The sequence below is a fragment of the Agelaius phoeniceus genome, chromosome 11 (genome assembly GCF_051311805.1).
Source record: "Agelaius phoeniceus isolate bAgePho1 chromosome 11, bAgePho1.hap1, whole genome shotgun sequence".
Taxonomy (NCBI): domain Eukaryota; kingdom Metazoa; phylum Chordata; class Aves; order Passeriformes; family Icteridae; genus Agelaius; species Agelaius phoeniceus.
Genome location: NC_135275.1, coordinates 12,941,132 through 13,002,079, shown reverse-complemented (window position 1 = coordinate 13,002,079; position 60,948 = coordinate 12,941,132). Strand labels below are relative to the sequence as shown.

The following is a 60,948-nucleotide window of genomic DNA, read 5'->3' as shown; positions in this document are numbered from 1 at the left end:
TTCCTGCTCATTGCAAAGTCTTCAGTCAAGTCAATGTTGATGTCAGCAGTAAAATGCTTTCCCTTCCTCAAGGATCTCTAAACCACTGACTGAGCCATACAGTAACCTGAGGAAGTTTAGATGGGAAAGATGAGAAATGGAATGGACAAGCAGAGCACTTAACCCTGGTAAAGCCAAATCAGCTACAGGAAAGTGAAGGGAATTCAACCCCCCAAAGAGAAACCATTGTAGTTACAGTTAATTTTGCTTCTGAATTCATAGACCAAACTAAATATATTTACACTAATTATGTGGACAGGGGTATCATCTTTAAATCCCAATTTCTATCTTTTATGAACTCTGTGCCTTTTACAAATAGAATTTTCTGTCTGCCAAAAGGACTTCTAAAAAACCTAAAAAATCTGTTTTGGCTCTTTCTTAACTTCTAATTTCTTGTTCTTTGCTTGATGTATTCTGAAGGTGTCTCTATCAGGGGATTAATTTTCAGTGTCAGTAACTTAAAAAAAACCCATATAAGACAAGCCACTAGCAGAAAGAAAAGCCTGCTTTACACTTGTTTCCTAAAGCAACAGCCTGTGACATGCCAGGGCCAGAAAGCATTGATTATAAACAAAAAGGTGCCATCTCAGATTGCCACAGTGGACCTGGCTTTCAGAATCCTCTGACAGTGTGACACTTCCTACCAACAGCTCCTTTGTATGGGGAGAGCAGAACAAACAAACTGAACAAAACCACAGAAAAGCCTTGGAGGCAGCGACAGCATAATCCCACTTATTCATAGCTCAGCTGAAGTGCTGCCTGTAAAACCCTCTGCAGTGATTTATTTTGCTCTCATTTCAATATTGCCAAGAACCCTGCCTTCCTGCCACAAATCTGCCTCCCTTTGCCCACAGAATAACCCAAACAAATACACAAACGTTTACACTATAAATTCTGCTTTGGATTTAGGTGCCTGTGTTAAATTTGGTGTATATTTCCCAGCTCCCTCCTGAAAACACAGAGATCCTTCTACCAGTAGATGTCACCCGGAGCAGGGAAATGTCTGCGGCAGCCCTGGAGAATCCCGGTTATTCCCACCTGTGTGTCAAAGGCACCCGGCTCCCACCTGGGGTTTGAGAAGGAACCCCAAGAGGAGGTGGCCAAAGCACGGACGGTTCATCAGCATCTCTGCCTTCTGCCCCGGGGGCACGGGGCTGGGGGGACACGGTGACACAGGGTGACACGTGGTGACATTCAGTGACACAGGGTGACACATGGTGACATTCAGTGACACAGGGTGACACATGGTGACGCTCAGTGACACATGGAGACAGTGACACACGGTGCACTCTGTACAGCCATCGCGATGGTTTCACGCAAACCTGTTCCTCAGGCTGCGCCTCCAAGCAAAGCCTGCTGAAGGAAGAGCACAGGGAGATTCCAAAGGTAGGAGTTCCCAGATCTCTGGCACCTGCAGCCCTTGGCCCCGGTGATTATTCAAATTTGTCTGTCACAATCACTCCTTTGGATAAGGGAAGGTAATCCCCGAGCTGATTTCACTCTTTGCTGCTGTGAGCTGAGCCCAGGATCACCATGGTGGTGGTTTCTGACGAGGCACTGATCAGGCTGTGCAGTGGCAATATGGAATTTCAGGATGATTAAAAATTCCTACAAGAATGGTGGCTATAAACCAACTCTAAATGCCTCTGAAACCCACCCTCACCTGCACCCAGAACCATGAGAATCCAGCCCACACACCTTCACCTCTGTGCTGCTCTACCAAAAACCAGTTCATGGCAGAAGAAATCTCACTGGAAAAATATTTTCTCCACCAGTGAGTAAAATTCAAATATGAAGTTTAGGTGAGATATAAATGCTACACAAGAAAGACCATCAGCTCTACCAAATAGTCTAATTAATATGTTGTGTTATACCTCTTTACATCAGAACAAGAAAAAAAAATTCAGACTAAAAATGCAAAGGTAAATCTCCAGGCTTTCAAGCTCCCTACATACAAGGAAAGATGCATATTTCATCTTGAGTACTGCTTTCACCCAAAGCATCCTTCTGAAAAAGTATTCTGAATCTTTTATTTTGCTAGATCTTTGTTATTTGTATCTGGTACTATGCAAGGTTTTCCTCCTGTAATTCTTGGGGGAAGAAAACAGAGGTGGTGACAAGTAAGTGAAACCTCAAAGCTATAATTGATCAAAAAGTATTTGCTTCCACAAAAATGTCTCTTTAATATCTTCATCAGAATTTAAGCTTCAATGAACAACTTCAAATATGGATTCCTTTTTAAAAATGGAAGACCTATGACAAATACAGAAACAGCAGTGAACTCTCACAAAAACACCAACAAATTTGGTTTTGTGTGTTTAGTGAGTGAATGTAGAAGGAGCAGAGTACCAGGGAAATAGCTGGAAGGAGAATGGGGGAGAAATAGGTACAGGCTACTGTGTCTAGTCTTTGTAACAGAATTCTTTTCAGAAACCCAGCCTGCATCACATAAAGAAAACCCCTATTCAAAAGCCAGTTTGTTTGCACAGTCTAATTTGATAGAAGCATTTTGTGTGCATTTTTATTATGAAAGGTTTGCTTTTTTACAATGGGCAGCAATCTCTGCTTTGGAAGCAACTCCTGACCAAAGCAGGATGGGAAATTTTCCAGGTTTTGTCCAGAAAAATAGCAGTTCTTGCAGGACTTGTGCCCTGGCTCTGGATTTCACAAAAGGTTCCTTTCTTCCTTCCTTTCACTCCCAACAATGCACCTCCAGAGATCTGCCACAAAGGATTGTTCTGAAGTATATTTAGCACATGGTGGCAGGCTTGGCTGCTGGGATCAGTTCTTCTTCACTCTGAACTGATTCTTACATTTCTGAATGCAGCAGCTCATTCAGAATTCAATTCCTCGTTTTTCACAGCAGTGCAAGTTCAACTAAATTTTTTACAGGTTCAAAAATCAATCAGACAAACCCAAGACAGAAAAATCCATGAGATGTCCCAGTTAAAGCTCAAGTAGCAGCAATACTACAGTGCACTGGATGCTGTGAGGATGTACTGGAGGGCTGTCATGGGATGTTTTCCTGTTCTTTTAATTTCCTTTATAGTGGGCTCTGTATTGGGCTCTGTAGACCTCTGGTCTGGCTCATTATGGCTGCTCATACTTTACATTCTCATCAAGAAAGCTTCCAGGTGGGAATCGATGGCAGTGACCCCAGGAACAGCAGCTTTTTCTCCCTTTTGGTGTTTAAAGATGGATTTTCAAGGATGGATGAATGTGGTAAGGATATAAAAAGAACAATATTTTATGAACATAATAAAACTGGACATCATTAAGTTTAAAGGCTCATTTATCTACATATGAATATGCTTGCAGAGTTCCAAATCAAGGTTCCCCACTAGGAACCCTATCCCATTCCTGCTTGATTTTTGTCTCCAAATGATGCTGTTATTTTCTTTTTTCAGCAGCTCATTCAATGCAGAAGTCAAAGGAGTGTGATTTATTCTGGGTTCTCCACACTAAATAGCCCAGTGCTATTGTGTATGGACAGCAAGCACTTCAGAGAAATAAAAACAATTTTTTTTTGTCTAAATAGAAGTAACCCAATAAAACATTTAAATATATATAAGAATTAGAAGGGTTTTTTTTTCCATTGCAGTTTGGATCTAAATTATGAGCCCTGCTTTTTTGCCTTTTTACGCAGAATTAACCTTGCATATTTATATTTCTTTGAGGCACTTATTCCAATTAACAGGACACTGTGAAATGGCCAAAATTAAGGGATTCAAAAATCCAGGCTTGGATCTTATTGAAATTCAGGTTATCCAAATTTCCTTCAAGCAATATATTTTGTTTCAGTCCTGCTTTCTGATGGAACAGTGCAGTTTATTTTGCAGGTGATGGAAACGGACACAAAAAAAAAATAGCTGAAGAAAAGGGAAGATCCATGAGGTTAAGCATTTTTTTTACACATTCCCACTTTCTAGCAGTTACCAATATCCAAGAAACATCTGTACATACCAGTGAGAAACTTAGAGCATTAACTGCACAGCAAGATATAAAGATCTTTTTTAAAAGCTTCTAAGATACCTTCAAAAGCAGTGTGGGAACAGCACTGGAGTGTTATCAAGAAGGCTCTCAAACAGCAAATTCTGCTAAATATCCTAGAGCTTTATTGAACAGCTTGCACTGGAAGATAAAGGAATCAAGACCATCTATGAAACAATCTTAAAACTGATTTAGTAATTGCCTGTGAATGCAGCTCAGCCCAGGCTAGATGAGGCTCAGGAGACCTGAGACCCATCAGCTCCCCAGAACAGGTCATGAGCAGAGCTTTGAGTGATGCTGACCCTGCCTGGGGATTCCTCTCTGGGGAATAATTTTTTGCCACATTGCCACAAGATGAATCCATCACCTGGTAATTTTGTTCCATTTGTCAGGCACTGAGCAACCTCAGCAGGCAAAAACCAAATTAACCTTACAAAAGCAAAGCCCATCTCAGTTGAGATGAGGCAACACATGCACAGCCAGCTGAGCCTACTGACAAACACCAGTGTGGGGCATCCTGAGCCAGCACAAGCCTGTCTGAAACATCCCAGGCTGGGCTCTGACTCTCTGGAAATGCTAAACTTGAGCTGATTTCTTACCATTTCCAGCAGAAGGGGTGTCTATTTTAACACTTAGAGTCCTGTGAATCAACACTTCCCAGACTGCTGCTTTCTGGTCCAAAGCCAGAAGTGTACAAATGGACTTTTTACCTCCTTACTCAGTGGCCTTGTCCTAGAAAGGCTCCAGTCTCCTCATTTGCTAGTGCAGATATTTCTGAATTCTTCTGTTTCTTTTGATCTGCTCCTCTCTGGGTTTCTATTGCCAAGTATTTTCTCTTCATCTCTGTGTTCAAAGCCCAGAGCTGCAAATGCAGAAATTAATCACTTTGAGGCTTCTCTGTGTGGATGAGCACAGCCTGTGAGGACAAGCAGCCTGTGGTTCATTTCAGCACCATGGGCAGGCTAATCTGCTGAGCTGTGACCAGGGAAACTGGGAGCCTGCCCTGCACAAAGTGCCTGCAGCACCTGCCAGAGGCACAGAGTGTTCCCTGGTGCCAGTGCTGTATCTCCAGCTGCAGCACAGTCCCCAACATGTGACCAAGGGGAAGGAAGAAAGAATATAATCTCCACATAAATTCAACCACATAAAGTTAACCAGCACGTTCACAGATCTCACTGCTCTGACTGCCTGGCAGAGCTGACAGAATCCAGCTGATGTGGAGCCTTGCTCCCAGCCTCCTGACAGACATCTTTAGAACTGTGCTTGCTTGATTAGGGACAAAAAAATGCCATGAGTCCAAAATCACCTGCCATTTGCACGGGCTGAATATCTTCTGGTGAGGTCATGAAGCAAGAGGCTTGAAGATCAGAGGATAAACTGGCATCTACATGGCACAGTCTAACCCCAGTAACAGTACCCCAGAGTACTGAATCTGCACCAATGAAAAGCAGAAAACAAAACTTTTCTCAATTCTGTGAATGCTTTCTCATGAATTTTTATCAAATATCAAATGTTTTTTTTAAAAAAAGTAGATTTTAACACTCCTAAAATCAAGATCCACCATACCTTATCTACCCAGCTGCACTGCTGTGAATCTGCCAGCACAGCCAGGCCAGGGGGCAAGGGACACACATCATCCATACAGAACAGGCAGAGCTTTGTTTTGGGAGTATTCCCTAATTCCCCCAAATCTCTGACTTAGCATCACTCCCCTACAAACCCACAATATGCTTGAGATTGGATCAAGATTGAACAAACCAACGTGTTGGAACATATTTTGGAGGCAGGAGAGGAAGGGAAATGAGCATTGTTTAAGGAGTTGCCTTCCATCCCCTTTCCAGATAAAGCTGGAACGCTGAGTGGCCCAGCCCACGTAATTGAATCTAAACCACGACATGCACACTCCCTTCACACATTTCTCAGGAAAACAAAAAACAAACAGAAAACCCAACCTTCCAAAACAGAAAGGGAAGCTTGGGGTTTTACCAAACACTAACCACCAGACCATTACTACACTATGACTTCAACTGAATTGTTCATCAGAATATTCGTTCACTTTTAAATGCAAGAAAACCAACCAAGAAGACCTCAGCAAAGGTCAAATATTTGCTGATACACCTTGTATGTAACACAGCTCTGACCATGGAAAATTGAATCTAATCAGAGATATTGGTTAAACTACATGTGGGTGGATTTTAGGTGGGATGTAAGCAAATCAGATTAAGCCTGGGAGAAACTGCAGTGTGTGATTATCATGTAATAATTACTCAACGTTTTGACAGAGCTCAAGACTGGGCTCAGCCCAGCCCTTGACAATGAGGAGGCAGCATAAACATCAGGGTATGAAACTCCATCATTTCTGCTAATCTGCCAGAATTTCCTCTGTGGGAAGCCCATGAGCTTCTGATGAAAGCCCAGGGCTGCAAAAAAGAGAACCCCTGGGGTTCAGAGACAAGGTCAAGACCCCTGGAGAAGTCAGCTGCAGTAGAAATCTGTGAGGGTAACCTTTTGGAATTGGGTCACCACCAACTGTCCGCATGTGTGGAGCTCTTAGAGAAACCCATCTGGTCCTGGCATCCATCTGATCTGCTCTTCATGCTGTTACCACAGCAACTGACACTTAAATGGAAAATCTTTGAGCAAGCTGGATCTATAGACAGCCCTACCAAATCACAAGGCAGCAAAAGTGGATGCTTGAGGCGGGTCTGGGAGGCATTTAGCTGTGTATTTACCAAAAGGGGTTTCAGCCTTGTTTTCTGTTTGTTCTTTATCATTTGACAGAATAAGCATCAGCACACCAATTTTTCTTTATCAACAAGTCCTCTGTAGGTCAGTCACAGCAGTGATATCTTTCCATTTGGCCTGCTTTGCAGTCTAAATAGATCTTAAATATTTTGATTTCTTCATTGTTTCCATATCACACACAAATTGAACATTTTTTTTGCTGTAAACACAACTGTCAAGAGAAGTAATAATAGCCATGTGCTTTTTCAGAATTAAAAGATGCTTTACAAAAGTATAAATTCTAACTAGATCTTCCCAATGGCATTTAGATTTATTATGTTGGATTTGACCCAAATTTCTTCAATACTTTAGGGACACAGACCTGACATTCAAGTTCTTTGCAGGATGTTTTAATGTTTGGCAATACAGATGTTAAGATTAATTTTATTTTGAGGGAGGTAAAGCCTGTGTTTGTAGTAGAGGATATTACAGGGGCTGAACTAACCAACCTTAATATTCTCCCAGCTAACTCTGAAATATGCTTTATTTCTGTCTCTGGTATAACAGAAACCTGAGAACTAAACTTAAGTTCTGAGTTTTTGTAGCAGGACAAACGAGGGAGGGTTTTGCCCCGGACCATGAGCCAGATTTAGGCTCCAAAAGCAACACCCACACAGGCGCCATTGACACAGAACATGAAGGGAAGTGGGAGCTGGTGACTGAGGACAGGGGAGGTCACACTGGGACTGGCACTGCCTTACACAACCCACACCTTGAGCCTTTCAAACCAGTGCTGAACATTGCCAGGGGAAGGTGAACAGAGGAAAGTAACACCATTCAAATTCTTTTTCTTATTCTTTAAATGTGTCTTTGAAATTTCTTCTCTTATTACTCAAAGTCTACAAGTGACTGGGACTATTTTACATGTAAAATGTTCTGGTTTAGAGGTATTATGTGTTTCAAAGACGAAGAGGGAGGAGAGAAAGAGGCAAGGAAAGAAACTGAAAGACACCATTGTGAGAAGTGAGAAGCATCTAAGATCCCTGAACCTGAAATGGAGAAGCACATTTCCATAAAGTTTCACCATTACACCTTTTGCTCTCTAATTTCTTTCAATTAAAAGAACTGAAAAAACTTCCTGGCACAAAACCCCTCCTGAATACTATTTTGCAACAGTAACATTTTTCTTTAAAAATCCCAAATTACTTGCTTATTAATAACTCCTGAGTCAAACTTCTTTCAACTGGCTATTTAAAATTGTCAACAAAAGTCATGTTATGTACAGTTCTGGATTGGGGAAAAGTCAGTGGGGCTTTTGTCTTAATGTTTCCAACCTTTCTCTCACCCAGCCCTTCCCTACTCTGTCCTTGGTTACCAAATCTGAAAAGAGGAAGAAAGTCAGAGCAGCCACCATGATTTATTCAATCAGGAGCAGAACAGCGACCCATAAAAATTTCTGGCACAAACCTCCCTGTGAACACATTTGCATGTTTATTAGCTAAACTTTGCCGTCTGCGAGCACTCTTGTGAAAAAACAACAAACCATTAGTGCAAGAAATGGTAGAAAACACATTTTTAGAGGCCAAAAAATCTAAAGTAAACTGAACATTTTTATTGCTGGAAATGTTTGAGAATTGGCCTGTCCTTCTGAAAATCTAAAGAGTCCCAAGGCACAAATTCTATCAAAAGACAAATCTGAGTCTCGTCTTCTGAATTTGGACCAAATTTTGAAAATCCTAATTTGCAAATATAATACAGATTTTCTCTGTCAAATGGAAATATTCCAAGTAGGAGAAACAACCCAGCAGGAAGATATGATGTACAGGACATTGAAATAAGCCCAAATTCTTAAATAAAGTTGAGACATTTCAGGATTTTAGATGAAACAACCCTATGAATACAATTAAACTTTTTACTGTCCTCAGCAAGGTAAAAGCTATTGACATAACTAGGAAGGAAACTAAGTCATTAAGGAAGAAAACTCCAAACCTTAATTTGACCCTTTACTTTCAGTGATCCATTTAATAATACTTATACAACAATATTGAAAATCTGGTTTGGAGAAGCAGTATTCCATGGCATGCCCAGACTGCCTCTCTTCCTCAGCAGAAAATCACTACCCACCATTTTCAGTTTGTGAGGGCAGAGGACGATTATTCATATTCAATACCCTGTTAACAAGTGTTTGTTCTTGTCCTTCTCCAGTGACTTCACAGAGCTTTAATTGACAGCACAGATGCCACAGCTCCTGTCTCCAGCCCAAGCAATTGTTTGAAAAGCTTCTGAGTTATTTAACTGCTGGTGTTGACAGGAAGCTGGACATTTCTGCTCTGATGAGGGCTTTATCTTAAGGCTTCTCAGTCCATCTTACCTTCTGTTTTTTCCTATCTTACATACCTAAAATACTGCTAATGGCTGTGCACAAAAGGCTTCCCATTTCAACATCACATTTGCATTTTGCAGGAAGACTCTTGGGAATTTTTGAGATTGTCCCAGATTAGAGAGAGACCAAATCCATCACATGGCAATCAATTTTAATAGAGGCAAGATCACAGTCTCAACTTCTCCCTGTGTGTTCCCACTAAGATCACAGTGCCTTCTGTTCTCCCAAAGTCAGCTGTTAATACAAATTATATGCAGGAAAAAAAGGATCCCACCAGCAATGTGCTGGACATTTGTATTCCCAACAAGATCCTGTTACAGACTGTTAACAAACCTGGAGGATGCCAGTCTTACTTCACATATTGATCTGGTGGAGCCAGTACAAGGCACGTAGGCTTCTGCTCTGTATTAATTTGTACTATAACTCTTGGCACAGGATCAGCTGGCAATGGTCTCCCCCACGTTTTAAATAAATTATCTGAAGTAGTGATTGTTTGTTATCAGTAAGGGGGATTTAATAAACAAATATGCTTGATAAATCAATGTGCAGACAAATCCAGACATCCACATATAAATTAGTTTACTTTAACTTACTAAAATGAGGATGCTGGAATGGTAATGTTTCAATATACCAAAATAACATTACCAGTTTGTGTAAGCTGGCATGTTAAATACATCTCTGTCCATTCTTTGATCTTTACTGACAATAGTCAGTATCCTAAGGAAGGGCTAGGTTGGAAAGCCCAGATTGTTGTCTTTTTTCATAATGTCTTAACAGAATCAGTGAAATAAAATGATGAATTATGTTGTTATATCAACTGAACAGCTTATATAATGTACCTCTGTTCCCACAAAATTGAAATTTAGTGTTTTAACAATGGGCTTTACTCTTCCACTCACCTGTAAATGAGCACTACTGGAGCAGCACTGAGCCCAGTTCTGCCCTTTACACCAGCTAAATCTGTTTCCTCTTCTGTGAAATCACTGCTGCTTTACATCATTATGAATTAGGTCAGAAACAAACCCAGTGACTGCTCATTCCAGCTAGTGAAACACATGAAGAGTGGCTGCAATGACAGATCTGTAATAATGCTTCTCATCTGCAGTCAATTAAATTTAGACCGCGCAGAACTATAAGAAGTACACAGTGGAAATTTTTGGCAGGGTGACTGGCAAGCTGTAGCACATCTAACAAACTTGAAGACTTTTTAAATTCATCTTCCCTCTGAACTTTAATCAAAGGCTATAAAAAAAAATAATCCAGCTGAATACAATAAAAATTTAAACAGTGAAAATCATTAAAGCAGACACTTCTCGTTACCTCACGGTGACTTGCAGAAAAACCTTGTCAACGTCAGCTGCTCATCCCTGTGTTATAATCATAATTCACCTTGTTGGAACAAACAGCACGGGAATGTCTGCATCTGCTAAGCTTGTGTACCACAGGCAGATGTGAGAGGAGGCCAAACATGTTTTTATAAGTTACAAAAGAGAACAATTACTTCTACCGGAGGGGTAAGAGCTTTTGGAATGTGCTTTTGGACATAGGAGTGTCTTTTGAGAGCTACTGAATATATCTTCAAATGAAAACTATAAATTAAGTGTAATTATTTCTGACAGCTTGCATGAGAAAAATAAAGCATTTATCCTGTCATTGAGGTTCCCTGTCTCAGTGCTCTCTCAGGACTTTGGAATCATCCTTGTGGCATGTCCACACTGCCCTTAGCAAGACTTCCTTTGCTTTTTTCTCCACTACAATTACAGCTTTTTATAAAAGTACGTGATTTTCCTTCAAAAATTTGTGGCTAAAATATTTGTCAGTCCTTTGGCTGTTTTGATTTTGACAACTTTTCCAGCAAACCTCATCCCACAGCTGCAATGCGCCCCCTCAGTCCATACCCAGCAGCAATCACATCCACATCTTCTCCCCTCCTCACAAACCCCAGGCCTTTGTGCCCCTGCCCTCCCTGTGTATCTTTGATTTCATTTATCCTCACACTCTGCCCCAGAATTTCTCAGAATTCATCTGCTCCCCCCTTTGCACTTGTCAGTCCAGCCTTAGCTCTGGTTTTGCCTTTATTAAGTGCATCCCCCACCCCCTTGCCTTTTATTCACAGATCCTTTCCATAAAGGGCACGACTGATTCCTCTGCAAGATCTGCCTCACTAATTATATACTTAACACACATTTATCTGTTCCTACAGCAGGTTCCAGAGAGCAGGGGCTTTTCTTCTGTGCCTTGTCATTTAGAGCCCTGCCACTATCAGCCACTTCCCAATGACACTGGCAGCACCACTGTGCTGCAATTAGGAGGGAAACTTGCCAGCAGAGGACGGGGTTTAAACTCTTCTTGACAAAGAAAACAGCATTAGAACAATTGAAACAATTGGCTGACTCCCTGTTTACAGAACCCTAAGGGTTATCTGGGAACCCCAGGTGAAACAGGGATTGTCTGTAGATGTGGGATGGATGGTTTAGTTTGGACAACAACCAGTGACAAGGAAATGAGCTGGTGTAGGCTGTAAATTGTTCTCCATGTGGAACAAAGTGCACGGCCTGAATTTAGAGGCAGGGTGTTTTTAGAGAGATGGCACTTTAAAAAAAAAAATTATTGAAAATGTCCTTAAATATTACATCTGAAACATAGTGACTTATATTACCCTATTTTGCTCCAAAAAATAAATAAAAAATCCTAAGGATGATATAAAAAGCTGACAACACAAAATCTTTACTAACCCACATTCCTGCAGTGTTGTTGCTATGAGATCAGTCTGTCAGATTGCACAAAATCTAATGTAATGTGTTTATAATCCAGTAAATACATTTTTCAGGAGCGGGTTTCCACAAAAGAGCCCATCTCCAAGACAGAATAGACTCACTCTTACCAAGCTCAGCCCAGCAGAAACCCAGCAGGAAAGGACCAAGGAAGAGAGAGGGTTGTTCAAGTAGTTGGAGTTGTTCAATGTAAAAGAATTTCAGTGATGTCCCTGGTCAGTGGAATAACTGAAATAAATAGGAAGTAGAGCCCAAAACCTGAGTCTAGAAGAAGCCAGAAAAACTTTTTTCCAGAGCAATATTTCTGTCATGGAAGGGAGATCAGCTACCCTGCAGACCAAAACAGGGTAAGAATATTCTGGTTAGAGAAAACCAGATACATTTAAGATTTTTAGACTGGACTTATTAGATAACAGAAACAGCAAACACATTTATGTTGATACCATTTATGCTGATATTTTGCATAGTTTCTGACAGAATTTCAGAGGTTTTGATCAGCATTTGCCCCCCAGGGTTTCCACAAACAGGTTCCATGCAGTATTTCTGGTGGAGTCACATGCACAAGGGCTCTGGAAATTTTCAGCAGGCATCAGCAAATGTATCTTAAGTTTGCATTTGAGAAACTAAATGCAAAAATCCTGTTTTTCAGATCACCAGCAGATTTGGTTGATAAGAAGATAACTTACTCTGTGTGTGGCTTTGGGCTCAGAGAGTTCAGTAGAGCCTATTATGGAACTCTGGTTCCCATCTCTCCTTTGTGTAACCTCCTTCCCTTCATTGCACTGAGTTTCTGAGTATTTCCTATAAGGAGGAGAACAGATGGGTAAGAGACTCCAGTGGGGCTAATGACACTGAATTAAACTCAATACTATTATCTGAGCTCTTTATCAATGTTTTGAGAGGAGATAGCTTATTAAGAGATCCAAACCTACAGCTGTAGGACAGGGTAATCTGACCTGAAGGAAGAGGCCAAATTCAAACTTTTCAATCAAGAAGTTTACCTATATTAAATTTCAGAGTGGGTTCTGCAAAGGGTTTGTGTGAGTTTTTCTCCAGAAGACAAGCTGATGAAATAGTTTATGCAATACATGGAAATGGCAGCTGTAATTGTTTCAGGAAAGTATCAAATCAATTTTTATACGGGTATTTTTCAGATGAACAATCTTAGAATGTATTCAGTTTCCCTTACCTTCAGGAACACCATTTGCAAAGGTGAACTTTCACCTGATGTGTTGATTACTTCCTCAGCACAAGCTGAAGCTATCTTGCTTTACATGAATATTGATTATGCATTTAATTAAAAAAAAAAATCCCCTCTAATCTTTTTAAGTGTCATTCTGGTGTTTTAGAGAAAGTTTCACCATTTCATTGATCGTTTTCAGATCAATTTTATGAGCAAGCACAGGAGAATAGTTGCCATTATCTCTGCATGGATTGAAACTCATCAACACTGCAGAACATTTTGTAAAATAAGTATCAATGATAATACTGGGGATTGAAATCATAAATTGACCAGCATTGGACCTAATTCAGCAAAAAAAGATGAAATACCTGAACAATCCTTAAAGCAGGAAGCCATGCTCCAAGGAGACTCTTGGCAGTTTATTTCACATAAGTTGTATCTAACTGGATGGAAAAGATGCATTAGTGTACAAGGAATTACCACTGCCAGTACAGGTGAGGAAATAATGAAAATGTGATTGGCATAAATCATTCAGAAATCTTCCTACACAATCCTGATCCATATATTAGATTGCCTGGCATTCCAGAGCTGAGAAGTACTAAGGTCAGACTTACTCTAGAGTACTGTATTTCTTTACACATTTTATTGTAAATAGAAAGTAGAATTCTGATCCCACGGGAAATTCCAACATTTTGACATTTATTTTCAGTGCAAATAACAAACATACAGGGTTTGAATCACTGAAACTCTTATATGCAATAGTACAGGAATATCAAAATAATGTAAATATCATAGAAGTTGAAATTAAATGAATAAAATGCCAATATAAAATATTTCAACATTGCCAAAAAGAAATAAAGTAAAATTATTCATTTTGATATTTTCCTATCAAATTTAATCTAAATCAATGTATTCACTTAAGATGATTCATTTCTGATGAAATTGCATTGTCTGAGTAGAAAATTGGGTTGTTTTTTTTTCAGCTCAGTCTCATTATTAAAGATTGATCAGATTGTAAAAGCGTTGGGGAAAAAACCATTAGGAATTCAGCTTTTGCAAACTTACTATATTGAGGTAATTTTGATTAAAATTTCACCATCCCCAAGAAGGAAAAGCAAATAGTCACAGTAATTGTCAATCATATGCAAAGGACTTACAGGTGGCTCTAAAGTGACTTCATAAGAGATAAGTAACTGAATTGCTGACATGAATAAAACCATTTGAACACAAGTTCTGTCTTTTCCTCTGCAGCTCCTGTGGTTTTCCACCCTCAGCAGCAGCCCCTGCTTTGGTCACTTTTCCAGTGTAATCCTGCCTGTGAGAATTTAGAGCTGCTCTGTTGTACCAACACCACAGTGCCCAATTTACTATCCTGGCAGGGAGATAAATTTGTGTGTCTGACTTCCTTTTTACCAGTTCAGTTCTAGTTCCTGCACCTTGTTTGTCCTGTATCACCTTGCTCCCCCTTCTCTTCTAATTGTAATTTCTTCATTCATACCTCTTTTTAATCATCCCTCACTTCCTTCTTTAGCTTTTCTGCTTTCTTACAAAATACTCTGCAGAATTTGTGCTGTCACAGCCTAGAAAAGTTCTTCTCTCTCCCCAGGAATAGTCTCCTAACTCATTGACCTGTCTCTCATCCTGCATTAAGCTTAAACACTTCAAGACTCTTTGGGGAAAGAAACTCCACATTTATATAAATGGCAAGACTTCAGCAGTATTCAGAAAACAAAGAATAAATGAGCAGAAACTTTCATTCTGTAGGGAAGGCAATTTAACTCTACACCAAGCTAATTAAGGCAACTCATGAAGATAAGGGATGCCTTCTGTTCAGATGTTGCTGTGTTTTATCTACAGCCTGTGCAGTTTCTGTACAGACACGATACATCCACTCCCCAGGTGCAAATGGAGATCAGACCTCAAGTGTTTCAGTGTCCTTGGCTGATTGTTATGATGGTTCTTTCACTAACCCTGCAAAACGGGAGTAAAATTAGCCTGAAACAACAGATTACCCTGGAATTGCTAATAAAGCAATAAGGAGGACAAATAAAAGAACTTAGTGTAACATTCTGGCTGTTGCCCAACTTTTGGTGCTGTTGTGCATGGAAAAAGTCTGTCTTGGAAGCACAGTTGGACCTATTCATAAATACTGAACCTTTCCTCATCTCATGCACCACTAAACTTCTTGCAGATGCTTAAGTGGCTTAAGCAAAGTACTGCAAAGAGCAAAAACATCAGTGAGAAGTGGCTTTGGTTTCCAGACAGAAGCAGCACATTTGGCCCTCAGATGCAGTGGCTTTGTGAATGCCCCAGCACACTTCCCAAGCTGGAATTGCTAAGTTCATCCTCCTGAAATATGAAAGTATTTCTTACCATACAATCAGCATTTCTCTAGTCAAATGTGTCTGTTTCCAAACTTCTCTCTCAAGGAAGTTTCTCCTCTCCTTGAGTCCATGTAATTAGCCCAGGGTGGCCCTGCCTTGTTCCACCCTAAATTCCTGATGGTATTTCTATACCATAATTGTGAACATTTATCACCAGCAGTTCTCTAGGCAGTCTTGTGACTTGGACAGCAGAATGTAACTGGTGTTTAGCATTTGCTTTGTACACTTCCCAAGTGCTAAACAACCTTTCATTACCTGCACTTGGCAGCTGCCCAGGAAACTTGGGCTTCTCAAACCCATGTGAGTCTGAGAACATTACTAAAATAGTCTTCTCAGATTCCTGGATTTTCATTTACTTCTGCTGCAACAAAAGTATTTCTTTATTTTTTCAGACTGAGAAAACCTCAGAAAGCTGGTGGCACAATGTCTGCCCCTTTCTACATGGCTGCTGATCACCTGGTGAGCTGGACCTGCGCAGCAAAACCTTCCAGAGAGTCCTTTAGGTCAGTTCCAGCAGATGAGGTTGCCTAAAACTTAAAGCTTTCCATTTTGTATGTAATCTAAGTGTATTGTTTGTGGTTGCTTTTGAGTGAAATAGTTGAATGTCATCTCAGGAAAAGAGATTCTCGTGTTTTACTCGTTAGGGAAGGCCACAGCCTGCACCTTTCCAGAGATACAAGATAAGTCCCAAATGGAGGGATTCAGTGATCTATCATTATGTTAGGTATTTTTCCCAACATAAATCACCACCCAGTCTATTGGGTGCTGTATCAGGAGTGGGCTCAGCAGATAAACTGCAAGCCCTGGCACACTCAGTGCTGAAAAACCAAAACCAAAACACAGCAGCACACAGGAATAAACAGAGCAACAACAAAGGGCTGGGGAAATACCTGAGACACTTCTTGGCTTGATGTGTTTCTCTGGTTTCACACTGCTGTCTTCTCATGCTATGTGTGAAGTGCTGTTATAGATTATAGCCATTAATAGCACTATATAACAGCAATGACAGGATCAGCATGCTAGAGAGAGGAAAGAAAATGTAAAAGACAATTGTCTCATATAAAAGAGCAAGTCTAATAAATTGGCTATGACTTATTTATTCTTAATTACAGATGGCTTATGACCTTCAAAACATAAGTATTTTTCTCATAGTAAAAGCAGCACATACAAATCAACTCATCCATTTATGTACTTATAGGATTTAAAACTTTAAAGTGGGGATTTTCACCCTTTTAAACTCTAATGACTCCAGTGATGCTTCCATGTCCATTTAATGAGGAATGCTAACGAAGCCAGTGCCTGGAAACAGTGAAAGGTCAAATTTCCCAGTTGTTTGGGATGAGACAAACACATATTCAACCACCCAGACCAAATGGGAAAAAGCAAAAATGTGAACTTGCACTCTACAGCTCCTAGATTTAATCTTGGCCACAGGGAACAGGACAAAATAACAAAAAATTGCTCAGGACAAAATAACAAAAAATTCCTCCTGGTCTTTAGGATCTTTTCTAACACTAGTTTTAACATAGCTGATGTGCTTCTAGGAAACACTGAAGTTTTGACAAGTTCACATGTTTTACTGCTAACTAGACTGCTAACCTAGTGCAAAATGTAGACCTTACTCTAGGAAAATCTCCTAGAGATTTTCTTCTTTTTCCTTAGTTCTACCTCAGTGTTTTAATTTTTTTGCTCTGCCACCACTACACCTTTGGGGCAGTCACTTCATGTCTTGCATTCCCATAGTGTTCCACGATGCTGTGATTTTCCCTCCATAAACTTTTCCAGGAAATGGAGTTCTGTAACTGTGACTGTAGCTCCTTTCTTATCTTCACATCTCAGACTGGAGCTGCAATAAAGCTCAGGAGTTCTCAGGACAAGAAAAGCTGCCTGGAGAGATCAGCTCTGCTCACTCTGTGTTCTTGGACTGAGTGCTGTAAAAAGCTTGTCCAGATGCAGCCATCTCACAGGTTGCACAACACAAGGTGACTCCCATACCTTTAACATCCCAGCAGGGACACACCCATGCATCCAGAGCCATGGATAAGTCAGCAGAATAATAACCTTCCCCACATTGAGCTCGTCATGGAGATGGAGAAAACTCCTGTGAACTTCAGCAGTGCACAGAGCCAGGCCTGTGAGAGCAGGTGTGAGAGTCTGATCAGCCCTGAATCATGAACTGCTGCCCTTCAGTGGCTGCACTGTGCTGCAAAACTGCTGCATTATTCATTCAAAGCCATGGCGCAACTTCCTTCTATTGATCGGGGATTTAAAGCTGGCTCCAGCGAAGGGAAGGGTCAGAAAACAATTACTAAGGGCTCCACAGGGCCCCACAAAGCTGTGTTAGATAACACCAGGAGTCACTCCCTGTACTTGCCCCATAACCTCTGCCTGGGGCCACCACTACTCTCCACCAGCTCTGCCAGCTAAATAGGGGTTATGGGGTTATTGCACCTCTGGCTCTGGGAGTGTGCTGTGTATGTGTACAAGGAGGAAGGAGGATTGGGTTTTTTTCCTCTTGCTACATAGGTAGATCTCTCACCATTTTCTGGGAGAAAATATTTAAATCAATGGTGTGTCTGAAGATTAAATCCACAGGCAGAGGCTTGTGCAGTGCATTTTGAAATTAACCTCTGCTTAAGAGCAGTGACAAGCAATCATATAGATCTGCACTTGTAATCCACTTCTACATGCTCACTTTAGTGAAAACAGATACTTTAATAACATTCTCTTATAAATATCATTGCTGCTCCTAGAGAATCCAGTTGGTATTTTGTAATTTCTCACACCCTGTCAATACAACCCTCAAGCAGCTTTCAGATGCAGAGCTGATCTCCACTGCCCTCTGATACACCTGCACACACCCTCTGAGACTTCAGGTGTTACCAAATTCTTACTGAGGGCAGAGTACAAATTGCAGCTGCCCTGGAATTTGTCTAGCAGATTTCCCTTAGTGCCCAATGCACCCTAAGCTGTGCTGTTCAGATTTAACAACCTCTAAAATGCTATTCTAAACCAGATTTCCCTTACTATGTTCCTAGGCAAAGCTATGAGCTTTCACTTTGGATTTATTCTATTTGAGAAGCTGCATTATTTTTTCTTCCTCAGCTTTCCCTAGAGCCACATTAGATTTTAATATTTCAACCACAGAAGAATAGCAGCTTACTAATATTTGTGAAGGACACAGAGGCCACCAGAACTCCATGGGACTCATCCTCTCCTGCCTATATTTCATTGAAATCATCACAGAATCACAGAGTGGTGTTGCTTAGATAGGCACTAAAGAGCATTTAGTTCCAGCACATCTGCCATGGGCAGAGACATCTTCCACTAATCCAGGTTGCCCAGAGCCTTGTCCAGCATGGCCTTGAACACTTCCAGGGAAGGGACATCCACAGCTTCTCTGAGAAATGTGTTCTAGAGCTTCATGACCCTCACAAGCAAGGATTTATTCATAACCTCTAACTTAAACCTACCCTCTTTCTGTTTAAATCCTTGGTGTCCCTTAGTCACAGACCCCACATGCAGCAAGGATTTGGGATATCCACCTAAATAGGCTTCAGTGTGATATTTGCCCTGAGACAATGACTTGCATTTTGTTGGAGGTGTTTTTTTTTAGATTTATTTTTAAATACAAGTGGAAAGACTAATATAAATCTAGCCAAGAAAGGAGTCAGGCTTCCTGATTCCTAATGTCTATCTTAAAAGCCATTTTATCAATTCTGGTGTGATAGCTATGTGAGTATTCTGCAATAGAGTAGAAAATAGAAGTAACAGAAAAGTAGAAAAAAGAGGTAATTCTACCTAGAGACAGAGCAATCCACACCCCACATTGCTGTGAAATGCTGTGATGAAGGTTTTCTTTTTCAAGTTCCTGGTTCCAATCTCTTCTTTGACTCAAGAGAAAATGGATTTGACTCTGATTCCACCACCCACAGGTCTGTACCAGAACCATGAGAACAGAACTATCAGAACCAGAGAGAGCAGATCAACCAGCCCTGGTTTGATTTGACAACTTAGCTCCTGGGAAGGAGGTGGAGACCTCTTTACCTCTGGTGGTTAATTAAAAGAAGTTTCTGTACTTTTGGAATGACTTTTGTTCCTTGGGAATGAAAGATGCAGCTGAAGGTGTCAGATAATCCATAACACATTAGCTTCTTTTCCACCTGCTCCACAACACTCCTGAATAAGCCTCACCAAAGGACCAGGATAACAACAGCTCAGTGAAATAAAAATTGGTCTGTGAGCCTCATTCTGAGTGCTCCATCTCTCTATCTATAAGTCTGATGCTGTAAAAAAAGGGGAGACCCCACCCAACAGGGGTGCAGGGAGAAGCACCAGAGCAGGTGACTCCACCATCCCCAGCCTTCCTGGCTGCTTGCACTGCTTGCCCCTGGCTGCCCAGGGCACCCTCACCACACAGAAACTCAGTGGGGCACTAATCCCAGTTAATCCTGGGAATTATGGATGAATGACACCTATGAACAGTGATTTAACTGCTGCTGCTGCTGCTTTATCTGAAATTCTGCATCTCCCTGAGCACAGCAGCAGCAGCAGCAGGAATCCTCTCCTGGCCTGAAGGAGAGCAGGAGTGCAGCAGCTTTGCTGTTGGAAAAGGAGACAGAAGGAGACAGCAGAAACAGTGGCCCATATTGTGAGTTTTGTAACAATTTGGTCTACAGTCTGTATCTTAAATGTGTTCCTTTTTGTATTTTTCCTGTTTGAGATACACAGGAAGTAATAGAATTTTTGCTCTGGGTCACTTGGTGATTCCCTAGAAACACATTAGAACAGCCTTTGGTAATCAGCTCCACTGCAAAGCCAATGAAAGCACCCCAGAGTCACTATTATATTACACAGGAAACAATTCAGCAAGATTGGAATTATTTTATTAGACAGTGAAACAGAGTCTATTTGGAGATGCTACCTATTTTAAAATTCAGTGATTATCTGAATTGGTATTTTCTTTGTTACTTAGGAGAGACAATATTTGAAAGGGGCTGGAGAGAAATAAGTATTGCTTTTCTTTTTGTTTCTGTTTGGGTTTTTTTTTAAAAAAACAACTCAAGCTCTCTTTTTCTTTCTTATGAATTCATTGTGGGAGAAATTATAAATAGAGTCTGGAGATAAAAAGGAAATAAAACTAATAAGTTTGCTTGATTATTTACAGCAGATAAGACCACTGCATAGCTCTGGCTACAGCTCATGTAAATTCAGCTCCCTGATTAGCAGCATCCTCACAGGTTCTTTTAGTTTTCTTAATCTAACATGCCTTCACATAACCCCAAAAAAACTCTCTACAATACAAATGGACTCTGAACATATTGTGATGCTTCTAAATCCCACAGACACCTATGTAAATAAACAATTACACACTCAATCCTCTCTGCATGCACCACAGTGGGTGCTTCAGGAGACAACACACACATTCCTTCTCTGAAAATACAACCCATTTGTAATGTGAGCTTTATAAGTGCTGGATTTAAACTTGAAGCATATTCAGAACACAACTAAAATCCCATTAAAATGGAAATGAATTTTCTGACTCCTATTCTTCTATCAAAATTTTTTTCTCAGTTTCCCTCATCTTCAGTGGGGTTTCAATTCAGCATTTGTACCTTCCTATTCAGTCTAGGAGAATAAGCAGTATTAGCAAGGTGGAAGCTTATATTAAGGCATAAAAGCCTGAGTATTTTTAATAGTGCTAGGAAGGCACACATCAGGTTACATCAGCACAGCTTTCTTTTAACCATGTCACAGCTTTTGCAGAATAACAATTTCTGTAATGTGAGGTTCATAAGAAAGGGATGTGAAAGCATTCAGTTAATTTGAGGCTCTCAACACATCATTTGCCATAAACAGGTTCAGGCAACCAGGCCTTACAGAGAGAACCAACAGCTCTTGCCTGCTTAAGCTCTCACCCACCCTCTTTACACTCCCCCAGCCCAGGTAAGATGAAATGTTAAATTGTTGTGTGTTTAATCCAGACTTTAGCAAGGCCAGTGCAATCCTGGCTCCAGCATCACCACGTGCTGCTTCTATGGCTCCAAACTTCCCCATCCCTTCTCCTTAGCAACACTTTCTACCCTCTTTCCCACAAAACATGTGTAACCACAAACAACAACTGAAGCAGGGGCATTTCAAAGCTTACCATAGCTCAAGCAAGATCCTTTTCAGGAGACTTATGCCTACTTTAAGTAAGCAAATGCATTGAATGAACTTCAGAGTCTCTGTTTTGTTTCCTGTGGCTTCTCTGATGTTTATTCCTGTAGAAGGAAGAAAGCCAATATTGACGTTGCAGCCAGAAGCCACTGAAATATGTAATGTAGCAATACAGATATATCTTGTTATCTATATTCATGTATACACACCCCCTCACCATCATCTCATCTGACTTCAGCTATAAAACTGTATTTGTCATTTTTCCTCTGCCAAGAAAGTGAGCGAGATGGGACAGAATTTCTCAGCAGCCAAGGGCAGAACTTGGGACAAGCAGCATTTTGGGCAAGGGAAAGGGCAAAAGTAAAGCCAGGACCTTGCTGTGCAGGGTCTGATGTCCCCCAGAGATGAATTGTTCCACAGGGGTGTTTGGACAGCAGGCCCATGGCTGGCTGCAGCAAGGACACAGGCAGAGATGCCCCATCTTGTTTGCCTGCAGAGGGAGCACTTCAATCTTAGCCAAAAAAAATTAAAAAAAAAAAAAGAGGGAAAAATGATAAATTAAAGCTAAATTTTCATTAAAGGAAAAGTATTACCTATCTGAATGTGAAAGAGCTTCCATCAAGTAGCCCTCTGCTGAGGAACAGCCTTGCTGTTTCCAGGAGTGTTTCCACACTCACTTCATGCTAAAAGTTGTCCCCCACTGATGCAATGAAATGGGGGGCAGCATATGCTTCATACATTTTTAAACACTAAAAAGTATTGTAAACTTTCAAATTTTGTTAGAATTGTTGCAGATGATGAAGGACCAACTCTAGCTGGAGATGTCCAGCTCCAACTTTGCTGGCAGATGTGCTTCCACCTCTAAGTGCTCAGAGGTTACTTTGGGGTTGGTTGGGACCTTCCCCACACATTTCAGTTTTTTGGAATACACAATGTTTCAGTGTTCTGCCATTCCCACAAATGCACAAACCCGCTGCCAGCCACCAGCACCCCTGCTCTGCTGGATTTCTCACTGCATTTTGTGGGCTGGGTGACTGAGACACTCAGAAATGGATCAAGCCATCCAAATGCCCAGGGGCTGCCACGAGAACAGCACAGCAGCTTCTCCTTTGTCAGGCATCAGCTCCTTTCAGCGTGCAGGGCCAGAGCACAGGCACAGAGGAGAAAACCATGGAATAACTGTCAAAGGCAGCCAACATCAATTACAATGGACTGCAGGTGAAATTGCACACGACACTTTCTCAAAGCAAATCACCTTCTCCTATAAAGAGGCTTTGTGTCATTTTGAAATTCTAATGATTTGCGGAGAACTCGATATCAAGAGGAAAAAAGGAAAAAAAAATCAATTATTTTCCACAGCTGGCCAGTGGACTCAGATGCTGCTGTGGCACAGAGGGGCAATGACAATGACATGGCTTTTTCCCTCCTGTTAGCAGAGATTATGCTGCATTAGATGGCATTGAGAGGGTGGAGAAAACTGGAATGCTTCTAAGACAGTGATGTATTGTAAAGCTGGATGAGCTAATTTTAGACCATTTAAACTCAGATATTGGCAGCAGTTTTTCTGAGAGCTCAGTTAAGGCTAATTTACCACAAATCAGCCGCTGAACTCATCCTGCAGATCACAAAAATGTAAAACTACCATGCACTTAGAGGATAAAGAAAATACTGTGCTGGTTCCTGCAGGTTACATAAAAATGCTTTTAGAGGCAGTAATGCCAAGAGGACATGACTTGCATTTTTATACTTATGAATGCTCTTCCACAGTAATTAAAAATTACATACCCCATTAAATCACTTAGTACATACCTTAAAGCATATGATGCAGAGGTTTCTTGAAAAAGCCAATTACACAGTGTAGCTCTGTACAAGGCCAATGCTTCAAAGCAATTTTCTGATTTTATGAGTTACATATGCTTCAGAAAGGGAGATTTTTTTTTTTATTACTGGCAGGAAGATACACTGCAAATAAGATACAAGCTCCTACTTTATTTTTTCGTTGCTGCCGTGAATTAAAAATTTCATTGCATATCTGAGCTTTAGCACAAACAGTAACACTTCACTGGAGAGGTCTTTTAATGTGAGAGGATCCTTTTCATGCTGAACCTTCTTGTAAATAAAGCAGTAGTAATGATTAAATGATGGAGAGGAGTTTTGGCATTGTTGCCTTCTCCCACCAAAGAACATTTCTGCCAGAATCCATGGGTGGGAGAAGCCTTGAGTCCTTGCCATGGAGCAGGATACTGAATTACTCTTGCAAGACTGCAGAGTCTGACTGTGCATGTCATAGGAAACATTCAGATTTCTTTCCTAGGAAACATTCAGATTTCTTTCCATCATCTCTGTTTAGCCAACACTGTTTTGCTCTTATGACACTTCAAGAAAATGAGCTCTATTTGTCTACATAAAGATATTTTTCTTACCCAGATTTGAAAGAGGAACAGTTTCACTGGAAACTTCAATTTCATTTGGTCAGGGTAGGGTTCTTTCCTTTGTTTCAGCACTGAGAGGCTCCCAGACCAGAGCACTGAGAGCATGAGCCCCAGAGTTTCAAAAGCACAGGAGTTGGGAAAAAGGCTCAGGTTCAGTAAAATCCTTCATGAGGAGCAGCAGACACTGCTGGCAGCACAACACCCAGCACTGAGGGGGTCTGAGTCCAATAGAAACCCACCTGAAATGAAAAGCAGGAGAAACGTCAGGATGATGTTTACCTGAGAGCTGAGGACACCAAAGAGGCTGTGCCTGACTGGAGGAAGCAATAAGGGAATCTTATGTTGGGATTTTTAACCTGTAGTGAGCAGGGAGCATGTGGCACCTCTCAAAAATCTGCCTTTCATGCTGAAATTCACAAGTTTGTATAAATAATCTTCCTTCAGGGATGACCTCCTGTCACTTGAAATTCAACCAAATCACTCACCAATATTTGCAAAACCTCTGCTTTGGTGTCCACTGATATAATCTCATTGCTCCAGCCAAGAATTCAAAGATTAAAAAAAATAAAAAAGAAATATTTGAGTGGACAAGATTTGTGACAGCCTAGGTATGTCTGTGACTTGTGCAAACTGCCCTTTTTACTCCAGCATTCTGCTGTTTTTAATAAAAAACTATCAGATCACACAAGATTAATTCCTAGGAAGATAAAAAATAATTTCATCCAATTGTTTTCCTGAAATTGCCACTAGAAAACAGAATAAAGGAAAAATTCATTTTTGTAATGACAAAAAAAAAGAAAAGCAGAAGTTGGCTCTCAGCCAGAGGGCTTTTTAAACTTCTAAAGAAGATTTAAAAGTGCCCAAGACCCTTTTTCCTGATAAACTTCACGACAAACTTGTATAGTCTTGACATTTTTCCAGTGTTTAGCATTGGCTTTGACAGCAACAACCAGATGTTCCTGCTTACCAGCAGCTGCAAAGTCAGGGCCAGCCTCAGAACAAGTCCATCACCTTCAGAAGTTTAAGGGCACGAGTTTAAGGGAGAGATTCTTGAGGGATGACAGGCAATTAAAACCACTGACACCTCTTTTACAGGCAGTTGAAAAGATAATTGAGAAACACAAACAGATCTGAGTTAGAGCTCAGTTTGGTGAGCAGGCACTGCCTGAGCTCTTTGCCTGCTGCTGTCCCAGAAAATGAACCCTGGATGTCCTTTGGACACAGCATTTTCCAGGCTGGCTACTCGAGCTCACCTCAGGACACAACCACCTAAGAAGCAAAGCAGCAGCTGAGGCTGAAAAGGGGCCATGCAATATTTTGTCTTTGCTCCTTTGCTAATTTTAATGTGACACAAATCAGTGATAGAGAGTATTAGAGTATTAGACTACCACTTAGTTTCCTTCACTGTAGGTAAGTACTCCTCAAACTAAAGGCTAAAATCTTTCACATTGTAATAATTATTAAATACATTTAATGTACTATCATTCCAGTAAAGGATGACTTAGGAAACCACAAACTAAAAAGACTCCAAAAATTTAGTATAAGAATTAGCCTGAAATTTTTATATTTCACTTTGAAAATCATTAAGTTTTTAAATACATACTCCTATTTTTAAGACTAGCTGGAAAACTCTTTTGAACTACCTGGTGTTAACCCTCTGCTCAGAGCACAGAAGCAGTGAAAAGGCAGCAGGGTGAGCTCTCCATGGTGCAGCCACCAAGCCACCTCTGCCAGAGGCAGCTCTGATGTCTCCTGTAGGACATGGAAAAAGGCCACAGAGATGTTCATCTCTGACTTTGACAAATCTCATCTCTACTGCAAACTGTGCTGACACAAATCAAAAACCTTTGGGGGCAGATACATTTAGATCCATTCTTATGCTTCCCCCTCCTTTTTTTTTTTCATTTCCTTGAGCTATTAAATCTACAAAAACCCAGAACAATGCCAAAAATAAACACCCCCTCCCCCCAAATCAAAAAGTGCAGCAGATATTTATATTGCTATCCAAAGTTGTGAGTAGCTAATCTCATTTGTTTATGTTAGGTTTAGAGATAATAGAATGTTTTTTTATTATCTTGTATTGTTATGCATAAAAAGCATTAAAATTAAAATACTAGTGATGACCTGTGCTGAAACCAATTTTTTTTTTCCTTTAGAAGAGAAGAAAATAACCATGTAAGGAAAGTGTGCCCAAACTCTACTCAGGAACTCACCTTATCTTTAGAACTTGCTGAATTTTGAAGTGTATTACTTTTTTGATGTCTGACAAATACATCTGTCTTTGCTACCGTGTTGGAAGAAAGTAACTCAAGACTCAACAATCTTCTGCAATATTTAGGAGCAGTCTATGCTTGCTATCATATGCCACGAGGATGGATTGCAAAAATAGTTTAATCCTTGATTACAAGTACAGACTCTTGGAATACTGGAGCAATGCACAGATGGTGTGATACTAAACACAACAGCTCTGCCCTATTCATGGTATTTTGTGAACAGCAGAAGGACCACAGGAGAAGTGCCAAGCCAGAAATTCCCGTCCCAAAAGCATCAACTACTTATTTGTGCTTGATAATTTGAAAGGGATTGAAGGCAGTAATGTAAAGCTGCATCTGTGGGGAAGCCCCATGGGGAGGTGTGGGGATGGCTCTCCCCAGGAAGGGCCCCAAACTGGAGCAGGGGCACAGAGTGGGGAAGGAGCAGGGGAGATGAAGGGTGGTGACCTGACCACAACCCTCCATCCCTTCTCCCTGGGCTCCTGGGGAGGAGCTGGAAGAGTTGGCAGTGAAGCTGAGCCAGGCAAGGAGGTTGGTTTAGATTTTATTTCTCACTGTCTTACTCCAGTATTGATTTGCAGTAAGTTAAGTTATTTTTTCCCAAGTTGAGTCTGCTTTTCCCATGACAGTGACTGGTGAGTGGTCTCTGTCCTCATCTCCACCCAAAAGTTTTCTCTTTGTGCTTTCCTTCCCTGTCCAGAGGAGGCAGAATGAGAGGGCTTGGTGGGCAGTGATGCCATCCCAGGTTACCCCACCTCACCTTGCTTACAGAACTGGCATAGGGAAATGCAGGAATTCAGCCTCTCAGGGCCCCCAGCACCACCTGACACAGCTGCAGGCCCCAGCCAGAACCAGCTCTGTGTCAAATGGATGCTGCTGGTGACACTGCCTTTAACACATCTCACTTCAGACCTCTGGAGTGCTGTGCAAACACCAACTAATCCTCTCACTCATGCAATGTAAGCTTATCCTTGGAGATGTTAAGTAACCAACCCAGTCACACTGCAAATGCAAGACAAAGCAAAGCTTTAACCTCTGCTGTCACAGCCCACATTAGCAAACCTGAGTACAAGGCACAAACACATTTAAAAAGTCTGCATTCCCTGCTGATTGAGGTCGGGATCAGCGAGATGAACTTCAGCTCCTGTAGAGTGCAAAATAAATTAAATGTGAACATCTCAACAGCAGAATCTTAGGCTTCCTAATTTAGAAACTCAGCTCCTTTAATAAGAGGGAGAGACAAACAGGAGCCTGAAGGGAAGGGGCTGTTTAATGATGCTTCATCCAACGTGGGAAGTGGCTGGCTTGGTTCCCAAGCTTTTTTCCTCCACCTCCCTGGCCCAGCAGAGACCTTGAATGTTATGGAGATGCCAATCTGGCAATCAAGGAGCACTTTTCATCACCTTCGAGGGGAATAATCCTTTTCAAGCTTGTCCCTCAGCTGGGAGGAGGGCAGGGATTGGCAAAGGTCAATAATATTAACATTCAAGAGCAATAGAAATGCAATTGGGCTGTAATTGAAAGTCTGGAAAGTGACAGAGGAAGGGGCAGAGAATTAAAGCAGGGGGCATTTGCTCCAGGGAAACTGTGGGGCCCCTTTTTTTGGGGAAAGAGTAGGAAGATCTCATATCCCACAGGAGAAGCAATAATCTTGTCAACAGGGACAGATGAGTAGAGGAACAGACTTAATCAAGCTGAAGGAAGTTCTTCCTGCAAAGGAATGGAACTGTGCATAGTAAAGTCTATTTCTCAGTCTGCTCACTGGACTCTACCTACACCCAGAAAAGATAGAACATGCAGAAACATCACCTGGCAACAAACCTGGCTGCTACAGTCCCAGCAAAGCATTTTTACCACTGGCTGGTATGGGCTTTATCACAGTTTTTCATCCTGCTTGAGGCAAGGGAGGCAAACAAGAAGTGAGTGAAATCAATCCTTCCCCTTAGACCACTCTTTTTCCCCTTCTGCCCAACCTGTGCCAGCGTGGGCTCCCTGCCCTCCTGCTGCCCAGCTCCAGCCCCATGAGTCCCACTCCATCCCAGCTGCCAGAGCCCAGAGCCCAGACCCCATCCCTGCTCTGCCCTCGCCCACACAGCACGCAGGCCCCAAGTCAGAGCACGTCCAGGGAAGGTTACACAAGTGACTCAGTGCCAGGCTCCCAGGAGTGACATTTTTACAAGAAACAGCAGTGGTGAGCCCTGCCAGCCTCTGCCCACAGCCACCAGCCCCTGTGAGGAGCACACAGCACAGCAAGTGCTGCTCACAGGGAGTTTCTTGTCCAGGCTCTCAGGGTCACTGTGGGCTCAGCCCCCTCAGGCACAGCTCAGGTGCAGCAGCACCAAGAGGGCAATTCCATCCCAGCAGGGTGGAGTGCCAAAGGGAGACAAACCAAATTCCTTACACACCACAGCACACACAGAGCCCCCAACTCTTGTATTTCAGAAAAGAGTGCAGTAATAATTTTTAACCAAGTTAACTAAAGAAATAACAGTTCTGTCCCCTCAGTGCTCAAACCCACAAAGCTGCTAAATGGTTGCAAAGCCCACAATAAATTTTCCTAAAAGTCTTTTAAGGCAAATTTTTCTATGTGGAAGCTAGAAGTCTTTAGGTTTTCACCACTATAACGTTTGAACTGTACACAATGTAAAAAGGCAAATTATTTCAAGAAAAGCTAGTAAAAAATACTACAGGTCAAAACACCTCCAAACTCTGCTATCTCTACTTGAACCTCTAGATAAGAGTTACCTTTTTCTTTTCTATTCATATCCATCCACAATTTTACAGCTGATTTTGGTAATTTGAACATTTCTCCCCTTGCAGAGCAGGAACCACAAAGCACATGACATTCAATAGATCCACTACTATTTTTAGTTAAAATGCTTGATCCTTCCTTCCTCTATTGTTCCCAACTCTTGTAAGGCACATCCAGGAATTTTTCCCTTGCCAATATTCAGGGAAGGCTTGACAAGCACAGGATTTTAACATGTACTTTTAACTTCAGTTTAGAGCTAAGGAAAAAACCCAACCTTATTTTTCAATTTTCTGCCGTGCTGAAAAAGGGTAAACACTTCAAGTCTTTGTCAAAAGCAGCTCCAAGGGGAATTGTGAGAATCAGAAGCTTTAAACAGTTCAGTTACCCAGGAAAAGTCTTTTGTGTCTAATTTTGGCATTGCATGGCTTATTACAGAATATTCAGCTCCCCCTTTTGTCTCTTACTTGCCCCCACAGTTCTTGCACAGGCCAACTTTAGCTGCTTGTGTTACTCAAGATAAATTACAGTGCTCAAGATATAATTAAAACTTATGCTATGTGGAAAGCCATCTACTAATTTGATGATTGTCTTCAATGTTTACAATAACTATAATCATAACCACTTCTGGACCTGAAATGGATAAATTTCACCAATAAATTTAAAAAACACAGAGCTTTGCTGTTCATCCACTGTTTCAAGAGCTCCAGTTCAGATACAGAGTGCCATAATTATCAGTGATCTAGACAAGCAGCTAAGCACAAATTCAGTCACAACTGAGCATTTTCAACTACAGCTTACAAAAGCTTCCCTGGTATTAGAGCAGGAATAAATACCAGTGTTTTAAGAACACAGAACAGCTCTTCAGAATTTGTTCAACAACATTTATGACAACAGAAATGTAAACACCAATTTGCCATTAATGCCACTGCTGGAGTGTCCTTACTACCCAAATTCAGGATATTATTTTGTTGCTACAAGTCCCACTTCTCAGATCTCACCTTCTTCTCTAACACCTACTGTCCACCTTAAAATTTTGGCTTTGATCCATGACTTGTTGTCACAGCACATTTTATTTTACACGTGAGCCTACTGAAACACAAGTGACATGCTCACTTCCTCCAGCTATAAGCTACTTACTGTGTACTTTAACTGGAGAGTTGAAAGCTTTAAAGAGTAACTCTGTAAAGTTCTTGATGCCACCAGCTGTGTATCACCTAGAGCTGACAGCTGGGGCAAGCATGACAAAAGGAACATCTGCAATTAGGACACTGTTACAGATATGCAAGTGCTAATTATTGACCAATTAACACGAACCTGCAAATCAAATCTTAATTCGAAATAAAACTCAATTAGTGCTTACTAATAGCAAATTCAGGAATTAGCACTCATTGACTTGGCTTCCTCCTTCACTTCCTCTCCAGCAGGGCTACACCAGGTAAACTTTGCTATTCCCAGTCAGTCTGTCATCATTTCTACTGGACCAGAAGTAACTCCTCTGCAGCAAAGCAGCCCCTGCAGCTCAGCAGGCATTTCCCCTGTCAAGTATTTTGCAGTGCTACTGAGACTTTGGGTTTTGCCCAAAGTCTCCAAGAGTTACTAAACTTGAACTCGAGCAAGATTTGCTGCTAATACCACCTAGATTCTACTGAGCCTCTTTGAGCTGTGCTGCAGTTAAACAATACAAGGTATTCAGAATCTTCTGGAATATACAGAAATGGTATAAAACTGATCTTTCAAGTTTGAACTCACCTAAATTCAATTCTGTATACCCAAACAGAAGCACATTTGATACCTTGAACAAGCCCCCAGGAGTAACAAGAGAACTTGTTTCTCCATTTAAAAGATTACAATTTGCACAAATCCACGGGGGTTTTATTACTGTATGGGATACAAAACATAACTCAAGCCCAATAAAATCTCAGGCAACAGAAATCATGAGGTCAGACACCACAGAGTGTTGTATGCATTGTTTATTGAACTTCAAATGCCACGGTAGATCACAGATTAAATAGTTAAAAACTGGTTACTATCATACAATGTTCAGAACAGTCTTTCAAAACAGCTCTTTTGACAAAACTAAGAGCCAGATTCAAGCACAATTCCCCCAGGACAGAATGCTAGGGGTGGAAGAGAGCTTCAAAGTACTGACAGTACACAACACTACACAAAGCACAGCAGGTCATTGCCCTGGGCTGCCACATGAATCAGAGCAGCTCTGTACAATACCTTCTGCCTCACTCATGGGGTGAGTCCACATGCCTGCTGTGTCAGTGGACAGAGTCTGCTTCTCCAAGACTTCAGCATTCCACATAACAGCACAGATAGAATTCTGGGTTCTGTGAGGTTTTAAATTACAGAGCTGAAACCAGATTTCAACAAACTGACATGGCCTTGTACTTACACTTTAGCCTTGACACACAAGACACCTACAAATCAAATTTTTATTTTGAAGACATGATGTCACCTGAGGTCAAAAAACTGTGAAAGTGAACAACAATGGTGTCTTCGGTTAATTACTCTAAAGTTTTAGACTGCTTGGGATGGGAGACTAGTGCTTGAACTGCACTGCTCAACACTGCATCCTATTTATGCCATCTTGTCTCAACTGAACATACAATTAAGTATAACAAAATGCATCAAAAAGATAAATCAGTCAACTGTAAACTGTTGGCAAGAATCACTCAATTATGTATTTGTCATCTATTTCAAGCATTTGTACAAGACACTGGAACTAGAAGCATTAGCTTTAATTTGTGCAATTTAAGAATTTCCTTCAGGAGGAGTTCAGTCATCTGACTAGACAGGAAGCTCCCAGCCCTGCCTGGCAGTCATCAGTTGTAGCTCACCTCACAAGAAGATTTTGAGCAACAACGTCAAGAAAGCACCGCAGTGCTAATCCAGGCAAAGTCAGGATTCACAGTCTGAGATTCCTCTGCTGCTTTACTGCTCCATGTGCAACACAACTCGTGCTGAGGAAGCCTCTCCAAGGCACCACTCCCAGCTGCAGCACCCACAGTGGCACTGATGCAAACCTTTACACTGCTGCAAAGCACTTGGATGTATTGGAGCTTCCACAGGACCGAGAGTGCACAACATGGAAACAAGTAAAACAGCAGGCTTAACCTCAGCAGCCCTTCTGAGTGATGTCCTGGCCAGAAGATTTGGTAATATCCATTGTAGTGAACACCTGTAAGAGACCAAAACAAGAGCTTATTTACTGTTGCCTGCATCATCCACATGGCTACTGATCTCTTGGGAAAACTGCCTTCAAGAGCAGTTTTAAATCAGGCTGTGCCTTCTCCCTTTCTTACCTCTGCACAAGTAGGATGGATACCAATTGTTTCATCAAGTAATTCTTTGGTGAGACCACATTTGATTGCAGCAGCAAAACCTTGGGTAACTTCACCAGCATTGGGTCCAAGAACATGCAGTCCTATCACACGATTCTGCAGAACAGGTGAGAGAGAAATATGAGTCAGTACCAGGCAAAGTTTGACAAAAGCTCTAGTGTGTAACTCCCACTACACTAAAAATGTTATGCAAGCAGGTCAATAGCAGAGTCTTTAAGAAAAAATTAACTACTTCAAATAAAGTAGTTATGCAGTTCTTTCCCCTTCAAGAATACCCTCAGCATATCCATCTTGCTACTTACATTGTCCTGTTTATTGCAGATAACCTTTGCATAACAGGTATTGTTATCTCTGCCTGGCACTGTCCATTCAAGTGGCCAGAACAGAGTGTGATAAACCTGGGAGAAAAACAAGAAAAAGAGGATTAGAATTTCATTGATTCGTCAGGTTTTTATTATCTTTATAAATAGGTAGTTTGACATTTAACCCACTATATTCTTGTCCATAATAAACGAGATGAGTAATTTTTTTCCACTCAGCCCACAGAGTCCATACTCCAAAACTCAGCAGAGGAAGACTTGACTCAAACCATGTAGCTCTGATTGAAATGCTTGATAAAAACAGCTACAACATACAGTAGCTGCAAATCAGACTTTCAGAAAGAGAAGTACAAAATTCATATCCAGTTAGTATAAGTCTAAACATACTATGCAAAACAGTAACAGCAGAAGCTCAATAATGTCAAGTGACTTTGAAAGATATAAGAAATTAAACACAAGGCATGCAAGCAGCTTCCTCATAACTCCTTAGAGATATGCAGAGGCCAGAAATTACCATAAAATGGGGAAGTTATCCCCACTACTACTATAGACATATGTTTAGGTCAGCAAAAAATAAATTCACAATTCAAGTAGAGTGAACCAGCAGAAAATAGTTCATCCCAGGAGTTTGGTACACTTCAGCAATAAAAGTCTTTAATTCATGATAACAAAAACCACTCCTACAGCTCTGCAACCCAAGTCTGGCCTCCTGAGGTGAAATGCTTCTCTCAGCCACCTGCAAATAGTTATGCACAATTCTAATGTCATTCAATCCAGTCCTGGGTTTCTGTGAGTCCATAACCTTGCTGGCCAGATGAAAACACAGCCACAACAGTTTTACCTGTCTAAACTTCTAATCTTGTAAATCTATGTCTTGAGACTAAAGCAGCAAGGCCCAAAAAAAACACCCTCAAGCTACAAGTTAATTGACTTGTGTGTAATCTTGTGTGTTCTTACCTCCAAGTTTTGCTCTCCATATTCATCTATGGCTTTTTGTTCAGGATACCCACAGCTGCCATACTCTAAAGGGGTAAACACTGTTGTTGGTACATTGATATAGTCACACTAAAAATAAAAATAAAAAAAAATCATATGTAGACTATGCAACTTCTATACACTACATAACAGAAAAAGTTATATAAGAACTTTTTTTCTTTTTTACAAAATACTTGTAGAGTCAACAGGTAAGTGGATAAATTAACTCATGTTACTGCAGTTTTGAGGCAAAAAGCATCTTATTGAGAAATAAGTTGAAGTTGTCTGCTTATAGCTTTACCTTTTTGGAACTACCCCCATACAGCCTTTGGGCCAGCAGTCTGCCTGCCTGAATGGCAACTGGAGTAAGTTCAAGCTTTCCATCCAAGATATCCCCAATTGCATAAACATAAGGCACATTGGTTTGTTCTTCATCATTTACAGGGACTTTACCATTCCTTTAAAACAAACAGAAGACCACAGAATTCAGCATCACAACTTTTCTCAGATCTCTGTAAAAAGATAGGGGAGAAACTCTAACTACTGAGCTCATTTCATTAAATATCTTTATGCCTTTTTACTTCAGCTGCAAACTCTTCAGAGCATCAATCACCTCCAACTCTGACACTGTGCTGAAGTCTGTATTCAGTGGGCCAGTTCAGACATGAACAACGGTGCCTGGCTGATGGCAGTCAAGCTACTCAGACATCTTTGGACTCACAATCTTTCACCTGATTATTATAGAGCTCTGTGCTTTCAGCACAATGACCAACTAGTACATATTCACTCAGAATATTTTACAAAGTACATACTGAAGAAATTAAGTTAATGGACAATTATACTCAAATTCAGAACAAAAAAGTTTTCAAAGGTTCACATAATTGTCATATATAAGAGTGGGAATTAAAAGACCACCAATATCATGAGCTATTTTTACAGAGGTAAAAAAAATCCTTGCATTTAGTGGTTTTAGGGAGTTCAGTAATACTCACTTCTCATTGATTTTGACACCGATTGTCTGTAACCCAATATTCCTGGTACATGCATCACGACCAATGGCTAGCAAAACCTAAAAAAAACCCAAAATTAAATGCAATAACTTTACACAAGAGAAGTATAACATAAGATTTAATTTGGTTTTTCAGTGAAAAAACTGAAGCATATGAATAAAATGCCTTCCACACTGTTTTTTCCAAAATTTGAAAGAGCCACCAATAACTCTCTTCCAGGTACAACTTGTTTTAGAGATGTAACAGGCAGAAAAGCCAAAACAAAAACAAGCAAGAACACTGTTTATATGAATTAAACTCCAGGCTGACAGGGTTCAACTAAAGACAAATAGTGAATTTCCACTTTTTTTTTCTGCCAGTAAATTACATGAACAACTTTCTAAGGAGGAGTTCCCTTCAAGTTGTTCAAGAAAAAGTATTTGAATACTATTCATGTGCATCAATAGCCATTTATTTCAAATCCAGACATGCTTACTGTGTTATATTCTTCTTCAAGGGTTTCAGATCCCTCAGTAGACTTTGCTGTCACTTTCAGTCTTCCTGGCATTCCTTGCTCCAGCTGCTCAACCTGTGCAAATTTTTGTAAGCTTAGAATGACCTGAAGCAGCAGAGCTCACTTCCATTGTCATTCAAGCCTCGACCTACTAATCTATCATTAAGCAGTTAAAAAAGCTCAGTCTCATAAAACATTTATTTCTGCACAGAGCCAAAGCCTTCCCAGACAACACCTGCATTTTACATGTGCTGTTCAAAGCAATGATGTGTTAAGAGAAGAAAGCACTTGCCTGAACAGGTACAAACTTCCTGATGAACTTCACGCCGTGTGTCTCCATGTAGGCTCCGACCTTTTCCGCCATTTCCTGGTCGAAGCCCCGCAGAAGAATGGAACGGACCATCACAGTGACATCCAGCCCCAGGCCAGCCAGAAACCCTGCACACTCCAGGGCCACGTAGGAAGCACCCACAACCAGAGTCTTGCCAGGGCAGTAAGGCAGGGAGAAGAGGTCATCACTGAAGAAAAGAGAAGAAATCTAAGTTATAAAGGTCCTTCCAAGACAAGCTTGTTTGACTTGGCAAACACTAGAGCAGACAAGTTCAGTCTTTTGTGTCTTTTCATCTCACCTTGTAATGCAGAATTCTTTATCTCCAGGGATACCCAGGTATCTTGGCCTTTCTCCTGTAGCCAGCACAAAAGTCTCTGCTGTGTGATAGGTTACTTGTCCTTTTCTGTTAGTTGCCTGTTGATGAAGACACAGTTAAGACTGACATTTTCATATGCTTTGAGATAAAAATTATGTAATCCTTTCCTTAATTATTGTAGATATGCTTAAAAATCAAGAATAAGCAGTTTGAAACAAGAACAAATGCATTTAGAGATGCCACACAAGTCACTGAAGAACAACAAGTTTAAACAACTATCAGGCTTTTCTTCCATTAGAGCACTTAAAATCATTTACTCTTTGAATCATGCCCATTTTAACTACTAAGTTAGATGGGATTACTCATGAGAACTTGACTTCCGAGTTATAAAATGCCACAACAAATTAAGACACCCCCTTTATCCCCACAATAAAAGGCCAATGCAATGCAAGGGACAGCATAACATGAATTAGTCCTTCAGCTAACGTAAAAAAAAAGTAATTAAAAAAAAAAAGGTAACAAGTTACATGATTTCAGTTCAGAGGGCTTAAGACCCAACCTTGCATGAATTCTAACTAATTTCAACTCTAAAGACCCTTGGTCTTTGGAAATTCCATCTTGCCAATCCACCTCTCCCAGAATCTGACCTTCATTCTTGCTCTTTGTTAGTTTTCCATCACAGATGAAGGGAAACATTTTCCCCATTGAGTCAACAGGTAATTCAGGTTGGAAGGGATCTCAGGAGGTCATCTAGTCCAGCCTCCTCCTGGGAAGTCTCTCTGTTCTACTTCATTTATTAAGGACACTTAAGTGGCTTGGACACTTGAACAGGTGGTACACAAGGTAAATTGACTTTACTATTATCTTTCAGTGCTGAGCTCTTGGTTTAAAACACAAGTAGTTCAGCCTTGATATTGCAAACAATTACACCCACTGAGTGCAACAGTTGCCTTCAATATGCACTTCTAGGTTAACCTTGCTTCAGTATGCTCACTTATAGCAAGATTGGCAGAACAAGCTTTGTCTTGCCAAACTGACACTTTAATTTGTATGCTGATACAGCACAAGGTTCTAGCAGAGCTCTTATGCAAGCGCTTAATCTAAATTTAATTTCAATAGTTTTTATGCTTTAGTATGAGGATTATCCAAGTTGCAAAATCACACAGCTGGAGTTTCCTTTCTTTTCCCCCCCTCCTCACTCAGGCTGCTGAAATCAGTCATGAAGGTACAAGACTAAGACCACCTTCCTTTATTCTTACAAGACACAGGTTTACACATATCCACATCACTCTTACAGAACTAGGTTTGCAAACACTGTGGCAGATACTAAGGCACAATAATTATTTTAATCAGGAACTTCACAAATGAGTTATTAACTTCAGTTGACCTAACTTGGCAATGTCAAGATGAAGCCTTTTTGGTGTTGAATTTTGTAAGGCAGTTCTAGAACATGAGTTTTCCCCTCCCAGCTAAGTATTTGAAATGCAGAGTATACCTTGATTTTGTGTGGTTCCACGAATTCTCCATATGAATTGAGGTATGTCACAGACTTCTCTCTCAAAGACACTCGATATCCCCAGTTTAGAGAACCAATGTAGTTCTGAACTGCTTCTACCATGGTCTCCCAGTTGTGTTTAACTGAAACAAGACACTAATATTTAAGAACATAAAAGTGCAATGTGCACCATAAGAAAAAATTAACTTCTTCATTGTACATCATGCTAAGAAAACATCATTATCAGTAATGAGGATACATATTAAGGTCTTGTTCTACTATATTAATATTTATGTGACTTGTTACTATCTGAGCTAAACCCACTCTAGAAGTTCTGTCATTTATTTCAGTTAATACAGGGAACAAAACACAATTAACTTTCAACCCCAAAGATATCTATGACTCAAGGAGGAGGACACCTTCTGATTCACCTAAAAAAAGTAGTGAACTCTGCCTCTAATTTATTAAGTCCAAATACAAGAACAGTCTTGAGTTCAGCATCTCATCTGTACAGTCATGGTCTTCCCTCTGTTCTTACCAACCTTGTTCTTCATACTGCCACCCATACTTCCTTGAATCTTGGAGTGCCTGACCCAGAAGTGCTGCTTGATGCATCAACTTCTTGGGAATGCAACCTACATTTACACACGTGCCACCAAGTCCTAAGATGGAAAGAATCACATTATTGCTTCCATTAATGCCATGTATGCTTTCCCTGGCACATACTTTGTATACTCACTATATCACTCAGGGAGGTGATACAGTAACATGAAATTTCTGTTGCAAGGGACATTTTAGAATACAATGAAACACACTAAACTTGTATTCAGTTTAAGATGTTATTAGGCTCACTGGCCCAAGATAGGTACAGGATGTCAAACATAGAGCCTGGTTACTTACTCCACAAGGCTTCAGATTTTAGTCAGGTTGCCAAGTAAGCAAGGTAAAAAGCCTAGAGTTTCTACAATTTAGTATCATCTATTATGTGTATTTAAATATACCTGTGTTTGAAATACTATCTACAAGAGCACATCCATTCCTTGACTCAAGAGAAGTCTCACTGAAGTTTCTTACTCATTTTCAGCTGCCAGTATCACTAATGAGGTCAGCCAGCAGCTGCCCTTAATTAGGAAAATGTGAGACATACATAGCCAAGGAGTCACTGTTCTAAAGGGAGCCTACCAGTTGTCTACAATATAGAACTGGATGAACTAAAAAGCAAAATATTCCCACAAACATTAGAATGTGAACATGCATGGACACACACTACCCACACATGGTTTGAAAGTGATCAAAGCTAGAAAAACTCTTGACAGAGAACAGAGACAGCAATGCCCAAAGCAGAAATAACTATCCATAAAAGCAGTAGGCATGCCAGGCAAATAACTCATGTTATCTGTGTACCAGAATTACAGGAATTTACCCTCAATTCCTAAGAACAGAAAATCCATATGTAACATCTCAGTATGTATCACTGGTACTCAAACATCATCAAATACAAGATTAAAAAAGCTTACCCCACGAGGTTCCAAGAGGTGTTGGAACAACATAATCTAATACCATTACTTTCTTTCCCAAGGCAGCAGCTTCCTATAAAAGATGGAGAAGACCAGTCAGCACTACTGAACAAAGCAAGTCTGTCCACTCATTCATAGCCAGGATACATTTAGCACTAATAGAAGGTTTCTTTTCTACCTTCACCAGTTAGTCATTAACATACATGGCTCTTCTGTCTCCACCTCTAGACAAAAAATGAAATCCCTCAAGAACTGACTTTTTTCCAAACTTTGAATGGCTCCTTGCATGTTCAATGCTACATCAAGATCACCCTATCCTGTCAAAAGCCATGATCTGAAAAAGGTACATGATGGGCTCAGCAGCCTGTGATTCTCATCTACCCCACCTAAAGAAATACTTAAACTGTTAGCTCTGCTTTCCACGCAGAAGAACAGAACTGACTTGGCATGTTCATGCATGGAAAAGAAGGTGACACACTGGAGACATTTCAATGGAGCACCACCATGATGTTCAAGGGGCTGGAGCACACCACCTATGAGAAGGCCAAGGGAATTGGACACATTCAACCTGCAGAACAACTGAATTTGGAGGGGACACCAGAGCAACTTTCCAGTGCCTATGAGAAGTACATTAAGATGACTGTGCCAGGCTCTTCACAATGGCCAAGTAGCAAAGGGACAAAAGACAATGGCATTAAGTTGAAACAAGAGAGTCAGACTGGATATAAGGAACTTTCACACCACGAGGACAATCAAACAGGTTTCCCAAAAAGGCTGTGCCATCTCCACCCATGCTTATTCCAAATGAATGAGTCCCTGCACAGTCCTGGGTGACTTCACAGCTGACCTTGCTTGGAGCAAGAAGCTTACATTAAATATTCTTCTCATGTCCATTCCAACCTGAATAAGCCTATTCCTCTATTCAAGAAATTACCAGGTACACATTGTTTGATTTTTCAAGCACTTAAATCAAATTTCTAGGTGCCTCAAATCTATTTAAGAACATCAACTGCAATCCTGCCTCAAACAAGGTTTAGCTGGCTGGCTTATATTTTGTGAATGCTACTCTGAACAATTTGGCAATTAGCACCAAGTTTACAACTGATGTCCCAGAAGGTACTGTGAGGAAAGATCTGAACATTCTAAAAATACACAATTGGCCAACTGAAGAATTGCATTGTCAGCCCCTCCTGCCTGCTTTGTATTTTCTAATGAAGGTTGCATGTTTGGCTGTATAGTTCAGCAAGTGTCAAGGCTGTCAAGAAGAGCCTCACCCTGCCCAAGACATAAACTGACAATTTAGGGCCTCTGAGAGATGGGAGCATGTGTCCAAATCCCTTGGGTAGCAGGGAAAACCGAATCTGGACCTTAGGTCCTGAGACACTCTGAAAAACAGCTAATTGTGTAAGAGCTACACAATCTCAGCTTCCCTTTCTGAGAAAGCACCTAAAAAGGGAACTAAAGAGGGAAGCAGCTCCTTGAAGGGGACTGCTGGAAGCACTTAATTTTAGATGAATGGTGATACTGAGTCCTAAACTGTCAAAAGGCTTCAACAGCAGCCCTTAAGTTTTCTAGATTACTGTTTGGAAGCACCTGTGTATTACACATGCAGAAGAGATAGTTAAAAAACATTTGGTTCCACCCTCAGCCAGAAAACTAAAACCTATTATTAGGATCAAGAGCTGAATAAACATTGGCTACAAACTGGTCCCTTTATCCCCTAAGTAAGCACATTACTAGACCACTACTGGTTCATTAATTAACAAGTTGAACAGTAATACTCATAAAAATATAGACTGTTTTATACCAATATAATTAATAGTGAGTAACTTTTGAATAAGTTTTACATACCACCTGTTCTCTAATGTCATTTTCACATCCTACCTTAGAACATGCAAGTCCACCTGAGCCACCACCAATAATAATGAGATCATATTCATAGGGTTCTGTAATGGTTTGGTTATCCCCAAGGAGTTTCTGCAGTGATCCATCCTTATAAGCCTGGGAGAGAAAAAGAAATAAATAATCAAATTGGCACACATGTTTCTGAGCAAACAACTGATAACACTGCCTCCTCTGACTGACGTCACCCAGTCTGCTGTGTCACACAACATTCAGCTACAACCAAACAGCAAATTCACTCACTCTTGTCCACTTCCAGCTGATTTTTAAAGCCAGGTTACCTGGTATGTTGCATCACAGCCACCAATGTGAGTTCCATTCACAAATACATTAGGCACTGTCCTCTGGTTGGTCAGCTCTGCCAATACTTGCTGAATACTGGCTCCATCCTCTAAGAATAAAAGAGATATGTACATTATAAACAGATTTCAGGAACAGAGGTTTTAGAACAACCTGAAGTATTAAAGGTTTGGACTGTGAACACTGTAGGCCTGCCAAGACAACAATTTTATTATAAACATTCCATTTGCAGGTTTCCTGGACATAAGCAAGTCTTCAGAAACTACTTCTCAAAGGAGCAGGCTTAAATACAAAAATTAAATTGATATTTCAAGCCACAATTCTACAGCATGGAGTAATGCTGAAGTAGTAAGAGTTTAGCTCTTCTATTTCAAGGATTTTTATCTCTTACAGTGTCACATTTGTTGCTACACACTACAGTGTTCACTACACAAAAATTCTTTTCCAGCTATCACAGAAGATCACACAGACACCTTTTCTTTCATGAGAACTTATTTTGGAGTATGTTCTGTGCACAGGAACATAATTTTGCCCAGCAGCTTTGTATTATGAGACAATGGGTAAGGGAAGTATGAACATGCTTTTCTACTTACCCTAAAGCTACCTTCCTCCTTTTTCTACCCACCACACTGTCAGAAACTTTCTAGTTTTAAAATTATCATTGCTTGACCTCACCTGCCATCTGAATCATCAGCACCTACACACAGGCTCAATTTAGATCTCTCAGCAGTAAATGTGGGAATGGGGATTTACAGTAATCACTTTGACTAAAATCTTTTTATTCCAAGATTATATCTACTAAGTATCAGTAATCACAGCAACTGCAAGGGAAATATATTATTAATTAGAAGTAATTCCAGGAAAAAAAAAAAGTCTGTGCATTGTACTTTACATATCTTGGGCTATAATTAATTCACAGTATGACAACTTGAATAAGAAGCAAAAGTAACTAAGAAGAGATGAATAAATAGGTACATTTCTCCCAAACATTGCTCAGGCAAAAGTAAAAACTTCAAAAAGGCATTAGAACTTTAAAAAAACATTGGGAATTTAAGTTTTGTGCAGAAAAAAAGAATAGACACGCAACAGTTTACCAAATGTGCATTTAAGAGCTCAGTAAAAACCATATAAGAAACTATTTGTTCCTAGAACTACATTAAAAGCTATGTGCATTATGTCTGTATACACATAAGGCACTGCACATGTCCTAAAACTAAAGCAGCTTGGGCTTTAAGGAAAAAAACAACTTGAAACTTGGCAGCAGCCAAGTTACTGGAATTTGCCCTTCCTTCCAGTGACTCAGCACGTTTCCCAAAGAAGGTCACCAACATACCAAGTCAAACATTAACAATTCACCTGAAGCCACAAGAGAACCAGGAACAGGAAAAAAAATTACAGACTTATTCCCCAGAAGCCATAGCTCCTTGGACAGAAATCAGATCTCACATTCTCTATCACCTGATGGTTTTTGCAGTCAAAGCCTTCAGTTATATTAAAAACACATCCTGTAGAAAAACCACATTGAAGCCTAATTGCCTTTATCTCTGCATATATTAAAATGTATTTTACTTGTTTCACAGGTCCCCCAGTTAGTTCAGGACAGTTTAAGGAATCATGCAGCTCAAGGAATCACTCATTTTTAGTTACATTCAGCAGCAGCATGTGATACACTGTTGTTTCTGCTACTCACCAGTTACATCCAGCTCCAGAGCATAGTAGTCCACTCGCAGGGAGCGGAAGAGTTCCTTCACCTGCAAGAGGAACAGACACCACGGCAGTGCAGAGGTTTCTCAGCTCAGGGGACAACTTCCCTGCTTAGACACCTCTAAGGCTCAGTTCCTGTGCTCTGGGGAACAGGCTCCACACAGCTTTGGCAGCTTGGCTCTATGTTTTGTGTGTTCCTCACTTAAAGCCAGAGCATTTAACCTTCCAAAACAAGTCCCATTACCTTAAGAAAAAGCTTCTAGATACAGTTTGCTTAGCTGCTGACTTCTCCACCTGTGACATACCAAAAGCCATGGAGCTGACTGCCATATAAAAAACCAAAGAAGAGAGATAAAGCAGCAGCAAGATTCCTTGGTAATACTAAGGAAAAAAAAAGAATAATAAGCAAAACAAAATGCTATCAAGGAAATTAAAAAAAAAAAAGCTGCAGAAAGAAGGAACGTGTTCCAAATACTGAGTACTCAGCACTCAGCTGGGTGTTTTTTTAACCTCAGTTCTGGATGGACAAAATGTATCGTTACCTGATTCAAACCAGGCAACCTTTTAGAAACAAGATTTCTACAGCAACACTTTTTGTGAAGCTGGCATTTGAAAACAGCTCTAGCAAGAATCACTGAATGTCTGGGGATGGACTCGCTTGCCAGCATGGAGCCTGAACATTTTAAAATCAGCTTTCTGAGGAACCTCAAATTTATTGACAGAGCTTCATCAAGTGTATGTTGAGGCCCATCTAGTAAGTTTAAAGATGTCTAACACACAGGGAATAGAATGTTTTTAATATTGCTGTGACTCACACTGTTACTATACTGAATACTGAGTATTCCAGTGTTTTCTGATTAAGTTTCAGCTTTATGCAGGCAAACAAGAAGATTTTGTATTCTGTACCAACAACAAATTAAGTTTCTTAGTACATCATATATCAACTGTAACATTCAAAAAAAAAAGCTTTGCCTCTGTAACTGATTATATTGGTTCTACAGGTTTAGAATAGTGGAAGTTCTAAGGGACCTTTTCAGCCACCTGCATGAACTCCCTGCTCAAAGCAGAGCCAAATGTGAAGGTTGATGACATTGCTCAAGCACTGTCCTCTCACTTGGAACATTCACAAGGACAAAGACACCAGAATTTCCCTGGGCTGGCTCAATGTTTGACCATCCTCACAGTAAAGAACTTCCATTTTATCCCTTTGGAGTGTCTGCCATTGCAACTCATGTTTGCTGGTTCTTCTCCTTTCCCTCTGCAACTTGAATAACAATCTGATTGTCTTCCCACTTGTCAGCTGAAGGCAGCAACAAACTTCCAGTCAGCCTTACCAAGGGTCAACAAACTGAGCTCTTCCTTGACACATTCAGTGTGTGTGATCCTCCAGTCCTCTAACCATCTAGATGATCCTTGAAATTTTTTGTCCTAAGCTCACCATTACCTTCAGGCTTGCCTCCTGGATTACAGCTACAGGCAGAATGAAAGGGAAACAGCAGTGGAACCACTCCAGACCTCCTGTTCTGCATCTGCTGTTACAAACCCCAAGGTAAATGCCATGCAAGATCCAAAGAGCAAAGCTTAAAGTGATTGCTGCTAGGAAGTGTTAAGAATGCAGAGGCAAATTAGAAAATTAGCTGCTTGGCTGCTGGTTTAGTTTGCAGCAAAGCAGTGGAGTAACAGGCAAGCGTTCACCGATTTTTGTTTTCTTTTTTAAAAAACTCTGCCAAAACATTGCAACAGCAGCTGGCACGAAGGAGGACAGGACAGAACATTACTAAACCAAGAAAGATTACACTCAAGAAAGGACAGATTTAAGGCATTTAGACCACCTTTATTCTCTACTGAAGGTACTCAGTAGAGAGAAAAAAAATCAGACAAACACCAGCATCCTAATTAGAGGTAACTATTGCACTTTGCACTTATGAACAAATCATACTTGTGTTGTGCTAATGAAACTGAAGGAAGGATCATAGCAAGCACATGAGCAGTTACAAAATCTTCAATGCAGGCAAGAGATAATAGATGACTTTGGTTTGGAGAAGGAAATGATTAGGAGGAGTAGAAAGATAACACACTAATCATGACTAATATCAAGATAAGCTGAACAGGAAATGATTTCTCGGAAATACTCACTGGAGCACTCAGCAATAACTGCATTTACCAGAAAACAACTTTGAAATGAAAAGGAAGTAAATCTCCCTAGGGAACACAACCAGAAAACTCACTGCTATCTGGCATTGTAAAAGCCAAAATTAAAATGAGATTAAAGGAGTTATTAGACCAACTAATGAAAAAGAAAGTCCACTGAAAACTTTGAACCCAATAAAACTAATACCAACTCCAGCAAAGAAATTCGTGTGTCTCACACACACACCCCACTGGAAACTTCAGCAGTGCAGTGGGAGATTTTCTTACAGCCCAAAGACAGAACTATCATTTCTTCAAATGTCTGGGGTGGGATACAAGGTTGCAGGGTCACTGATACAAGCATTTACTTCCCTTTTCACCAATGCAATGGCCTCAGTTACCTACTAAACCCTTTCAGTTTTCACAAGTGATGGACTAGAAACACTTCCAAGTATTATTAAACAATAGATAATTCCTCTGAAACCAAGAAATTAGTCTAGCTTTAGGAAATGCTTCCCAGAGATGCTTTCTGTCACTAGGAAAGCTAAGCAGGTTTGAGATCAGCTTCACATCATAAAATAATAATGGTATGTCCGAGGTCTGCTTTTTCTAGTATCAGCTAACACTCCATAATAGCTACAGCTGAATTGGCCAGAACCCCCCGAGGACAGAGAATGTAATCTGTAATTGCATAAAATATAACTAAAATAACCAGTAACTTGATGCAATCACAGCTGTTGCTCCTAAAGTATCAACATATCACAGTGTTCAGCCTTGCCATTTTTTCATGCTCAAAAACTATGTTTTCTTTATGCATTTCTATCTTACTTATTATCTTTTCTGGCTGCTAAGCAATTGAAGAAACAGCCAAGTTAAATTATGACAAGGAAGTAATTCTACCACTACCCCCTCTCCACCACTGCCCTGTTAAAGCAGTTGAACAACAAATTGCATTTGCAGAAGAACAGCACAATTGCCAAGTCATGCTATTAGCTAACCTGAATACAATCACCTACATAATTCACTTAGGGAATTTATTTGCAGTTGTGTTTCTAAAGAAAAGTGCCATTTTAATTTTCTTCTAGCATGGCTACCTCCACTTGAAATGGAGAATTCTTTCCACACCCAAATTAGGTACTTTCAGACCATGAGCACTAAACATCTTTTTCTATTAATCCTACCAAAAGCACACTGCTAACAACCATCCACAGTAAAAGATATACAATGCACACTATTCATATGTGTCCAAGAACTCAGAACTATGTGATTACAGTCTAAGTACCCAAGCTGTAACTACACTTCCAAATTATATCCACTTCATTAATTCTATAGACTTGATCAGCTAACAAGAATCCTGCATTGTTTTCCCATTCCTTTCACTAATTTCTAAGTCTTTAGTAAGAGGGATTTTTAATACCCTTAGTGTTACAGATACTCCTCTGTTTTATCACTTGATGTCTCATGTGTGGATTCCTTCTTCCCTAAACTTTCTTCTTCTAATTCTCTGTCGGCAATCTACACCCCTTCTCCACATTTTCTTTGTTATATTACCTTTCTGTTCTGTTCCAAGCAGGAAAATAAGCCAAGGAAATCTGCCTACCAGAGCAGTCACCTCTTCTTCCCCCAGCCCTATTTATGACCTGTTTCTTCACAAAAATTCACACAGCATTTTTCAAATCCCCCTCCTAGAAAGGGCCATGACAGAGGGTCCTCCTACCCCCGTGTTCATTCTTCCCCTTTGCAAGACAGTAAGGATAATATTCCTAATATTCCTCATATCTGATTGCTTCCCTGAAGCAAGCAATCTGCCTAATGGAGAAGCTATGAAAAAATGCAGGAAAGAAAAATCTGGAATTTAATTACTGGACTACAAACAAGTTTTTGCTCCCCTTCTTGTCTTAGTCTAGAGCCTCTGCAAGACCACAAACAGATGAAGGAAAAAGGCACAAGATTTAAAAAGTTACAGTGCCATCATGTGATCTCAAACTCACGAAACTGAGTGCCATGAGCATCAGCATTTACAATCACAAGCACTAAAAGCACACAGGGCAATACTGACAGGCATGACTAGGTATTTCTCAATGGGCAACTGAAGTCCTCAAGAAATTATTTTTCCTCAGCAGAAGATAACATTTTTGTCAGCTGAACTAGACAGGAGCAAGACTCCAACTCTTCATTTACTGAAACTTCGAGTAAGCTGTTAAGATGGATTTGAGCTATGTACTCTGATTTACTGTCTGCCAAAAAGTTCTTAGAAGGCACTCGTTTGGTTGATCTTCCCAAACACAGAAGTTTCCTTTCCCAAAACCTCAGTTAAGTTGCAAATGAGATAGGATATATTCAGTTCAGTTTCCTGCAAGGGGGTCCTAATATCTCTTCCCTTCCCAGAACTAAATCTAACCCAGAAATGGGAGTGAGGTTTCTGAGTATGTTCCTGGTTATCAGTTCTATTGAGGAACACCAGAACTTGATCCAACAGTTCCACTTATGTTCTTACACAATGGCCATATCAAATATCATAGTGTGAGATAGAAATAAAATTTCATAACATACTTTATGTAATTATCCAAGGTAACCAAGGCCTACAAACCCTCAGGTCCTGTGTGGACTATGACCAGTGTGCTGGTACAATAAAATTCTAATGAAGGCCTTGAGTTTTTAATGAGTTTGGCTTACTAGCTATAGCAAATGGGTGTACATTGGTGTACAATTAGGGCTAAAAAGATATTTTTCTCTAAACATTACAATTAGCCAAGACTACTTTACTTTTCTTTTAAACACACGCTGCAACCAGGATTTAGAACTTATGCACCTGCTACAGAGACAACCTTCCTTAAATCTAGGAAGGGCAGAAAACTTAACTCATCCCTTCCGTGCAGAGCAGCTTTGTCCAAGCTGAACACCAACGTGGTACCCAAATTTCCAGCGAGGAAAGAACACAGCCAGCACCGTGAGCTTCGAGCAGCTGCAGAGCTGAGGAACAAGCGTACTGTGCAGAACTCGCCACACATCCACCTCCCACCGTGGCAAACCCTAAGCACTTCCACGAACGCCAGGGAACCTCGCCTGGTTTCGAGCAGCAAGCGGTTTTCCAGCACGTGCTGCTGGAGCGGGATGGACACAGCGCCACTTCCACGCGCTCCAAAGCCCGCAGGGGCCGCCGCATGCCCACACCGCCCTCCCTCGGCCCCGCGCCGTGCCCGGGCCCAGCGGGCGCCCTCGGGCCAAGGTCTGCCCGTGCTTGCCTCGAGGGAACGGCCCGCGGGGGACCGTGCCCAGCGGGCTCTCGCCGCCGCCTCACCTTGTTGCAGTAGGGGCAGTAGCTCTTGCTGAAGATCATGACGCGGTGCGAGGCGATGAGGTTCCGCACGCGGAGCTTCAGCCCGTCCCAGTCCGGGAGCCGGGTCTGTACCGGCGGCGGCGGCGCCATGGCGGCAAGATCGCCTTCGCCGCGGCGGCCGCGCTGACCCTCGGCCATGCCCGCCCCTTCCGTAGCCGGCGGCAGGAAAGCCGGGCCGACCTATTCGGAGGGAGCGAGGGGGGGACAAAACGCCAAGGAGGGCTCTCCACCCTGCATTTCAGCCACAAGCACTATGAATCATTGTAAAATAATAAAAACGTCTTTTATACCAGAGGCGAAAGTGTCAGTATCTGCCCAAAGACTACGTAGAGAAGAACAAACTTGCGTTGTTTAAGGCTCTTTCCCCTCTGCGAGGGGGCGTGAAGTGAGCCAACAGGAGGCCGGTGCGAGCGCGCATGAGCGGCCGGCAGGCGGGCGGTGCCGGGCGGGGCGCGGGGCGGGGCGGTGCCGGTGTCGGGCGGGGCGCGGGGCGGTGCCGGTGCCGGTGCCTCTGCGCCCGCCCGGCCGAGGCTGGCAGGGCGGATAGTGCTGGACAGGGCGGGCGGAGCGAGGGGCGGTGTCGGGGTTGTCCTTTGCCCCCTCACGGATCGCCCGGCCTGGAGCGGTCGGCCTAAGGCCCGGGTTCGACCTGCCTCGGTGCCCTTTAAATTAGCGCGAAGTGTGGGGAAAAGCTGCTTCCCCCGTGTGCCTCCACCTGCCCCTTGGATCTCTTGCACACGGGGACGAATGGAGCGTCTCCTATAATAAAATGGATTATTAGCCAAGAGAGCAGAAAAAGTTTCATTTTCTTACACATTGCAGGTCTAAAGGAAGGGCATGCTGAGGCGTCTGGTACTGCTTATTGCGTACATCTGCGATGAGATGGGACCGCTCAATGCGCACGAAGCCTGGTAATTGCCAGGGCCGTTGTCAGAGGCATGGCAAGAGCCCGTGTGAGGGCACGGACACGAGGGGCCCTGCCTGGGCTTGGGGCAGTGCCGGTGGCGAGCCGAGGCCCCGGAGCTCGGTCATGTCCCCGAATGTGTGCCCGTCAGCAGCAGCAGCTCCTGTGAGCCATTCTAGGCGGCTGTCCTGGTTTAACGTCTCAGAACTTCGCTAAATCAAACCCTGCGAGCTTCTGAGTGATGGGAGTTATTTTCTGTAGGTGAGGAAAGCACGGAGTGATTTCATAAGATTCAATAAGGAGTTTTTAACAACGTAGGTAATGAAGTCCATTGCTCCTCCCACACCTGCCACAGACCAGTCCTACTGCTATTTACTAATGCTAAAAATAGCCACATATCATAGCTGTAATGCCACCAGTGATGAAAATGGGCCTGGTGGGAGACAACTGAATTAACTTGCTTAATTCCTATTTCAATCACATGTACCTACGATATTCACTGTCCAGTGAGCTTGAAAAATATGTATATTGCATTTATTTGAATGTTGGCAATGAAGGAGTTCTAGACTAGGACTTTCTACACTCCCCACAGAGAAAAACAAATCTAAGTTTTGCAGCCTTTTATTTTCAGTATCAGTGTATAGGAAAGTGGATACAGTACCTGCAGCTACTGAGGTTTGACATAACAGGCATGGGCCAGAACTACCCACTGTGCTTTGTTCATAGTCCAAACAAAACTGCTTGTTTGGTTCCTAGCTTTGGCTAATTGTTCTCTCTCCTTCTCAGACTTGTTTTACCTTGTGAGAAACAGTGCTGCCTTTATTATTGGTACAGGAATTAATATCCTAAGCTCAAAGGTTTTTGCCACTGTCTGAAGGTTGGGAGGTTTTCATATTAGACTTGGTCTGTTTCCTTCAATATAAACATCCATCAGTTCTAGAAGGGTCTGAGAAAGGAATAAATATCCAAAAGATCTTTTTCTGTTGGCATGCTCAGCACTGATGGCAGTGTGCCAAGTCCCATGAGGAATAAATGTCCAAGGCAAATTAAGTCACTTGAGGGTTTATTTTCTGCTCTGTGCACTCTGCTGTTGGTTGTTATTACCACTGTTGCCTTAGAGCAAGAATGGGGTAATGGTTTTAAACTGAAGGACGGTAGATTCAGATTAGATACAAGGAAGAATTTATTTACATTGAGGGTGATGAAGCCTTGGGCCAGGTTGCCCAGAGAAGTGGTAGATGCCCCATCTCTGAAGACATTCCAGTCCAGGTTGGATGGATCTCTGATCAACCTGACCTACTTAAACATGTCCCTGCTCATTGCAGGGGGTTGTAGTAGGTGGTCTTTAAAGGTGTCTTCCATTTGTGTGGTCTTTAAAGGTGTCTTCCAATAGTGTCTAAACCATTTTGTAATTATATGATTCTGTGGAGAATGGAGGAGGGAGACAATGTTGACTTGCAAAACAGAGGGGTAGTCTGGAAGCACTCTGATGGCAGTTTTTTGCTTAGCTTTGTTTCCAGGCACTGTAGGTGATTGACAGAAAAGGAAAGGATTGAACTCTGGAGAAAAAGAAAGAAATTATTGCTCAGTTCTAGACATGAATGGACTGCCACATTAGTGTCCTGTCTCTGTACCCCAATAATGGCTCTGATTATCATTAACAGATGATGCCCTGAATCTGTTTTCTGCTCTGAGGTTTTTTTCTCCTACAGAATATCAGATCATACTCAGCTCTCAGGATCTTACTCTTCAGGTGTGCTGGGGAGAGATGTAAGAAGTTCTACAGCTTTTTGGGCAACCATTCCACTCACTAAGAGATTATGTCAAAATATTTGGAACAGCAGAATATAACATTCAGAAATGAAGTGGTATGCAAGAAGAGATTTTGAAGAAGGGGCAAGTGACCTGTGGAAAGGACCTGGAAACTGTTTTAAGGATAGGAATGCAAAAGACTTGTTTAATAAAGGTTTAAACATGCCTGCTTGAACTGTGGCTCCCTGCAGGCCAGTCAGCAGCTGTACAAAGTGCTTACAGGATGATGATGAGCTTCCCCACCTTCCACATGAAAGGCCCTCGCTTGCTTTCTATAATATAAACTGTCTCATTATGACAGTTCTCTCCTAGGCATTATTCAGCTTAGTCTGAGGATTAAACCAACCACATAAAATAATTCTTAATAATGTAGCATTGTGTGCTATGGGAAGGCATTGAGGTAGAAACTGGTAGGGGAGGTTTATGGATAGAATAGAATAGAATAGAATAGAATAAAATAGAATAGAATAGAATATGCATAGTTTACTCAGCTCTTGCACAGGACTAGAGGGCTCTTGGCATTATAAAAGTCTGATCTCATATTTGAAAGAGAAAAGCTACACACCATTCTGAAAAACATGAGTAAGACAATCTTTGACATAAAAGAAATGCTCCAAAAGACAAGTCCATGCAGACAACAGGTGCTGGAAGCATTTCTAAATTAAGTTGTTTGCAAGAAGATATTTGGAGGAAAGAGCAAATGGCTTGTAGAACAGAACCAGGGAAGTATGTTAAACATAACTGTGAAAATCTTTAGCCATTCTTTTGTCTAAAACCAAATTAATTTGTCACCTGGGCTTGCTCCCATTCCTTGTGTGCAGTCAGATAGCCATGAGCGTTGATGCTGCTGAAGGCAGTCAATTTAACAGCAAAGAATAATCAGAGAGTTCCCTCCAGCCATATCCCTTTATTCCCTGACACAGCCTCATGTCACAGGACAGGAAAAGAAAGAGCATGACCTATCTCCTCCATCTTTATATTCTATTGAGGATCTGTCTATGAAATGGTATCCTCTAAGGTTGCTCCCTCCCTCTTTTATATATCCAGAATGCATAACACAGATAAGAAAGTGTAGAAAATGTACCTTAAAGACCAAGAAGGTGACAAAAAGCCTAAACTGTGGCCTCAGTCTTTCCCACATTATTCCAGTGCCTTCACTGGTCTTCTGGGAACTTCACCTATCTGCATCAGGAGACAAATAAGGGTGCTGCATTTTAGAACTGCATTTCCTGTTTTGGGGAAGGAGCTCCAGATCTCCCCAAAGCCATAAGTATTTCATGGGTATAAGAAAGAAAACACATGCTAGTTATTTATTCAGAAAAACATAATAGTGTCTGTCATTGGATTATTGTAGAAATTGGTCATAAGCCAGGAGACAGCCAAAGTCTTTAGCCACGAGCATGGCTACGCCCTTTGTCAACACCAACAATGGAGAGTCAGTGGAGCCTGAGCCATGCTGGAAGCTCTTGACAACCTGATTTGTTTGCCAGCCTTTTGGGTGACATGTGGATGGCCTGAAGCTCAGACTTTATGGATTAGTGTTCATGGCAAATGATATCTAAAGTCTTCTGGCACATTCAGAAATTCTGGCACCATTGAGTACATTAAGTCAGCTCATTGAAGTGCTGATGGTGAACATAATCCAGAGTGTGTAATAACCCTGGGCTCCAGGCTGAGATGAGTAGAGTGTGTCAGATCACACAAGACTTTGGCCAGGGAGCAAGGGGGAAGAGTTTAGGGAGAAATTGAAAGAAAAAGGAAAATAAGCTCTTCAGCTGAGTAGCAGCACTCTCCAGGAAGGGCCAGGCAGAGCAATAACTTGTGTTAGCAGTGGTACAACTAAAATACAGCGGGCATACACACAGCAGAGGGCAATCACATCTTCGTTGTTGTAAAAATTCAACATCCCACCCAGAAAAGCTTGTCTGGACAGTGGCAGAGTGTTGGAATGAGGCCTGAATGTTAGCAGCTAGTGAGAAGTCAATGGGGGGAGCTCAAGGCCCACCAGGAATAATTTTTCTTCAAGATCTTGAATAAATAGTGAGAAACGGTTGTGCTCCTTTTTAAAAGGCATCAGAAACAAGGCAGTTAAAAGGAAATAATCAAAGTGGTAGAGTTAGGACCTGCATCTGCTAATGATGTAGACATGTAATTTTTCCATGCAAAACTCATGCTTGTGAAGTTGTAAAAGACAGAGTGGGTGCTTCAAGTTCACTTTCCTGGTTTTGCAAACCATCTGCTAGTTTGTGCCTGCAAGTGAAATAGGACTGTGTATCTGCTTTCCTGCAAACATGATGTTGGTAGTCCTCTGTTTCAAAATTTGGCTCTGGTGGTCTGCTGAATGTGTCTCATCTAATCTTACCTGTCATACTTTCAGTCTGAAATGTATGGTTAATGTCCTTTGAACAGTGTTTTAGTTTGTATACAGTATCATTATTATAAAGGTCTGAGGTGAGCATGAGATTTTCTGAACGTGCTTTAATTAGATTGCCAATGCTAAGGCTCAGAGAATGTGTTCTCCTGATGATGTTCCATCATCAACAAGATGTTATTTTACAATAAATAATACTGTAGAGAGTTCCAGCCTTCTTCTTCAGGTGGCTGCAGTGTGAGGGAAAGCAGTGAGGAGGCTCCAAGGATTTGTGCAGAACCAGAGTCTCCCTTGGCCCAGTTGAAATATTAATGAGGTGAGAGAGACTCAGGCTGGATCTAAACCTGTGGAATAATGGCCTCCACAATTCAGTTGTATTAAATGCTGCAAGCCAGGAGCTTTCTACAGCTGACAGAAAAAGTGCTGGTGCTCAGCTGCTTTACAGGATAAGCCCTTTATTTATCTGCTTTAATGAACAGCGTGGTGTCCATCTGCTGTGCACTAAAGTCACCTTTTCTTTCTGGGATTCTTATGAAGGCTTTTTAAAGGAGAAAGGAAAAGAAAAGAAATGCAGACATAAAGGATAAAAAAAGTCCTTAATCTTTCAGAAATGTGGGAACTTGGCTGTATTTCTAAGCAAAACCAGTTCCTTTAAGTAGTCATATGCTGCACATTTCCCAGAAGAGTATTTTAATGAAGGTTGTTTTGTGGTTTGGGTTTTTTGATTCCAATCCATTTTAGCAAGACAACTTTTGCACTTTCAGTGCAGGGGTCTCAGTTGGGGTCTACTCCATTTTTGCAATCCTCTCTTCCAGTGAAATTCCTAGTGCCTTCCTCTGTCCACAGTGACATTCTCCACTTGAGAGAGAGATGGTCAAAACTACCACAGGCTAATATTTCAGAACAGGGAATATTCAAATGTGTCCTACAGTTTCTTTAGCTAGTGCAATTTATTTTATCCTACAGCTGCATGGGAATGCTCAGCAGGAAGGTCAGATAATAAATTCAGAAGCACAGATTTCTACATTGCCTTTTGTCATAGATTTATTATCAAGCGTGTCTCTTAAAGTCTATTTACATGGTTTTTCCTTTAGGTAATTAAATACTGTGCTCAACAGAGAGTCTCCCAGCTTTTCACCCTTGGGGTAGCTATGTCAGAGAGATCTTTCTCTGTATGTAGGTTTGCACAGAGTTTTTAGTCTCCTGCTCAGTTTTGTCTTCCATTCTGTGGACAAGCAGGCTGGATGTCTTTGAATCTTTGGAGTCGAGAACTCTGCCCTTTGTGCATTTTGGTTCACACATGCTCTGCTCCCTGCTGATCAGAATAATGTTGCTGACTCCATGTGTCAAAAGAAGCCATCCTTTCAGGATTTCTGCTGCTTCAGTGGAATTAGTTGATTTTCACAGTAACTGGTGCTGATAAGCTGTTGGCTGAATTTCTGGCTCCGTTCAAGGTTTCACATCTGCTCTGCAAGGTGGTTCCTCTGGTAAAAACAGGCCCGCCCAAGCAGCCCGGGGTATTTTTCTGCTCCTGGGTGGTGATCTCAAGGAACAATCTTCCTTGTGGTTATTTGGTGCTTCCAAGCCTGGCTGCAACCCAGGAAGATGCAGAAAGCACAGGAGAAGGTATTGTGGTAAGGAGAAGACTTAACAGACTGCTGTTTTCTAAAGGTTTAGAGATTGATGAAACTCACATTTCAGGAAAGGTTCAAATAAACATGTATTTTTTAAAAAATAGATTTCTTGACCTTGCTGAACAACAGCCCATCTCAGGCACAAACTCAGACTGCTGTCAAATCTCATGATTTTAAAAGTCTCTCAATTTTTTGTATTTTGCTAAAGAGAGTGATGGGGAGAGAAACTTTATCATCTTTTTAGGCTCCTCGTGCAAACAGTACTTTGGAAACATGGGTCTGACAATCTTGAGTATCAGGCCAACTATGTAACAAACTCAATATTTTTTAATAGTACAATTTTAGAGCCAATTGATTTTTGTAGGCTTTGGTGGCAAGTCTCAACCCTCAGGTCTTTAGAGATTGTAATCTCATTGACTCTTGGTACAGTTTTCAGGTAGACCCTATTCTTCTACCAGGCTAACCCAGAAATCAGAATGAAATGTTCCCAAACACTGGTGTTTGGGTCTGAACACAGTCTTATGGAGTATCTGAAATATTTTTGTTCTTCATCTGCAGCACTAGCAGGATGCTGTTTTAAAATCCTAATGCCTGTGCTTTCTCTGAATCCCTGTGTTCAGAGGTGCCTTACATTGCCAAGACAATATTCACAGTATGTCTAGCTAATTTAAAATTATTGACTTTATAATTGGTGAATCTGTGAACGAAAGCCTTAGTACTGTTCAGTGAAGGCCTAAACTCCAAACCAAGACAAATGCAGTTATTGATTTTAATTAACTGAGCCTGAAGTGATAGTAGCTCAAAGTAAGAATTGCTGAAGTACCTTTTTGGCCTCGAGTTTCCCAAGGCTGTTTTGTGTTTGTCCTTCTTTGCTGTGGTATTCCACAAAGACCCCTGTCCCCTGGAATGTCAGCTGCTGGCACTACTGTCTAAAATGAAGAGTGAGAGACAGAAATGGCTTATCCAGCCCATCCTTCTCTGCTGAGAGGGTGCTCAGCAGGAGCTGAGCTGGCTCCATGTGGTGCAGGTTACCTGGCACCAGGACTGGGAGGGCAGAGAGGGCTTTGGTCTGGCTTCTTCACACAGCCCTTGTGAGTTTGGAGGATGTGCTGGGTGGGGTTGAGGGTGGTGGGAAGAACAAAGTAATGACAGTATAGGAACTAGTTATTTAGCTTAAATCACTGGGTTTGGAGTTCTGCTTGGAAAGCAGGGCCAGCCAGGCTAAGGCAGGGAGCTGCATTCCCTGCTTGAGTTTTCAATTGCTTTCACTGTTCCTTGTAGAGAATTCATTTTGTTATTTTGACTTTTCTGTGGCTAAAGTGTTTTATGTAGTACTTTGGATGTTACTGAGTCATTGATAAGTACTAACAAACCATCTGCTTATCTCAATTTGAGCCAGAGGATAGGCTGCATGGCTGCAGTTGTTTTGGGGTTTTTTGTTTTGTTTGGGAGTTTTTTGCTTTGTTTTTTTCTCTTGTTTCATTTTTTTTTCTTTTAATATGTTGGAGAAAACTGCAGCAGAGGGCACTGTGTGGTTAGGTTTCAGGGGAACACTTATTGAATTGCACTGGGTGGCTGAGAGCAACCTCCTCCTGAATGCCTGTACGACTAAATAACAGAATATTACAAGCAATTCTCTGAACATGAGGGTTTTAGGGTTTAGAAAGCAGGCTTTTTTTTTATATTGTAAGGACTTGGCTGTTTTAATTTTTAGAGTACCTGGGAACTGCTGGCATCAGGATCTTTTTCTATTCTGTTCAGGATTTGAAAGACAGCCTCATTAAAGGAACAGCATAGAACACAGATGACATTGAGTAGGCAGGCTACCTATAATAATGTCATGTTTTGTCATTTATAATAGATAGTTCTTCCAAACCTTTGGGATTCCCACAGCACTTGGCAAATTAAATATTTGAACGTTGTTAAAGGGAAGCCTGTTCAAAGAGACCAGGCAGCTGTGAACTGGGACACCAATGCCTCTGCAGGAAGAGGTGGAGTGCTGAAACTCCATTCCAGGGAAGTCCCCATTCACACAAAGCATGCCATGGGACATTTTTAAGTATCTCTTCAATAAATATGGCCTCGTTTGAGTCTTGATTGGAGAGAACTGGGTACAGTAAATAGCATGCAGTGTTTTCAGAGCCCTGCCTCAGGGCTCATCACACAGCAAGCTGTGTGCAACCCCCTTACCTTCAGCTGACAGTGGGGAGGTGGATCTAACACGTCTGGAAATGAAATCCATGCCTTAAAGAGTCTGTGTTTGTTCAGACTGAGCCTGGCAGTGCAAAGCCATCCCCCCATGCCAGCCTTTGCTGTCAAGATGATGTTGAAGATAGTGTTATGTTAATTATTTCTGGATCATCAGGTCAGTGGTGAAGGTTTCTCTGGCAGACAGGGACACTGCTGGGATAAATACTGTAGATCCCTGAGCTCCCTCTGGAGCAGGGCTTTGGTGCCACAGACTGTACCAATTCACAGTGAAGCAGAAACTCACAAGAGAAGCTCATGATTGTTCTGGTGCTTGAAGTTAAGCATGTGTTTAGAAACATAATAATGGGTTATATTTATTTAATTCATATAGCTGGATTTCTGGAAGAAGGATGGGCTACTCTGACACTATCCAGTGTGGCAGGACATGCTAAGTGTGAGGAACAGAAGGAGCCCTAGAGCATTCAGCTTGATCCCATGAGAGCAGGAAGTGCAGTCTGTCTTGTTTTGGGTCAAAATCAGAACGTCTTACTTCAACATAAGTTTATGACTTTCCTAGGGGTTATTAAAGAAAGTAGAAAGTGAAGAGGCAGCTATAAAAATGAACAGCATTAAAGTCTCCAAAAATTAGAAGAGGAATAAAAGGAATGAGCAAAAAGCCTTCCACTCTCTCCATCACATAAATGATGTTCTTATTCTGGTAATGGTGACAGGAGGTGGTCAGGTGGCATTATTTAGCTGAATGGCCTGCGTCTCCATGTGTGCTCAGATAAAGTTCAAAATGACCTTTTAAAAAATCCATTTTTAAAGATTCCTTTTACTTCAGAAAGGTCCAACTTTAGTAGCTTAAATTTAATTTTGTTCTTGAGGGAATCAGCTGTGGGGAGGGAAGGCAGCGCCAGAGATACTCACAGTAAACTAATAGCAGGTAAAAATGTCATTTTAAAAGAGTGAGTGGAAAGCATTTGTCTTTGAGAAGAGGTAATTAATGAATGCTTTTCCCCTAATTCCTTTCCTCAGGTTTGATTTCTGATGTCTTTCCTGACTGCCAGTGCCTCTGTTTATGTTAACACAAACTGATTAGCTGGCTCATTGGTTAGACTGAACCCAGGGTCACAGCACAGGGGCTCTGCAGTGGCCAGCTGCACACACAGGCACAGGCATGGGGACACAAATGTCTGCAGCTCTAGGAGCACACAGCTCACAGGACAGCCCCCACTGCTCCTTGGTAAGCACAGACCATGCTTTTTCCCCCTGTAAATCTCCAGCAACAGAAGGATAAATTGAGTGCAAGCACTTTCACAGCTGTACCCTGCAAGGAACAGCAGTGACATGTTGTACATGGCCAGGGACTTCATCACTTCTGAGGAAGCAGTTGCACTCCTTAGTTCCTACACTACAGAAATCTGTTTTCAGGTTAGTAGTGATGCCAGGCCAAGGAGAGATTGCTGGGAAACTCCTGTCAGGACTGACTGGATGAGGGATTCTGGCACTGGCCTGTTACACAGGAGTGGAGCCACCTGTCTGATCCTGAGGTGGCCTTTGCTTCAATGGAAATTTGATTTTGAGCTCCTTTTCGTGTTTACCGTCCTTATGTCCTAATATTTTCTCTTATGTAGAAAATAAAAGTTGTGCCAATTTTCCTCGGTAAGCATTTCAAAATGCACCATTGCAGCAGCTGGTAAGCAAGGAAAGGAGTGGCCAAATGTGTTTTACAATCAGCAGGAAAAAAAGTGCCACCTCAGTCATTGGCATGAACTGTAAAGTCCTTCACACTTATCACTTTTGTCCACAGAAAAACATCCTTTCTTCATCTCATACTTCGTCTTGCTGCCTGGAAGATCCTGTCTGGATGCTGGGGACAGCTCAACACTTTCATCCTGTGAGTTTGAGGCCCACAACACATGGACCTCCTTCTGAGATTCCTAATGTCAAGCAAAGAGCTGTTGCACAGCTGCCCAGGACACTTGCCTTCTTGCACCTACAGTGTCCAGCTGCCTCTTGAAGTGAAGCTGGATTTAGCTGTGCTGATAGCATTGCCTTGGCTTGTCCTTTGGTTAAGCCTCTGACAAGCTAATTCCCACCACTTCATCTTCTCTGGAGATCCCAGCCCTCTCCTGGGCCTGTTTAGAAGCACAGAAGAGGTTGGGCTGAGCACGGCCAGTCCCGAGAGCCCATGTGTAAAACCAGCATGGACTGGCCAGTATGGGGGGGTTGTGCAAGGCTGGCTGGGTCTGTTGCTGCCCTGGGATGGAGGGATCAGCAGCTCCTTGTGGGCTGGGCACTCTGTGGTGCATTGGCTGGATTTTTGCATGTAGTCCCTGTGTCTGGCTCTCACTGCAGGGTGCTGCCAGGGCTCGGCTGTGCTGGCAAGGCAGCAGCCTGGCCCCCTGCTCCCACCCTGGTGTGTCCCACTGACAATGTCCAACAGGAGATCCAATTAGAAGCTTGACTGGCTAACCAGAAACAGCAGCTGGAAGCTGAAGTTGGTGTGCCTGCTGTGGATAAAATATAAAACTCTACCTTCAAATCCATCTCTTGGAAATTGCTGTGTCTCGGTTGTTTATTGCGAAGGAATAGCCTATCTGCTTCCAGGCCTCTGATGCAATGACTCATTCACAGGAGTCCAGTAACTCTTTGTTTTCTCTTCCTGCCACCAAACACAGTAGATCTCCCTCCAACAGCAGGTTCTGTTGGATCTAATTCTCTGCTGAGCCATTGTTATAGAAAACAAAAAATTCAAATCTGTTCCCATTGGTCTCTCCCTGCAAGAAGAGTTTGGACCTCAATGTACTGCCTTCCTGGGAACATCTGCAGGCTCAACTTTTTTTTGGCATTAGGTAGCTGAGAGCTGTCTGGATGACCCCAGGCAGATAGTCAAAGATGACTTTAAAGGCTGGATAATGTATTTCACAACAGTATAATCCTGCAGTAGCCTGAGGGTTTAGAGTTGTTTTGTACTGTTTTTGATGTAGGGCTTGTTTTAAGTTTTATGAAGAGATGTTGCTTTCTTAACTAACACTGCAGTAGCTTAGGAGCTGTCCTGCTTAGGACCCACTGGCTTTAGGCTCTCTGCATAAACCCCAGTAGTTTTGGGGGGGCTTTGTTCAGACATGTGCATGACAGACACTGCCACTGCCATATGAAAAATCTTATCTTCCAATGTCATATTTATGTATATGTGCAAACACATGCTGGTACATGCAGAGTATGTCCTCACAGACATGTGTCTATACAGGGATGTGCAGAAACAAACTCATACATGCAGTTCAGTTGAGGCCTCTTTATAATATTTGTTCATGTAGTAGTTGTGCATGTATTATTGTCTGCATCCTAACTCCCCTCAGATCCCTCTCAACTGTTGGTTTCACCTTTGCCACAGAATACATGAACTAGTGATGAAATCTAAAGAAAAAATATGAGGTCATATATAATAGAACAGTGTAGGAGTCAATATTGAGGTATTTTCCTCACCCTTTCCCCCCAACCCCTTCTAGACTAGTCATAAAAGGCACTCCTGCTGTTTTCCTCTTCCAACATCTTTCCTTACAAACTTTAATAAGTAATCAGGTGTGATCAATTCCAGCTACTACTCTCCTGCTCATCTACTTGCTCTTCTAGTGCAGAGCGATTGTGTAAAAAAGACCTCCTGGGGCTCCTGCATTGATTTATTCTCAGCTGATCTGAAACTTCAGCCATTTGCCTTCCAATATTGTCCCTGGCAGAGCCTGTTCTGGGGAAAG

At 41.5% G+C, this 60,948-nt stretch overlaps 1 protein-coding gene and 2 long non-coding RNA genes across 6 annotated transcripts; 1 reads left to right on the top strand and 2 right to left on the bottom strand.

The window, feature by feature from the left end:
• Nucleotides 1-11,997: 11,997 nt before the first annotated feature.
• On the bottom strand, nt 11,998-24,303 carry LOC143695004 (uncharacterized). 3 transcript variants are annotated; one of them, XR_013183871.1, is made up of 5 exons: nt 24,060-24,303; nt 22,010-22,147; nt 21,626-21,740; nt 12,597-12,711; nt 11,998-12,138 (listed from the first exon to the last, which is right to left on the bottom strand). It is a non-coding gene; the product is annotated as an uncharacterized LOC143695004 (long non-coding RNA). The 3 variants fall into 3 exon arrangements; XR_013183870.1 differs by lacking the exons at nt 11,998-12,138; nt 12,597-12,711 and adding an exon at nt 16,571-17,609; XR_013183872.1 differs by lacking the exons at nt 11,998-12,138; nt 12,597-12,711; nt 22,010-22,147 and adding an exon at nt 16,571-17,609.
• Nucleotides 24,304-31,048: 6,745 nt separating this feature from the next.
• Nucleotides 31,049-48,652, bottom strand: TXNRD3 (thioredoxin reductase 3). 2 transcript variants are annotated; one of them, XM_054640288.2, is made up of 17 exons: nt 44,746-44,795; nt 44,251-44,335; nt 42,793-42,853; nt 41,084-41,193; nt 40,785-40,901; nt 38,901-38,973; nt 37,926-38,045; nt 37,384-37,526; nt 35,871-35,986; nt 35,534-35,759; nt 35,224-35,316; nt 34,731-34,807; nt 34,040-34,196; nt 33,721-33,828; nt 32,746-32,841; nt 32,405-32,539; nt 31,049-32,280 (listed from the first exon to the last, which is right to left on the bottom strand). In XM_054640288.2, exons 1-17 carry the CDS (start codon nt 44,778-44,780, stop codon nt 32,218-32,220), a joined length of 1,815 nt encoding a protein of 604 aa, XP_054496263.2. In that variant the 5' UTR covers nt 44,781-44,795; the 3' UTR covers nt 31,049-32,217. The 2 variants fall into 2 exon arrangements, with proteins under 2 accessions (XP_054496263.2, XP_054496261.2); XM_054640286.2 differs by lacking the exons at nt 44,251-44,335; nt 44,746-44,795 and adding an exon at nt 48,238-48,652.
• On the top strand, nt 43,781-48,570 carry LOC129125047 (uncharacterized). The gene is made up of 2 exons (XR_008534924.2): nt 43,781-44,355; nt 47,731-48,570. It is a non-coding gene; the product is annotated as an uncharacterized LOC129125047 (long non-coding RNA).
• Nucleotides 48,653-60,948: the final 12,296 nt, after the last annotated feature.

Bases quoted from the DNA above. Each gene is read 5' to 3' on its own strand.
- TXNRD3 (XM_054640286.2), bottom strand. From the start codon at position 48,414: ATGGCCGAGGGTCAGCGCGGCCGCCGCGGCGAAGGCGATCTTGCCGCC. The intron at 35,317-35,533 runs GCAAGTGCTTTC...AAATTTGCACAG, and splicing joins GGAAGTTTGTACCTGTTCAG to GTTGAGCAGCTGGAGCAAGG. The intron at 34,808-35,223 runs GTAAGCATGTCT...GGTTTTTTTTAG, and splicing joins TTGAAGAAGAATATAACACA to GTTTTGCTAGCCATTGGTCG.